Source organism: Mercurialis annua, linkage group LG1-X, assembly GCF_937616625.2.
Source record: "Mercurialis annua linkage group LG1-X, ddMerAnnu1.2, whole genome shotgun sequence".
Classification (NCBI taxonomy): Eukaryota; Viridiplantae; Streptophyta; class Magnoliopsida; order Malpighiales; family Euphorbiaceae; genus Mercurialis; species Mercurialis annua.
Genome location: NC_065570.1, coordinates 62,530,195 through 62,601,337, shown reverse-complemented (window position 1 = coordinate 62,601,337; position 71,143 = coordinate 62,530,195). Strand labels below are relative to the sequence as shown.

Genomic DNA, 71,143 nt, shown 5'->3' with positions numbered 1-71,143 from the left:
CCATTCTAATTTCTTTTGGTTAAATGACTATTTTAGTCATTGAATTCTTGTGTCTTAAATATATTGATTCCTAAACTTATCTTTTAACTGTTTTAATTGATTTTTTGATTTCAATTTATGAAATTGGTTTCGACTTATTAATTAGCGATTTAAATAATAATATTATTTATAATTTGAAATTACTTTGGGCATTAAAATTTTAAGTTTAAATTTAATATTAATTTTATTATAGTTTATATGTAGTTTTATATATTGACTATATTAATTAAGTATTGGGGATTTTATTTAATTTGAAAGTTTGTCAAATTAATTATATTATCTTTAAGACCTAAAAATAATATTTGAGTATTTAAAAATTAAATTAATAATTATTATTAATTATTATTTAGTCGATAATTGAGATTTTGGGCTTAGAATGCCAATGTGGTTAAAGTTATATTTTTACCTTTAATTCGTTATTTTTATATTTGAGATAATCGAGATATTTTGCCGTTAATTTTAATTACTTGGATTTCAAGCTATTGAGTTCATTTTGAGATATAATTAATATTTTTATTTAATATTGAATTATAAACTGTGGTTTATAACTCTGGTTTTATGGTTGGGTCGGGTTAGACTTGGGTCGCCCGACATGTGGAATTAGCTTGTTAGTTTTAAGAAATTCGGCTACCCCACTATTTGAGGAAAGGATTTTATTTATTTATTAAATATTATTTAATTAATATTTTCGGATAAATATTAAATATGAACTCAATAGGCTTGATTTATTTTCGGCATTGTTTTAATCTGAGAATTGTGTTTCTCTGTGTGGCTTTATTTGTCTGATTTATTGAGCTAGTCCTACGTGGTGTCTAGTATTCTTAGAGTTAGGAGTTGGAATGATTTTAACGTATGATTTATTTTTAGACTCTTCGACTACTCGCGCTCAGGAGTCGAACCAGGGTTAGCTGTTTGCCAAGATCATGTGGATAAGCAAGCAGTGAGTTTGTAGTGCTATTTACCGCTTTATTAGGTACCGCATTATATTTTAATATTATAAATGTTTTTGAACTGTTTTACGGATTATGGATCTGGATTGAAACGAGCTGCTCGATAGTCTTGTATCGAGACTGTGTGCACCGGTAAGTACTCTGGGATCGGCAGACTAATGTCTTGCTTATACTGATATATATATGACGAGGATTTGTTCCCGTCCACTCTGGGCTTATCAGTATGCTATGTCATACTTACGCTGGGATCATTTCAATACTGTTTTCCATAATCATATTATATTAGTATAAAATGTTTTGATTTAAGGGTTTTAAACTTAATAAATGTAAATAGTATTGCGAACTCATTTCAGTATATCTGACCCCGTTGTTTTCCCAAATTTTCCAGGTTTATGATTTGAAAGCTGGTCCACTCCGATTCTTTTGATTCTTCGGAGGTTTTTATGATATTTAAACTAGTTACTGTTTTCGAACTTTTAGACCGCAGTAGAACTAGTTATTATAAATTACATTTGATATTACACTTTGGGATTATCGATTTGATCAATTATTTATTATTGGCATGTTTACTCTGGATTACATTATTATTATATATAAGACATGTCGTTTAACATTTCAGATATTTAAGTTATTTATATTAGAACTGGAATATAAATTGCTAGACTTAGGTTGGAGACTCGGTTGCCCCCGAGTAGTTTTCTGCAGGTTTAAATGTTTAATTATTTTCCGCAAGGCTTGCTACGGGTTTTGGTACGACCATACCCATACCCTAGCGCCGGTCACGATTTATGAAATTGGGTCGTGACACTTACACCAGAAACGAAGTTTTTAATGTTGTTTTGTCAATATATGATTTTTTCAGACCTTATTTTTACCAGCCACATCATCATATTATAATCTCGTGTATTAAATTGAGAAAAAAATGAAAATCTATACATATAACTGAGACATTTTAAATTTCGTGATTAAATTGAGAAAACATATATAATTTATACATTTTTATAACATTATCCCATGATTTTATGAGCATGTTTGCATTATTTAAATTTATTTAAATGATGTCCAAATTCAGAATAACATAATTCAAATCCACATCTTGCATTGTCAGTTAAAATTAAGGCTAATAATCAGTAAATTTAATTCCAGGTTAATCAAAGGCATAGAAATCATATACTCCCTCCGTCCCGTTTAAGAAGGGACATATCTCAATTTTTTTTGTCCCACATAAGAAGGCCAAATCATGAATTTTGTGCCATTTTACAAGGAATTCTCTCTTATACCTCTATTTTCTCTTTCTATAATTAAAGCTAATACTCTTCACACAAACTACAAGACAATAATTAATAGGGGTAAAATAAGAAAAACCAAGAGTAATTAATATTTTCTTAATCTATGTGTAAAAGAGGTATGTCCCTTCTTAAGTGGGACGGAGGGAGTAATTGTTATGAAAATATAGTAGAGGTGTATTTAGGCATTTAAGATGGTAAACTATAAAATTATTGTCATTATACCTCCGATTTAGATTTTGTGCATATAAAATGAATAAAATTTAGATTATTTTGTTATTTACTAAATTCAATATTAGATACTTATTTAGGGATTTAAGTGGCAGTTCCCCCCCCCCCCCCCCTAAATTTGCAAGTGATTGTCTATTAACACATATTTTAACTTTATGATCAATTTAGTACATAAACTTATTTTATTTTATCAATTTACACCAGGTTTCTACCTGACCCAACACGTGATGTTCAATCCCAATAATGGGCGCATATATTCATTTAATTATCAGTTTCTCCCTCAAATTTGTACGTTCTGGTAAATTAACTATAAACTTTCATATATATTTTTCAAATCTATCATCAAATTAATTTTCATTGTATTTTTGCTGACATGACCATCAGAAGTCAGCGGATTTGAAAAAAAAAAGGTAAAAATACACTGGAAAATAATCAATGATAGATTTCAAAAAAAAATGAAAGTTCATAATTTTATATAGAGTCTTTTAAAAGCCGTGATTAAAATGAAATTTCGTGTAAACTTCATGATTTATTATAGAATTAACCTTTTATCAATTAGATCATATTATTATTTTAAGTGGTTTTATTTATTATACATAAAATTAATCATTTCAAGATATTAGTTATACATTAATTATTTTAATTATTTTACTATTATTCAAAATTAATTGATAAAAAAATTATTTTAATTATTTTAGAAGGTATTATGCGAATTTTAATAATTATTTATTGTTAGATTTAAAAAATAAAATTATTTTAATTACAAACTTTATATTTATAAATTAACTGCTATTGGGAGTGAACAATACAAATGAGTCAGATGTAAACATGAGATAAATCGATAAAAGGAAGCAGGTTTTTACGTACTAAATTACAATAAAATGAAAATTTGTGTTGACCAGCATTTGCAAGTTAAGGGGGGAAATTGCCACTTAAATGTCGGAGGGAACAACACGCACTGAGTCATGTGCAAAACGGGATAAATTGATAGAAAGAAGCAAGTCTAATTATTGAATCGACTATTAAGTTAAAATCTGTGCTAACTTACCATCGCCTGTTAGTTGAGAGGGAAAATTGCCACTTAAATCCTTGTTTATGACAAATGTTTTTTTTATTTTCCATGACTAATCATTAAGGCCCCTTTGGAATGAATGAATTCCATAAAATTATATGAAATTCATTTGCAATTTCAAATTTTTATGTTTGGAATATATTAAAACAATTCTTGAAATTGAAATTCCGGAATTGGATTTAGTTATAATTTGAGGAATTGAAAATCCAACTAAAATAGATGGAATTTACAAATGAATTTCAAAAACTTAAAAGAACAACTTTATTTGACTAAATTGTCCTTATTTAATAAAGCTTTTTATTTTTGTTCTTTTTTACTTTTAATTTTTATTACTAATTTTTTTTCAATCTATCTTTTTTTAAATTTCCATCTCCAAATCTTTTTCATATACATTTTTATTTCTAATTTTTAAAAATCACTATAATTTTTTTTATATATTTTAACCATAACATTAATGACTTTGGCATTATAAACTTTAAATATTTGTATGTACAATAAAAAAAATAGTGACCATTTCTATTCTTAAGGTATTTTCAATAAAATGTTTATAAATTTAATATGGAAACAAAGTTATAAAATATATCTAATTCTAAATTCATTCCAAACATATATATATGGATCCCATTTCAATTCTAAATTTTATTTTTTGTGTTTCAAATAGTGTAATTCATTTGCAAATGATTTTCTTATAGAATTCATTTATAAATAAATTTCAATTGACAATTAAAATTGTTCCAAAGGGGCCCTAAGAGTCATATGACAATTTTAAACTAGCATTTAAGGGATATATGCATGTTTCCAATTTTTTTGATAATTATATCTAAATAATAAATAAAACATATTAAGAATCTAATTGATTAACTAAAATAAAATTTAGTTTTTTAGTTTATTTTATGATAAATTAGTCTATAATTAAGTAAATATTTGTAAAATTTTGAAAAATTATTCATATAATTCTTTGAAAATTTGTATGTTATTATTAAAATAATCTTTTATCATAAATGTTTTCATAAAATATTTTCTCATATATAAACTAATTAGCACAAAAATAACATATGATATCGATTTGCATCTTATTTTGTTGATTAAAGGCAAAAGGTACAAAAAAAAAACCTCCAAATTTACCAAAAAGTACAAGTAAAATAAACTCTCACAATTCTAAAATTGAACAAAAAAACCCCTCCGTCCATGACTTCAACAAACAGACGTTAAATTGGTGACGTGGTACTAGGAAAAAAGTTCAAAAACACCCTTAATTTTTAAAATACTCACGAAATTTATTTTTCAATTTTTGTTTTATTATTTCACTCTCATAAAAGATTCAAAAATACCTTTAACTTAAAATACAGTCAACCAAAACCTCTTCTCCACTAATTTAAAAAATCATATCTTTCCGACCTCTTTTCCGGCACCCGCCGCTTTCCGCCATCGTTTTTCCATGGAAGACCAGCAGCAGCTGGTCTTCCTTTTTGGGGAAGACAGATGTCTTCCATGGAAGACGAGCGGCTCATTTGCGGAAGAGGGTTGTGGGGGAGTACGGCAGCGGTGCCGGAAAAGATTAATATTTTTTCAAAAAGATATATAAGTATAGTTTTGGTAGGTGTTTTAAAAATTAAAGGTATTTTTAAACCTTTTATGAAGGTGAAATAATAAGAAAAAAAATTAAAATATGAGTTTGGTAAGTATTTTAAAAATTAAGGGTGTTTTTGAACTTTTTTTTCTAGTGCCACGTCACCAATTTAACGTCTGTTAGTCAAAGTCATAGACTGAAGGGTTTTTTTGTTCGATTTTAGTACTGTTAGTATTTTTGTTCGATTTTAGAACTGTGAGGGTGCCAAAAATAAGTTAAGGGACTGTCTTATATTTTTGGATAAATTTGAAGGGTTTTTTTTATACATTTTACCATGATTAAAATTGTTATCTTTGATATTTGAATATAACTATTAGGAGGCGCAAATTTGACATACCAGCACTGACTACCAGACTATCAAATTTTAAAAAAGAAGAATATTTAAATTAATGTGATTATAATTATTAATATTTAAAAATATTTTGCCTAAATCCCGTTAATAATTTCATCACGTATGTTTAAGGGCAGTACAAAAGTCAAGGTACCATAAAACAAGTTGTTCTATAAAAATGTCGCCACCTACCAATATTATTGAAGAGCCGTACATAATTATTGATTAAAAATAATGATTATGATATAGCATTTAATCAATTATATTCTATTGAACTTTAAAAAATCCCGAATTAGATTCGAATGAATTTGATAGAGAAGTTTTATTGACTAAAAGCTTAGAGATAATTTTATGGCAGAAAGTATAAAAATACGTTTTAAGTTATTACTCCCTCCATCATTTTAGTTGTTCATGTAGCCAAAATTACACATGTATTTTTTTTTTAAAATTGTTGGAGTAAATACTAATATAATCCTACTAGTTAAGTAAATGCTTTATAAATTGAGTTATAGAATCATTATTAGAAATGGATAAACTTAAAAAATAATAGCTAAAATCATCTTAAAATTCTAAATAGACAACTAATTATGAATATATTTATTTGATTAAATGGACAATTAAAAACGGAAGGAGTAATAAAAAAATTAATTTTTTTTTTGCTATTTGAGTTTTTAATATTTTTAAATGTTGGAGTACAAATAAACTCCCATACTTGAAAAAGAAAACCACAAGAATAATTAAAAGAGAAAATTACTTACAGGCCCCTGAAGTATACCATAATTAACAATTTGGTACCCCTTGTTTCTAAAGTCTACTTAATGGTCCCTCAAATTTAATTTCGTTAACTGAGAGATCCTTCTGTAAATTTGAGGGACCAAATCGTTTTACGGATTGAAACTCAGATACTAAATCGTGTAAAAGTGAGGGACCAAATCGTTTAATAAAATTAAAAGTGGGGGACCAAATCGTTCACAAAATTAAAGGTGGGGTATCAAATCGTTTGAAAATAAGTGTCGAAATTAACAGAGGGACCTAATAGTTAACGGAATTAAAACTGAGGGACTATTAAGTAGACTTTTTAAACAAGAGGTACCAAACTGTTAATTATGATATACCTCAAGAACCTTAGCGTAATTTGCTCTAATTAAAAATGGGAGTGACAAGCTGTCCAAAAAGTTAGATTATGAGGACTTCAGTGCTCTTTTTAAAAGTTTATAGGGTTTGTTGCAACATTTTAAAACATTGAAGGTTTAAGTGGTCAAGAAAAAAAAACAGAAAGAGTTTATATGTTTTCTCTAAATAATTTGAAGAATATTTTTTATATTTTTAGCCTAATATTATATATCATGAGGTAGTATCCTGCTTGTTCCAACTTCCATGACTATATCAAACACAGAAGTTCCTACTTTGCATATACCAACTTTTGCAAATTTGCTTTTATTTATACGTTTGACTTCAAATATCTCTACATCCCACGATCATGTTATTTTTATAATCTTGCATATTATACAATCATGTAAAATTATTGCTTAGACCATCAAACATTTTGATTTGTGAGGAAAATTTAAGATGGACATAATTTGTCTTTAATTAATGGCAGATTAATATTATTGAGACGGAATTTGCAATGGATAAAACGATTCTTCACGTAAAATTTATGAAATTATGTAAAAATTATTACTAATGGAATTTATGACATACCACTTTCACATAAGTTTATTTTATAATTAAAGAATAGAAAAATTCTTATGAGTCGGGTCTATGAAGAACACGGTCTAGATAATACATTTTAAATAATTACAATCTGTCGGCTTCAAAACCTATTTCCTCTAATATTAAGATATTATTATTAATACCAAAGAATCAAAGGATTGACATTTTCATAACAGAAGCATAATAATATACAGAAAAAACTAAGATGCATAGTGGGATTCAACAAGTTATAACAAGTTGGAAATAGACAAAGAAAAATTAGAAAATCATGGAAGTGTATTCTAATTAATTGATCCAGGCTGTGATCATAATTAAACAAACATTTATATATTCACCGGTGATTAAAGAGATCACTCTATAAAGAGGTAGAGTTCTTATTCACAATTCATAACACAAATCAATTCTTCTCTAGTCTAAGTATGGGACATGTATATTCAATGATTTTTGCTATAGTTTTCTGCCTTGTAGCCACCAGTGTGGTGGCTGATTATAAGCCTTACCATCATGCTTCTCCACCACCACCCTACCATCCTAAACATTACAAACCTTCTCCATATTATAAAAGCTCTCCGCCCCCACCAATGCATGCGAAACACCCGTCATACTACTATAAATCGCCACCCCCGCCAAAATATATGAAACATCCGCAATACTACCACAAGTCGCCACCTCCTCCAAAATATGTGAAACATCCGCCATACTATTACAAGTCGCCACCTCCGCCAAAACATATGAAACATCTGTCATACTACTACAAATCGCCACCTCCACCAAAATATATGAAGCACCCTCCATATTATTATAAGTCGCCGCCTCCGCCAAAATATGTGAAGCCTCCAGTGTATAAATATAAATCTCCACCTCCACTAAAACCATACTACTATAAGTCACCTCCTCCTCCAAAAAGGTCTCCACCTCCTCCTTACTACTACTCATCGCCGCCGCCTCCGAAGAAGTCTCCGTCTCCTCCATACTACTACTCATCGCCGCCTCCTCCAAAGAAGTCTCCGCCTCCTCCATACTACTACTCGTCGCCGCCGCCTCCGAAAAAGTCTCCGCCTCCACCATACTACTACTCGTCGCCGCCTCCTCCGAAAAAGTCTCCGCCTCCACCATACTACTACTCGTCGCCGCCTCCTCCGAAAAAGTCTCCGCCTCCACCATACTACTACTCGTCGCCGCCTCCTCCGAAGAAGTCTCCGCCTCCACCATACTACTACTCGTCGCCGCCTCCTCCGAAGAAGTCTCCGCCTCCACCATACTACTACTCGTCGCCGCCTCCTCCAAAGAAATCTCCGCCTCCACCATACTACTACTCGTCGCCGCCTCCTCCAAAGAAGTCTCCGCCTCCACCATACTATTACTCGTCCCCGCCGCCTCCAAAGAAGTCTCCGCCTCCTCCATACTACTACTCATCGCCGCCGCCTCCAGTGAAGTCCCCTCCTCCTCCATACTACTACTCATCGTCGCCGCCTCCAGTGAAGTCCCCTCCTCCTCCATACTACTACTCATCGCCGCCGCCTCCAATGAAATCTCCACCTCCCCCTTATTATTATAATTCTCCACCTCCACCATCACCATCACCTCCTCCTCCTTATTATTATCAACCTCCCCCACTCCCAACTTACTCTCCTCCTCCTTCACACTACTAAATATATTTACCACCTTCAAATTACTACTGTTAAGCTTATTGTGGAATGAATTTAAGATGTCAAGATAAGAACATTGTGTTCTAATTGTTATATTGTTGTTTATTAAAGAGATTTCATATTATTTTTATGTGTAATAAAAAAGTCTTCATGTATAATAAGGATCTAGATCAAGATTCAAAGTGAATTATTTTCTATAATGTAATGTTTATTTAACCATTTTTTTGCAAAATGCTCAATGCTCAATGATTAATTATTTATTATTTTAATTCTTTAAACACAGACTAATTAAATTATTGAAAGCGGCATGCAGTCCAAATCGCACATCGCCAAGTTTATGATAACTAGTTCTTGAATGGAGTCGCCACCTAGTCATGCTAGAATCATTTTTCATAAAAGTCACAATGTAGATGATAAGCCTCTATTTTTCGTCAATTTCACGCCATTTGTATAATATATTTTAGTGTCTTATTGCGTCAAATAAAGAGTTTTATAATCACTTTAACCTTTTTGTAGTTTAAAATATAAAATGTAAATACTTAGCATTTTTGGAGTATAATTGAATAAACAGAATTTAAATAAATTGAAAGTCAAGCCGGATTGATTCTATCAAGTCCAAGAAGAAGAATAATGGAGAATCAAGTCTAAGTGCAAGTAAAGCAGCCGCTAAATCGGTCTTTGGAAGTTTAGATTGAAAAACAGAAAATTCAGACATAGTTTTGTATTCGGATCATATCTGGAGCTATAAATATCCAAATCATGTGATTTAACATCTCATGTAAATATAAGAGATGGATTTACAACTTCCATGAAGAAACCAAGTCTAAATTCGAACTATAACCAGCCCAAAATTGGCCTTCAAGACAGAATACTTTTGAACCAAGATTCGAATCGGTTAGAGTCTCTAGATTTGTGTGAAACAACTCCTACACCGCCCCGGAATCGGCCCACGACTTCAGGCCGGCCAGAGCTGTTGTAGACCTGTAAAACTTTGTTTTTGACCAATAGATAAAGCTAAACCGGTGCTAAGCTGGTGTAGGCACGAAAGACGGAGAATTTGGCCGTTTTGGAAGATTTTGGAAGTCTTGGTGAGCACTCATGGATCTTCCATATTAATATATCCTTAGATCACACTCAAAATGTTATTTTCTTGGCTTACACACAAAAAATGAGCTTTGATTTCAATTAAGCTCATTGTGGAAGTGAGATATGTCAAACTTGATTCTCTCAAATTCACTATGGAAAGAAAATAGAGACTTGTTCACCACTCAAACTCTTTATAGAAAGTAGAGATGTCAAACTTGATTATCACTCAAGATTGGCTATGGAAGGAAGATATTGTTGACTTGGCTATCACTCATTTGTATACCTATAAATAGAGCACTTTTGTATAGATATATTCATTCACTCACTCATACAATCGTGTAGACATTTTTTATAATACAAATCATTATTCTCTTTTCACTTTTTCTCTTACATGTTTTTGAGGTATAACAATTTTATTGTTATTCTCAATATAACAATGATTGCTAAACCCTTAAACTAGGATTATGAATGTATAGCCTAGTTAAAATAAAATTCTTGATTATTTATTATTACATCTCATTAATATTTTCAATAAGGTTTTTCTTTAATTCTCTTGTGATAATCATGAATATTAAAATTGATCACCTTAATGTTTTTATGCTACAATTCATGTGAATGACTTAGCGATGAAGTATGAATTTGAATCTAGAGAATTTAACACAACTTACTTAAGAATAGAGATATGTCTAAGGAATTGTGATGACACTAATTGTTTTGTTAAATGAATTTAATTAATTAACATGGTAATTGAGAAATATTCAAAATTAATTAAACACGAGTTTGTATCTCGAGAGGGAAAAAATATATTTTATAAACAATTGTCATGAGAAATCTTTTGAGATGTATTATTAATTATGGTGTAATTTTTCCTCAACTATTTGAAATCCTAGTTGTTTTAATCATGATATTTTATCCAAAATATTCTTTCACTTTCCACTATTTATTTATTTATTTTCAGAACCAAATCAACTTAACAGAACAGTTACTTAACAAAAGTTAAATTAAATATCATTTTAAAGAATTCGTCCTTTATGGGTTCGGCCTCGGAATACTCCGAGTATTACTTGCTACAATTGATTCTGTGCACTTGCAGAATTAACCGATCAGTAGACACATCTTTTTATGACACTAAAAAAAGACACTTAGATAAAAAGCGTCAAATGATTATTTTAAGAAAAATATGTCTGAGTGACGATCTATTGATTATTTAAGAAAATTCAAAGGACTATATCAACGTGTAGCGGAAAATTTAAGAGATTGAATCGTGATTGTCACGAATAACCCATAAAAACCAAGGGATTTGTGGACCTAAGTCCAAAACAATTGAACTAATCTCATAACCTTAGAGGTTTATGTTCAATTACTGTAGCACTCTTTTTAATTAAAACACCAAATAGTGGCATAGTAATAGTACCAAACAAAAGTTTTAGCTTATATCATATTCATATACTCCCTACGTCCCAATAGAATTGTCCACTTTGAGAAATTTTTTTGTCCCAAAACTCTTGTACACTTTCAAAAAGTAACTAATTTTTACACTCAATTTTCCTATATTACCCCTATTTAAAATCCACTAATGAATAGATTGAAAGTAAATTGTAAGTGGGCCCTATATTAAATAGGGGTATGACAAAAAAATTAAGAAATTTTTTTCAAAACCCATAAACAATAATTGCTTTTCTTAAACTGTGTGATAAAGGCAAAGTGGACAACTCTATTGGGACGGAGGGAGTACATTAAAATTATATCACACAAAACTCTAAGGTACTTATAATACAAATATTTATCAATTCTATACATACAACCACTTAAAAATATTTACGTGCAATGAACACTCCATTGGCCCACTTGAAACGTATATCATATGAAAATATTGACTTAATGAAACTTTTTGCATCCTGAAAAAAAAATACAAAAGGGTGAGCGTGCGACTCAGTAAGCAAATAGGTAAAGGTATACTAAACATATACATCCACAAGCATTTCCAAGTATTTAAAATATAACTCAAGTAATTCTCCATACAACATAACCAATAATGATTAACAATATCGTAATCCAACGATCAACACAAGCCAAACATATTCACATCAATTCTAATCAACATAACGCTTACATGTGGATATTATGTCATGTCATAATCCATATGTTGGTCCAAATTGTTATATAGGCTACCAACATAACGGTATTAGCCTAAATCTCCCTTTAGGCAACCTGTAATTCAATTCTCACATTGTTGACATGAATCACCATTTTTGACAACCAACGACTATTCTCAATTCTCACTAAATATTCAAACATAAGCATGATCTAATTCTCACAACTAAAATATAACTCACGTTGACATTTCAACCATGATTCACAAACACATTTACATCAAAAATCAACACACACTGACAATGCAAACAAACATATATACCAAGTATAACACTATCTATTTACTTAATTTATTGATCCTTAAACTCGTGAAGGTCTTGGCTTATCCGTTGTATTTTTTTCTGTTCTATAAGTACCTATTTATACGCATACAATCTCAATTCATTCAAAAGGCACAAGTATATATCATTTACAAAAAGAATTAAAGTAGCAACCACACTTTACATAGTAGGCAGAACTTATACATGTATTGAATTTGATATAGAACTCAATATACAACTAAATTTAATAAACCCTTTAGTAGATATATAAGTATATGAGTCTAGATTCATTACCAATTAGAATCACCTTAATTGGATTAGTATAAAGTAAATTATACAATTTATAATAGAACACAGTCAAATTGTACAGATTGACTGAGCAACAAAATGTTCTTAGTAACAAACACCTTTTATAGACTTAATAAAAAAAACTTAAACCTTAAAAGTTGTATCTAATAGTATAAAGTTTCTTTAAAAACAAGAAGCACTCAATTTTGAGTTGTATAGTTGAAACATGAGATGCCAAAGTTGTTTGTCGAAGAAGTTTAGGACAATTTTAAGTAATTTCGTTGACATGTTATTGATAAAATTAGACTTGATTCATACATATATAACCCTAAACCTCTGATTATCATCTATAAATTTCCCCCAAATTATTACCAAGAACCCTAATTAGAAAATGCCTAGAAATTGAAAATCACTTATTAATTAAGCTTCCTAATAACTTCTAATGATATAAACTCTTGAAGTTTATATCTAAGGCTTGAATTAGGTTAGAAAATCTTAGGTTTTCCCTTTATCCTCTACTGGTTTTTCTCTCTTCTTTCACTCTCCAAGTTTCACATGTTAAGCTTAAGAAATTAGATAACATTAAAAAGGCAAAATTTTAACCTTATATGTTCATGTCACGATCCAATTTCAAAGATCGTGACCGGCGTTAGGGTATGGGAGTGGTAGTTCCGAAACTCGTAGCAAGCCTCGCGGATGAACATACAAACATGTAAATATAACAATCAACCTGTATAAAACCAATTCTCGGGGGCAACCGAGACTCCAACCTTAATATAACATTTAAACAATAATATATGATAAAACTCGGCTCAGCTCCAAAACCTCATATGTTCTTTTAGTACTTTTATTTTCCAAAAAAAATGATAAATAATATATATTTTAGTATTTAAAATAAAATTTATAATATTTAAATAAATTGTAATATGAACTAAATTTCACTGCTTATGGAAAAAATTGAAAACTTTAGGAGATAACATTGCACAAAAAGGAGCTTTTGGAGGCAGATTTGTAAAGGCAGTTTGCACAAACACCTCTTGATCTACACTTTAAAATTAACCGATTTTACAAGGGCGGTTCTTAAATATAGGGGCAGTTTTGAAAATAAAATTTACGAAATCAATTTTTTTCGTTAAACTTCTTATGCCTCGATTCTCTCCAAATCACAATGTTTTGATATTAATTACACTTTGCAATTTTAAGAAATCGTCTTCTCTACTTCTCAATTTTAAGAAATTGTCCTTGTTCCATATTCCAAACAATTATATCAATGAGTGAAGTATTGTATCAAATGATTACACTAGAAATAATTCTCAGAAAAGATTGGAGGGTCACAAAAAGACCATTTAAATACCAACCTCCTGGACAGAATCCTTCTATGTGTAGTTCATGCCACAATATATCACTTCAACTAGCATCAACAATAGCAATTAAATAGGCAATAAATAACAGTAAAGATTTAACAAGGTTCGGCCAAAATGGTTACGTCCTCCGACACTATCAAAATACTCCACTAATATTTGTAAAAAAATATAAACTAAAAAAGAGAAAACAAACTATCTTTATGTTTTTTTTTATTTCAAACTATCTTATAGTTTGAGCTTTTATATTTATCATGAATGCAGAGTTGTCCAACTAAACCGATGAAGTTGGACTTTATCAGAATTTTGTTTTTGATGGTAGAAGCTTACGAGTTGACCATGTTGTTGGTGTGCCTGAATGAATGCCTAATGCATATGAGAATTTAAGTTTTGGATTGGCCTTTAGATGATGAATTTCAAGCAGATTGCTTTATACCAAGGTGGTGGAACCTTATATGTAAAACTCTAAATTATTATTCTCAATCAGTTTAAAACTTTTAAATTGTTTTGATTTTGCTGTTACAATTATTTTTTAAATAATTTTATAACTGCTTTCAAATTACTTTACAATTATTTTTCAAATTACTTTTCAACAATTACTCAAATTGCTTTATAAATTTTAATTTTTGAGCTATGATGAAGTTTTCACCACATCAATAACTGGCATATAAGGCATTGTGATTTGCATGATGAGGCTTTGATAGAAACTGTGCGGATTACATCGCCTTATAGTTCATTTTTGCAAGCATTCAGAGCACCAATTTGTATATTTATATACTAGAATTAAACTTTCAAAGTCTGTATATTTAGGGTTTTAATTTTGTGCCAAATTGTGAATGGTTCTTAATTTTATGCCATTTGTATATCAATTTAAATTAATCATCTCCTTGACTTTACTCAGTTTTTTAAAGAAATACTAAAGTTTTGGAAAAATCGATGGGCTTAATAAAAAGCTCAAACCAATTTATAAAACCGACATTAAACCGACCGACTGAAATTTTCAGTTAAAATTAACTTTGGTGTTTGGTCAAATATTAAACGGTTCAGTGATCCATAGAGTAGTTCGGCACCACCGGTTGTGGTCAATTCGGAACCGAACAAACCGATGCTCACCCCTACCCATAAACATTCTCCGTCTCCCAATATAAAAAGATTGTTTTTCTTTATAATCATGTAAAAAATCCTTATCACTATTAGAAAATTATTAAACTATTTCAAAATAAATATATTCAATAAGATTATTCAACATCCTTAACTTGCACACATTTCTTTCCACGCCAAAGGTGATTACTCGAAGTTAGAACCATGAAAAATTATTGCACACAACCGTTGCGCCATGTTATTCGTGCAACAAACCAATTGTGCGTTAACTATGTGGAAAATTGAATGACAAAAAAAAAGTAATAATTAAAAGATTCCCTATCACAAATGCTTATTGGCTTGATGTAAAAATGACGTGGCGCAACGGTTGCATGGGATAAACACTCATTTAGATGAAGAAAAACATGAGAACAACAAAAGAAAATGTCCGTTTCTAGGGATTATCTGGCGTCTTTTGCAGCCTCCCTACCAAGAGGTGTCATGTCAAATTCAACTGTAAAAACGCTTCGTTTCTTCTTCAAAGTCTATCTTCGATTAACTTATCGTAATGGAAATTGAAAATGATGATATTTCTCTGCTGTTTGGTTCTCGAGAATTCAAGAATTACCAGAATATTGTTTAACTATATTGAAGAGATGACCAAAAATACTGGGTTGGTTCAAGAAAAGGTGGTGGCTGAAATTCTTACATTAAACAAAGATGTTGAGTATCTGAATAGGTTCAATGTTGATGGAGCAAGTGATGTTCAGACGTTTAAATGGAAGATTCCCGTTGTTAATTATGATGATATTCGAACTGATGTTCAACGAATTGCTAATGGGGATCACTCTTCTATTTTGACAGCTTATCCCATTTCTTAATTCTTGATTAGGTAATTACATACTTCTTTTTTTTAGGGGGTAATTACGTAGTTCTTTCTATCTCTTCTTGCATTTTAAAATACTTTTCTATAATTTGTTTTATTTTTTTATGGTTAATGTCAAAAAAAATCACGAACTTTACACATTTTTTCATTTTAATCACGCAGTTTAAATTTTCTCATTTTCATTCACCAACTACCATTTTTTCTCAAAATACCGAACAAAATCCATTAGAAAAGAGCAAAAGTGCATAATAATCATAAAAATAGACACTCAAATCTCAGAATGCTCTTAAGAAAAACAAAAAGAAATGCACGAAGAGCAGCAAAACCTAAAAACCTAAAAACCTAATTTGATTTAATAATTTGATAAATCTCATAACGTGATAAAATGTTATGAAACAGTAAAAAAGTAATTACCAGATCCTAAACGGCGAGCAGAAAAACAGCGACGATCTTCGTCTGTTGCTGCAACAAATCAATTAATATCATCGTTATCATCATATTTAAAAGAAGGGTGAGAAATTAGGAAAACGAGCTTACTTTATTAATTTTTGACAAAAGGAAACTAATTGGTGAGCATTGCTCGGAAGCTCCTGCTTCAGTTAGAGTTTTTGTAACAAGAAAGACGATGTGGAATCGCTATCCTGTCTGTCTCGTTACATGTTTCTTTGGTGGGTAATTGATTCTGAAGGTCATTAAATTTTGGAGTTTTTTTATTTCAGTCACTAAACTATTTTTTTTTTTGACCACTGAACTTTAAATTTTCTTCATTTTGATATTTTCCGGCCAAAAATATTTAGGTGGCAGCCGAAATTATTTTTTTTACCCGAAAACTTGCCATATATGCATAATTTGACCTAAAAACTCATTTTCAAAGTGAAATTATGTATAAGTGATAAATTTTCAAAGTAAAACTAGCAAAATCTGGTTGCCACATGTCAATTTTCGGCTGCCACCTAAGCATTTTTGGCAGGAAATACTAAAATAAAAAAAATGAAAGTTCAATAATCGAAAAGAAAAAAAATAGTTTAATGAGTGAAATAAAAAAACTGAAAAGTTAGTAATGGTCATAATCAATTACCCTTCTTTAGTAATATAAATTTTGTTTACAGTTTTGGCGAACAAAGAACAAAAAGATCCTCTCAACTTTGACACGAAAGATCAGATACGTCTAAGATTATAAAACCGGACCAAAAAAGCCCACTACTATGGCAAACCAGTTCAAACACATTCCTCGCGCTTCCTCACCCACTATCTCATCGCGTTTAAAACACTCTCCATTAAAAAAGATGTTAAAAAGTCTAAAATAGTCATTAATGTTATTTAAAATTAGCAAATTAGTATTCGAATATTTTTAAAATAAAAAAATAATTCCTCCACCTAGCTGCCGCACACCCACTGGAACCAACAAATGTCTCTGAAGAACTTTCCACAATGAAATTTATTTTCTGAATATTTTTTTTCTTTTTGAACAGAGGAGGAGCAACTCCTCCTCGCCGTACTCTGAGGACCACTGCTCCTCGTCTGAGTCCGGCGAGAAGGAGCATACTCCTCCTCCGTTAAAAAAACCAGATTTTTTTTGAAATTTTGCCGACGGTAGTATTCAATGGGTGTGCGATGATTTTCGGTAAGTGTGTGATAGGCAATATTCGAAATGGAGCGGTTTTCCGGTGAATGGGTAGATGATTTGATCCGGTTTTACATAGTACATGGGGATAAATTTCCACTCTCTTTAAATATTTTTGATTTATTTTTGCAGCTATTAGACTTTTTTGATTTCATTTCATGACCTTGAACGTATTTGATCTTTCACGCCAAGTCGAAGGATTTTTTATCCTTTGTTCTTGATATTAGACTGTTTGGGCTTTTTTAGCCAACCATCTAATTTGAAAATGGACTTTTGAGTCCAAAGTTATACACCTAATGGGCTTTTCAATTATGTAAAAATTGGGAAAGTCTTTCAAGACATTATACCCTACACTTTCAAGAAACAAAAGTTTATTAGTAGACTATTGTTTTCGAATAATATTTGTTTGACCAAAAATATTTTAAAATATTTACTTAAATAAAATTAAGATTTTTTATTCAAATAACCAATTTTTTCAAAAAATTTATCTTTATATTACTCTCACTTTTATATCTTTTAAATACGGTATACAGAGCAAATTTATACTTTTATACGGTACTATATATATTCCCCTTTAAAAAAATCCTTATAATTTCAATTATTTTATCTCTCCTCATATTTCTCTCTCCTCTCTCTCAACTCACCTTTTGACCCAACTTCTTCTGTTTTTCCATCATCAATTCTTCACCTTTAATCCAATAGATCGGTATCTTGAGACCTATTTTTTGCGTTCCGTCTCCGTCGTTCCACCTTTGTCTCGCCGTCGAAGTTCTTTTCTCCGCTTGTTGTCATTGTCGCCATTTTTTTTATTTAATTTCATCATATCTAAATTTCATCATTTCTCTTCTTCTTTTTCTTCCTTTCAGATCTGCAATTTTTTTCTTACTTTTTTACAACATTAATTTTTCATTATTAAACATGTATAAAATTATATTTTCATGTTGTATTAAATAATTTTGTGATTGTATGGAATAAAAATGTATTATTTCTGCATTTTTACTGTGTTTGGTTGTATTTTCGCGTTTTATTTATTATGCAGCACAATTTTTTTTATAATGGTTGATTGGTGAATAATGTTATAGTATTATTGATCTTATGTTGATTTTAAGTTGACATTTGTGTTGATAATCAGTTGATATTTTTTTGATTTTAATATTGACAAATAAGATAATATTGTTTGTGAAATAAACTAAAAAACTAAAAATTAAACTGAAACTAGATAATGATATGTTAGCATTAGGGAAGAAGACAAATAATCATGTTGAATTATTGTAATGTTACGGTGTTGATATTGTGTTGATTTTCGGGTTATAGTTTGTTGATTTTAGTATTGGTGAAAAAGGCAATAATGATATAATGATATTTGAATTATTGTAATGTTATAATGTTGATCTTGTGTTGATCTCGTGTTGATAATCTGTTCATAGTTGATTTTAGCATTAACAAAAAAGACCATATTGTGCGTGAAATAAAATAAAAAAATAATAATGAAATTAAAATAATAATAAAATAATAAAAATTAATTAAAAATTTAAAGTAGTTAGTTTATTAAATGTTGTTGATATTTTGTTGATATTAAAACTGACGTCAACAGTTAAAAAAAGTCAAAATCCAAAAAAGAATCAAACAATAGTAAAAAAAAACATTAAAATTTTAAATATGTCATAAATATTAGGCTAATAATCAACTGTGTCCCCTCTACTTTACCCTTCCTATCAGAAAACCCTAAACCCCCTGTACTAATGTCGGCGTTCATTCACAGCTTTTATGGACGAAAATACCCCTAGCGTCGTCTTTTTTAGTCAACTGTAATTTTTTTTTTCAAAAAAAAGTAAAAGATATAAAAAAACTCTCCAAATTTCCCTAAAAGGGCAAGACAACCCCTAAACTTATTTTGGGTACGAATAAAATGTTCAAAAATACCCTTAATTTTTAAAACATTTATCAATTTTATAATTATAATTTTTTATTTTATATCACCTTCTTCTTTCTAATTATAATTTAAAATATAGAGACCTTATAATACTTTTTTTTACTTTTCTTTTTTCTTTTTTCTTTTCTAAAATTCATTTTCAGGCGAGCAACTCCTCCTCGCCGCCTCGTTTTTCTGAGGAGCTTCTGCTCCTCCGATGGGGAGCAGATCTGCTACCCATCTGAGGAGCAGAGCTACTCGTGAAAAACGAGGAGACTCTCCTCCTCGTCAAAACGAGCAAATCTGCTCCTTTGATGACGAGCAAAGCTCCTCTTTTACGAGGAGCCTCTACCCCTCGTCGGAAAAACAAGGAGCTGCTGCTCCTCTCCAAAAAAATTAGAAAGAAAATAATATTTTGGGTAAAAATTCAAAAGATCCCTCATTTAATTAGGAAGAAGATGGTTAAATAAAATAAAAAAATTATAATTATAAAATTGGTAAATATTTTAAAAATTAAGGGTATTTTGAACCTTTTATTTGTGCCAAAAATAAGTTTAGGGGTTGTTGTGTATTTTTGGAAAACTTTGGAGTCTTTTTGTATCTTTTACCATTATTTTTTGAAAAAATTGACAGTTGACTAAAAAGGACGGCGCCAGGGGTATTTTCGTTCATAAGAGCCAGGGGGTTTACTGATGCTTTTTGAAGTAGGGAGATTTTATGATAAAAAGGACAAAGTAGAGAGGCCACAATTGATTATTAGCCTAAATATTAAGTGCAGGAATATAATGGTAAAAAGATAATGTTGAAAAATGAGAGTTAGTATATAAAGTAAAGCTTTTCAAAAAGTAATATAAAAAATAAATGAAAATTGGTAGGAAATGTAAAGATTTAGAAAGGGTAGTAAAAAAATAAATATTTAAAAAAAAACAGTATTTCATATAAAAAGCCCACAAATAAATTTGCAAAATATTTATTTAAATAAAAATATATGTAAATATACTTATTTAGATCTAGGTTAGCTCTAAAGTTTTGAGTTTACTTTTTTTGGTTAAGGGTTTAGTTTAAACTTAGGCCATATTTCGTTCATAAAATGGAATAACATGAAATAGAATAGTTATTCCATAAAAAATGAAACAACAATTTTTTACTTTTTGGCAAGAGTGTTTATTCTATAAAATCATGAAAAAGCAATTTCATAAAATAACTATTTTACGAACCAAATTTAAGAATAGTCATTTTATACGGAATAATTATTACATTCCGCACATATTCCATGAACCAAACATGATAGGATTTTAGCTTTTAGGGTTTAGCTTTTAAAGTGGTACCAACGAGCCAGGGTTCGGAGATGGCGACCGTCGGTGGGTGCAGTGGTCAGAGATGGGGATCGACAATGCTTGACTGAAATGGGCTTTTCGGCGCGGTCGTCGGAAGGGCGGTGGTCGCCGTAGGCGATAGTTGGCTGGAAGCGGCTGGTAATCGGTGGTTGGATTAAATTCTGTTGGTCTAACATTGATTTGAGTTGGATTGATTTATGGCTAGATATTTTTGTAATTATGTTCACTTTTTAGGTATTTTTACAAAATTTTTAGTCAAGCAAATTATGTATTTTCCAATTATTTTCACTCTTTTTTTGGGTATTTCGAACGAAGTCGTTTGGGTATTTATGTCATTTCAAAAGTAAAAAAGAACTACATAGTGCATTTGGGCGGGAAAATACTAAATCCCTTACCTTTTCTCGCGCGGCAACCACACTTAATCAGATCAGAAGGGTTTCAATGTCTCATTAACTTAACTCGCCGCCGTTTAAGTAGTCACAAAAATGTACAACGGCGTAGATAACCGGAGACGAGACCGGAACAACAATTTTAACCGGAACTCAAAGAAGCAGAAATTTATTCGAAACGCAGAAGAAGAACTCGACTCAAAGTTCGGCTTCGATCTCTTCAACGAAGGCGATAAGCGTCTCGGTTGGCTTCTCACTTTGTCATCTGTAAGTCTAATTTTAATTTCCCCCCTAAATTTCGTTTGAATGTCAGTCTTCAGTGTTGAATTTTTTTAACAAATGAATTCATAGTCATCTTGGGAGGATCAAGAAACGCGAAGAGTACATAGTTGTGTTGATCTCTATTTTGTATCTCAGGTAAAAAATAATACAGAATTGTGAGATTAAATTAATCAAATTAATTGTCGATATGTGAGGTTAAATTAATTAAATTAATTGTCGGTATATGAGATTTAATTAATTTAATTAATTGTCTTGAAATTTCCATTATTAGGATGGTTCTGCTTTCAAGTCGCAGTTTAAGTTCCATCCTTATTTTTATGCCGCCACGAAGGTACTTTTCCCCTCTTTGTATATGTTTGTGTACTTGAGGCTTAGTTTACTTTACTTTACTTACATAGTGATAATACTGTTGTTGGTGATGTTATGATAGGATAAAATGGAAATGGATGTTGATGCATATCTGCGGCGACGATATGAAAGTCAAATTGCTGATATTGAAATTGTGGAAAAGGAAGACTTAGATCTTGTGAGTTACATTCTGTTTTCTACAATTTTTCATTGGCTTAATTATGCCTATCAATAGTTCTTTCACACTTTTGAGATTCGACGGTGCCTTTTTTTGTTTGTTGTTTCCTTTTTGCGTGAAATGATACTGTATCAGTACTGTTGCTAGCTAAAAGCTTGATTTTGTGGATAGGTTTTCTTAGCTTTAAGCTATTCTAAATTGTGAGTATTAGTGTAAAAATAAGAAGAATGCATAACTTATGCGGCTGAAGATTTGTCATTTGATACAAAGCTCCTGATATTCATATCTTTTTTAAATTTAATTTCAGTTTAGTACCATAAGAATTTTTTGGTGTTAGAGCTAGCATTTAGGAACTTCTGGTTTACTAAGAACCTTTTTAAACCATTTGTTGAGGCTATGAAGGGTGTTCTGCCAATTAAAAAGATGAATAAGCTATAATTTGGCCATCAGAAATTTCTAATTTTTTAAATCATCCTCAAAGCAATGAAGTGAATGAGCAAAAAAGATTAAAATGCTCTATTGACTTTCTTGCCAATATCATTGAAATCAAAACTCATGCTTATTGTCTATGGCATTGGCATTACATCTTGCTGCATACAACTTGAAACTGAAATTTTTCTCTTGACTTTCTTATGAATCTGTCTGTCTGAATGTCGACCATGCATTTAAAGAAGAACCATTTTTTAGGAGTGAATTACAAGAAATTGATACAAATTATAGTTTAAGATTTTAGGTGTGTTTTATTCTATTAATCATAAGACGTATATTATTTCTTAGCTTTATTGCTCTTGAGATTTTTTTTCTAGTGAAACAAATTTATTTAGTTATTTTCATGTTCATAACCTATTGGGATTTAGCATGGGTTTGAATCTTTTAACATTGTATCATGAAAATGATTCATTATGTTTGCTTTATATGCTCGTTGACAGAAAAACCATTTGTCCGGTTTGCATAAAAGATATCTGAAAATATCTTTTTCTACTGTTCAACAATTAATGGATGTGAAGAGAGATCTGTCATATGTTGTTGAAAGAAACAGGGCAAAGTTTGATACTGCAGAAGCATACGAGTCCATATTAACGGAGAAGAGGTATTTTCAGCTAGTCTTGATTTATATAATACATGCACTCCTGTCTTTTGGTTGAACAATACATAGTCGAGCTATAATTTTTTTATTCCACCTTATTTAGGGGCATCTTCCTTTCATTATTCAATATTGATTTAAGTGAACTTGACTATTTACATCTTAAGTTTAGTATCTATGCGACCCTCACATTTTTCTATGCTGTTTAGCAGAGAACAAAGACCTCAAGATTTTTTAGATTGTATAGTTGATCTCCGGGAGTATGATGTTCCATATCATGTTCGTTTTGCGATTGATAATGGTAATATATTATGCAATCTTTATGTTTGTTTACACACAATAGCTTGTGAAGTAAAATACATTGCTTAATGATTACCAAATAATATTGTTTCTCTGTTACTCAGATATTAGATGTGGGCAGTGGTATGATATTAGTGTATCCAGTACTGGCATTATGCTTGAAAAGAGGACTGATCTTCTGCAGCGTGCTGAAGTACGCGTATGTGCATTTGATATTGAAACCACCAAGCTTCCACTGAAATTTCCAGATGCTGATTATGACCAAATAATGATGATATCTTACATGGTTGATGGACAAGGATACTTGACCATTAACAGAGAGGTAGATATAACTAGTTTCATTTTTTTCAGCTACTTGGTCATTTGTTAAGTTTAATAATTTTCAAGCTTGTTTATAATTTCCATTAGTTTGTGTTGTGCCGTTCAAGGAAAATATGGTGGCTGTTATGTGCTGTCTTTACTGAACGTAATAAGTAATGGTCCACCCATTAGATGGACATAAGTAAACAGTGTGCATGTTGGTTTGATATTTGATTTATTCCATTTGTCTTATAGCATGATCTTCTACAAAGACAATGTTACTAGGAAAGTCTGATGTCTTTAGGCTTTAGCTTTAAGCTTAGGCATTAAGTATTTAAAAAAATTGCAGGAAGCAAAAGATTACCATTTGTTCTACTTATTCAATAATGGTATATCTGGTTAATTTTTAAGAATGCTATTCACCTGTAGAAGCATCAACTTGCAACGCCTCTGATTGGGAGGCTTGGTTTCAGATGCTTGTGTGGTGTATTTCTGTTTAGGATCTAATTTGATTCTCTTTCAAAAGAGTTGGTTGTGATTTCTGGGGGAGGATATGGGTTGATCTATCATATTATATAATTATTCTCAGTTCCTAGAAGTCAAATAGAAACGAGATATTGTTACAATGATAATTTGATTTTATGTTTGTTTAAGATTTTGCATAATATTAGGTAAGCATCAAACTTTGTTATTTTGTGAAAGAAAAGAAGTTAATAATGTGTTTTTACTTTCATATGTGCAAGTATGGAGGAGGCAAATGCTTATTTCTTTCTCTTAGAGGCTGTTTTCTGTCCATCTGTCTGTACATTTGTCTTTGTCTCTACCTGCCCTTTACTTTTGCTTTACATTCATTTTAACCCAATACATCTGTTTATTTATTAATAACTTTAAGTTCAGTGTGTAGGGGAAGATATAGATGATCTAGAATATACTCCTAAACCAGAATATGAAGGGTGTTTTAAGGTGACCAATGTGCAAAATGAGGTAAAGAAAACACATCAATCTAGTGCGTGCAGTAAGCTAGGAAGTTGATGCATCATGCATATGTTTATCTTGATGTTCAATTATGTGTTTCTTGCAGGTACAGCTACTTAGACAGTGGTTTGCCCACATGCAAGAGGTGAAACCTGGAATATATGTTACTTACAATGGTGATTTTTTTGACTGGCCATTTATGGAAAGCCGAGCAGCTTATCATGGGCTTAAGATGAGTGATGTATGCTGCCTTTCCTGTTCAATTCACTTATAAATCACCAATAAGTTTGTATCTGTAGCTTCCTAAATTGTTAAAATTTCATAATTTAAACAACTTCAGATAATACCAGTCGCATATTTTGTGCTGTTGAATTGTAAACATTTCAATTTTGCTCGTCGTTCTAGTTTTTTTCCCCTCTAGGTGTTACTGACGTCTCTTGGTAAATGAGAATGTGATGCATCGATAGAGATGCATATTTAGGAATTTCAGAAAATTGTATGTTTAGCTACTAAACTTATACCTATTCTACTACTAGTAGCTTCCCGTAAGCATCATTTTTCTAGAGGGTGGGGGAGAGGGGCAAAGAAATAGTTAGCTACAAAGGTTCATTTCACCCCTCTAACTTGGCGCAAAAGATTAAAAATATTTAAGCTCGTGTTTTATGACAAAAAAAAAACCATGGCTTGTGTATTTTGGGTAAGTTTATACCCCAATTACCCCAATTTGAGGTTGGTTCTGCTCGTCAAGACTGCAAACTGACCTAAAATTGATAAGTTGTGGATTGTTTTGCCATATAATTCAAATTTGGACATTTCTTATCTTTTGTGTCAAGTTGGAGGGTGAAATGATCCTTTGTTGGTTTAGGAAGAGTATGTGTTTAGTGACTGGTTTTGCTGTGCCTATAAATATTTATGTTTATAAATTCATTATTTGTTACGAATGTTGCAATCTCTGGCTAATGATGAGATCATCCCTTAGTGCCGTTACAAGCTTGAATTTCTCATGGGCACTTTTGTCACCAGCTTGAATGTCTCATATTTCTGGAAAACAATGTTGATTAAAGGTCTTTTTTTATGAACTTGTAAAAGGTTGACTTAAGTTGGAATTGGCCCTTTAATATTTATCATACAAGTAATGCTCTATTTGTTCCTTATTTACTAATCAATTTATTGAACTACAAGCATATTTCAAACATTTAACTCCTTGTTACTTTGTTATTTCATTTGTTTTTCAGGAGGTTGGTTTTTCTTGTGACAAGAATCAGGGAGAGTGCCGTGCTAGATTTGCTTGCCATTTGGATTGTTTTGCTTGGGTCAAACGTGATAGTTATCTGCCTCAAGGGAGTCAGGGCCTTAAGGTGCTATCCGTTTCCCTAGATTCAACCTTTGTTATGAATTTATATATATTTTCTGCAAAATATTAAATGTTGTTCGTTTTATGCTAGTTTAGTACTTACCATGAAGCTGTAACTTTTTGATAATTTTTTGTTGCTACTGCACAGTCTGCACTTTAGTCTTGAAAATCAAAAACAGTCATTCAAAGATTCAGATAAAAACTAGTACTTCTCATTGATGGATATCTTAATTCTCTCTTTAACAACATCTGTCAATCTCGATTCTTGTAGCCTTATGTTGAAATCATTGAATTCTGAGAAATATTATAGGAGAAAACAATTGTATTGTTATATTTATTTCTGAATATACAACCTGTATATATATACAGCTAAAAGGAAGCCTAACTAGGAAATATTAACTGTACAAGTAATTCCCCTAATTAAGGTTATATATAAGGCTAATTCCCTAATCTATGTAATAGAGAAGACTTCCTATATTTACTCCATAAATTACTCTATTGAGATTTGTTCCTTTTCCAACACTCCCCCTCAAGCTGGCTTGTAAATATCTTTCATACCCAGCTTGCTTACAAGATAGTCAAATTGTTTTTTAGATAGTCCCTTGGTATGGATGTCAGCCACCTGTTGATATGTAGGTATGTAAGGAACACATATTAAGCCATCATCAAGTTTTTCTTTGATAAAATGTCTGTCCACTTCGATATGTTTAGTCCTATCGTGAAGGACAGGATTATGAGCAATCGAGATCGCAGCTTTATTATCACAAAACGCTTTCATGGGAAATAAAAATTGAATCTGCAAATCTTCAAGTAATCTTTTAATCCAGATTATCTCACAAATGCCATGTGCAAGAGATCTAAGTTCAGCTTCTGCACTACTACGTGCTACAACACTTTGCTTTTTGCTCCGCCAAGTCACCAAATTTCCACCAACAAAGGCACAATAACCCGATGTTGACCGTCGGTCTGTAATGCATCCAGCCCAATCAGCATCAGTGTAGACTTCGATCTGAATATTATCTCCTTTTCTAAACATAAGCCCTTTGCCGGGTGTCCCTTTAAGATATCTCATTATTCTGTAAACAACATCAAAGTGCTCTTTGCCAGGAGCATGCATAAATTGACTTACCACACTCACAGCAAACGCAATGTCGGGACGAGTGTGTGATAAGTAAATAAGCTTACCTACTAGCCGCTGAAATTTCTCTCTTTCAATCACATTTTCAGCAGTAGCTAAATTTAGCTTCAAATTAGCCTCAATAGGAGTCTCGGCTGCTTTACATCCGAGAAGGCCAGTTTCATCGAGTAAATCAAGAATATATTTTCTTTGATTCACAAATATTCCTTCTCTTGATCTAGCAAATTCCATGCCTAGAAAGTACTTCAACTCTCCGAGGTCTTTAATCTCAAACTCTTCTGCCAATCTTTTCTTTAGAGTTGACAACTCATCAAGATCATCACCTGTCAAAATCATATCGTCAACATATACAATTAAAATTGCAATATTGCCTTTATCAGAATGCTTATAAAACATAGTATGATCAGCTTGACTTTGGTGATACCCATAGCCTTTTACCGCCTTCCCAAAACGTTCAAACCAAGCTCTAGGAGACTGTTTAAGGCCATATAAAGACTTTTTCAGTTTGCAAGCTTTGTTTTGGCCAATAGCACTTTCAAAACCTGGAGGAGGGCACATGAACACTTCATCTTCTAAATCACCATTCAAGAACGCATTCTTCACATCCAGTTGTTGTAAAGGCCAACTAAAGTTTGCTGCAAGAGATAGCAACACACGAATGGAGTTAATTTTTGCCACTGGAGCAAAAGTTTCTTGGTAATCAATACCATGAGTTTGAGTAAACCCCTTAGCAACCAGCCGTGCTTTATATCTTTCTACACTTCCATCCGCCTTGCATTTTACAGTAAAAACCCATTTACAGCCTACTATTTTTTGATCTTTTGGCAATTCAACAATCTCCCAAGTCTCATTCTTTTTTAGTGCACCAATCTCCTCCATAACTGCCAATCTCCACTTTGGATTATCAAGAGCTTCCTGGATGTTTCTAGGGATAAACAAGTTCGAAATTCTTGACGTAAATGCTTTATGTTTGTGAGAAAGATTATCGTATGTTAAATAGTTTGCAATAGGATGATTGGTACAAGAACGAATTCCTTTTCTTATGGCTATAGGTATATCTAGATCACCATGTTCAGATTCAACAGTATGATTAGGAACAAAAGAAGTACAAGGTTGAGAAGAACCTAAATTTGGAGAAGAACCTGAATTTGGAGCATTGGGTATGATTGGCAGTGCTTCAAGTGTAGATGGTTCTGCATTCTTCTTATGATTTTTCTTCCTTGTATAAACAAGTACTTCAGGCCTAAATCCCTTAGGATCATCTTGTAGTGTTTCTCCCCCTGTTAAAGATTCCCCCATACTTGGTACAATAGGATGCAAAACAACTTTAGGTAAACTTTGTTGAATACCCCAACTATTTTCTTCATCTAGTTTCTCCCCCTGAAGAAAATTATTTTGAAAATATGGCTGATTTTCAAGAAATACAACATCCATAGTAATCACAGTCTTCCGAGTTAAAGGATTAAAACATTTATATCCTTTTCTATTAGATGCATAACCAATAAAAACATGTTTTCCAGCTTTAGGATCAAGTTTTGACCGATCTTTTTGAGGAATAAAAGCATAAGCTGTACAGCCAAAGACCTTAAGAGGTAACTTTGAAAAAATCCGAGCTTCGGGAAAATGTTGAGTAAAACAGTTTAGGGGTGTAGTGTAATTCAAAACACGTGTAGGCATCCTGTTAATTAAATATGTTGCAGTTAAAACGGCTTCACCCCAGAGATATTTAGGAATATGCATAGAAAACATTAAAGCTCGTGCAACTTCTAGTAAGTGTCTATTCTTTCTTTCAGCTATACCATTTTGCTGGGGCGTATCAACACAAGTAGATTGATGTTGCATACCCTTATCTCTTAAGAAGCTGCCAAGAGATTCATTAAAATATTCAGTACCATTATCAGTATGCAAAATTCCTATTTTGGTATGAAATTGTGATTCAACCATTGCATAAAAGTTTTTGAATAAAGCATGAACTTCAGATTTATCTTTCATCAAATATACCCAACTTAATCGAGTATGATCATCAATAAAAGTCACAAACCATTTTTTTCCAGAAAAAGTTTGAACTCGTGAAGGCCCCCAAACATCACTATGGATTAAGTAAAAAGGGCGAGATGGCTGATATGGTTTTGAATAGTAGGTACTTTTATGACTTTTTGCTAAAATGCAATGTTCACAATGAAAATCAAGAATATCAATTCCATTAAATAAAGCAGGAAACAATTTTTTAAGATAAGGAAAACTAGGATGTCCCATCCTATAGTGCCAAAGCTTAATATTATCCTTAATAGAGGGAGAACTAACACTACTTAAACCCTGAGGTAATTTATACTTGGAATCTTCTTCTTCAAAGTAATAGAGACCATCTATCATTTTAGCACTGCCAATCGTCCTCCCCGATTTCAGGTCCTGAAAAATACAATGAGAATCAAAGAAAGTAACGCAACAATTAGAATCCTTGCATATTTTGCTAACAGATAAGAGATTACAAGCAAGTTTAGGTACATGAAGAACTGATTTAGGAGACACATTGTTTGACAATTTTATCAAACCTTTGCCTGCTATAGAAGAATAGGATCCATTTGCAACACGGATTTTTTCTTGTCCAGAACAAGGATAATATGTATGAAACAAATTGGAAAGACTAGTCATATGATGAGATGCTCCTGAATCTACTATCCAGGGAGCAGATTGTGAAATAGAAGAACAAACTAGGGCATTTAAATCACTACCTGTTTGTGCAATAGAAACATTAGGAGTACCCGATAATCCAGCATTAGATTTCAGCAGTCTGAGAATATGATTCACTTGTTCAGGGCTGAATGGGACAGCTTCAACTTCATGTGCAGAAGGAATAGATTTCAGCAATTTTAGAATATGATTCACCTGTTGAGGGCTGAATGGGGCAGCTTCGACTTCATGTGCAGAAGGAAAATTTTTCTGATTAAACTTCCTCTCATGCTTGCCCTTCCAATTTGCAGGTTTACCGTGAAGTTTCCAGCATGTTTCACGGGTGTGTTTAGGCTTGTTGCAATGATCACACCATACACCAGTTCTTTGACCAGTGCTAAATGGAGTATTGCGGCTAAAATAGGCTTCACCTGCAGCCAAAGCAGAATTCTCAAGGATGCTACTGGAAGTCTTTTTTCCAAGCATAACAAGTCTACGACTTTCTTCACGACGAACTTCGGAAAAAACTTCTCCAATAGAAGGAAGAGGTTGTCTGCCAATTATCCTTCCTCTAACTTCATCAAATTCAATATTTAGCCCAATAAGAAACTTATAAATCCGCTCATCTTCGACCTTCTTTTTATAGTGGTTGGCATCCTCCAAGCATTTCCACTCATAACTATTGAATAAGTCTAAATCTTGCCACAAGCGTTTCAACGAATTGAAGTACTTAGTGACATTGTCTTCTCCTTGACGAATATCACCAAGTTTCAACATCAATTCATAGACTTGGGACTGATTTCCCAAATCTGAGTACATAAGATTAATATTATCCCAAAGCTCCTTAGCAGTGTGATAACACATGTAGTTGGAGCTAATGTCTTCCTCCATAGAGTTAACCAGCCACGTCATTACCATTGAGTTTTCAGCATCCCATGTAGAATATTTAGGATCATCAATGTTTGGTTCCCTTTTATCTCCAGTTAGATAGCCAATTTTACCCCTTCCTCGAATATACATACGCACAGATTGAGACCAGCGCAAAAAATTATCTCCATTCAATCGAATTGTAGTTATTTGGACTGAATGAGATTCGGAGGGAACCAAGGTTTTAGTGGCAGAAGTAGGAGTTTCAGAAGAAGAAAGATTGATGTTTGTAGAGTCAGACATGGTGGCTGCTAAGTTGTGGCTAGGTTAGATGAGGAGGCTAGGTTTATTTTTTGCTCACTGGATCAAGGTGAGCTCTGATACCATGAGAAATATTATAGGAGAAAACAATTGTATTGTTATATTTATTTCTGAATATACAACCTGTATATATATACAGCTAAAAGGAAGCCTAACTAGGAAATATTAACTGTACAAGTAATTCCCCTAATTAAGGTTATATATAAGGCTAATTCCCTAATCTATGTAATAGAGAAGACTTCCTATATTTACTCCATAAATTACTCTATTGAGATTTGTTCCTTTTCCAACAAATTCAAATTGGTCTTGTGTATAATTCCAGTTTTCAAACCATGTTGCTTTAAAATTTTAGGCAGGCATTTGTACTTCCATGTTTTTTCATTCCATCAACTAAAAAATATCAAAATTTTCTGAAAATGGTCAGTTAAGTTCTCCATTTGTTAAACTTTGAAGAAAGTTATTATACATTCTGTAGGTGAGCGCAATTCCTTTTATTAAATGATAAATGGTAGTGCTAGAGACAGCCTTCAGATTGTAAGTTTCATTCTAGATATGCAGATGAGCTTATTGTAGTCATTATTTAAATCTTAACTATAGGGTTCACAATTTTCTTTCCTTGATATGTCAGGCTGTCACTAAGGCAAAATTGGGATATGATCCCATGGAGGTCAATCCAGAAGATATGGTTCGCTTTGCAAAAGAAAAGCCTCAGGTATCCATGTATATAAGAAGGTTTTTGCTATTATATGTAATAATTTCACCTCATGATTTTTTTCATCGTTTTGATAAAAATGGGGAAGCCTAATCCATATACCTATCCAACTAATTAGTAAATGAGGCTTAATATTTAGTACTACTATTCATTGTTGCCACCAAGTGCATGTTTAGATTTATATTGTTTTGCTAACCAAGAATTTTCTTTTTGTGCGTATTCAAAAATTTCTAATATTGTTTCTGTTTCTGCAAATATGCTGACAGACGATGGCGTCCTACTCAGTGTCTGATGCTGTTGCAACTTATTATTTGTACATGACCTATGTTCATCCATTCATTTTCTCTCTTGCCACCATAATTCCCATGCCACCAGATGAGGTTTTGCGCAAAGGTAGTGGGACACTTTGTGAAATGCTTCTTATGGTGCAGGTGGGCTCTTGGGCACCTATATGTGAATTGTTGGCTTCATATGGTTTTTGCTTCAGTCTTTTACTTCATTATCTCACTTTGTTACAGGCGTACAAGGCAAATGTTATCTGCCCTAACAAGCACCAATCCGACCCTGAGAAGTTCTATAAGAACCACCTTCTTGAGAGTGAGACATACATTGGTGGCCATGTGGAGTGCCTTGAAAGTGGGGTATTCAGATCTGATCTGCCAACTAATTTTAAGCTTGATCCCTCTGCGTATAATGTAAGTTAATTTTTTTTAATTAAAATATGATTTACTGTATGTTAGTATTATATTTGTTGTTGGATCTTCTAATTGACTGAGATTCGAACACTTTGATTTTTAGCAACTGATTGAAAACCTTGATCGAGACCTTCAATATGCTGTAAGAGTAGAGGGTAAGATGGACTTGGATTTAGTCTCCAATTATGATGAAGTGAAAAATGCCATCATGGAAAAGGTACTAATTTGCCCTTCATTGATGCTGAATGGCTTGTTTCTTTGTTTGACTAGCTGATTTTAATCCTCTTCGTTTATAGTATACTTTTTAAAATCACAAAAATTCAATTTGTTTTGCCAACACAATTATGAATTAATTATCCAAGTATTTGTGAAAAACAAGCATGCTGTGTTTGCTTCATGTTATCATCCATTTGTCTCTCTTTTTTGCTTCCCTTAAATTCTGATATATATTTTTGTGAGCTGGGGATAGGCCGAATCTAAAATAAGTACTTCTTAAGAAAATATCAAATAGGGACAGAATCAATTTTTATTTTACTCGTGTCTTTTGCAGCTGGTGAATTTGAGGGATGAACCAGTGCGTGAAGAGTGCCCTCTTATTTATCATTTAGATGTTGCTGCAATGTATCCTAACATTATTTTGACAAACAGACTTCAGGTATGATGATCGAAAAACTTCTCTTTAGGTGGTCTTTTTTATAATCTGTTTGTGTTTTATGTGCTATCTGATTTATATTGCATAATCAGAATTTGTTTTTAGATAACTGAAGGACTGTTTTTCTCCTTTCAATCTCTGTGAAGAGTTTTAGCTGCAATTTTAAAATGAGAATTGGCTATTTGGTAATCTTGTAAAAAGTTGGATATTCATGAGATTTTAACTGTTATTAAATTTCAACAGGTTTTGGCTACTGAAATAAGCAAATAGGTCTTGCGATCATCTTATGCTTACATGGTCTGTTTGGAAATAGTTGAGCATTTTGTAACTGTCATTATGTATTATGCTGTCTGCTAGGAGCTTCGTGTTTTTCATGTTGTCTTCCAATGTTCTTTGAGAAGAATATTTGAAGAAATGTGTTAGTGACTGTTTTACTTGTCTTTTTCTTTTCAGCCCCCCTCTACAGTTACTGAAGAGATATGTACTGCATGTGACTTTAACCGTCCAGACAAAACTTGTCTTCGAAAGCTTGAATGGGTTTGGCGTGGAGAGATATTTATGGCGAAGAAAAGGTTCTATTTCTTGTCTTCCCATTATCTTCTTCTGATTGTCTCTATTTTATCAGTTGCAGACTGATTTAGTTTTAGATTGACATGAAATGTATCAATTTCAGTGACTATTATCATTTGAAGAGGCAAATTGAGTCTGAGTTTGTTGATGGCACTGATGGTCAGTTGTCAAAATCATTTCTTGACCTCCCTAAGGTGGATCAACAATCAAAACTTAAAGAGCGTCTAAAGAAATACTGTCAGAAGGTGTGTTTCTTTCTCTAGTGAAGACTTTTGCCTGAACAAAGCTAGTCTTACTTATAAATCATTTTTCTTTTTTCAGGCATATAAACGGGTGATTGACAAGCCTGTCACTGAACTTCGAGAAGCAGGGATCTGCATGCGTGAAAATCCATTCTATGTTGACACTGTTCGCAGGTATGCAATTCTTATTTACACGTGTTTTCTTCTATGATTCCTGATGTCAATATTTATATTTGGAACTTGACTTTTCATTAGTAGGATTTTCATGTAACATATGAGATAATAAGTTATAGATGGTACAACTATTATTGCTGTTAAGTTACTATTATATAACTCCTATTTCTTCAATTTGTTCAAGCTTTCGGGATAGGAGGTATGAATATAAAGGACTTAATAAAGTTTGGAAGGGGAAGTTATCAGAAGCCAAAGCTAGTGGGAATTCCATCAAGATCCAGGAAGCACAGGTGTGAGTCTCTATGTTGATTGTCATGGAAATATAGACTTTCATAATTATGATACTTGTTCTTTTATACAAACTACTCTGGCAATTCATGCATGCAGGACATGGTTGTGGTTTATGATTCACTGCAACTTGCACACAAGTGTATTCTTAATTCCTTCTATGGATATGTTATGCGCAAGTGAGTTGGTGATTTTGCTCTTTTCTATACCCAATGGTATGGATTTGGCTGTTTACATATTTTGTGGTCTTTGTCAAGGTCATGGTTTTATTTCTTTGTGTTCCAGAGGTGCAAGATGGTATTCAATGGAAATGGCAGGTGTAGTGACATATACAGGAGCAAAAATAATTCAGAATGCTCGGTTGCTTGTTGACAAAATTGGAAAACCACTTGAGTTGGATACTGATGGTATTTGGTGTGTGCTCCCTGGATCTTTTCCAGAAAACTTCACATTTAAAACAAAGTAAGTTACAGTTTCTCAGGATTTTCCTGTTGCTATGTATTTAAGGCTCGTATCTAAATCTTCAATTTTTCGCATGCTTAGTTATTCCATATGTAAGACTATTAGTCAATTAAGTCCTCAGGGAAAGTATTTAACCTACAGTACTTTGGCTGGCGAAATTTAAATTTTCAGTGACTTGAAGAAAAAACTTACAATATCATATCCATGTGTGATGCTAAATGTTGATGTTGCAAGAAACAACACAAATGAGCAATATCAGGTCAGAAGATTTTCTTTATATTTTCTTCTTCGACAAAAAAATCTCACTGTAAAATGTACACTGAGTCGTAAATTATTTCACCCATTTCCCTTTTTGGTTGAATCTGCAAAGATGGTTTAAAGTTCTAACTCTGTTTTCATTCAGACGCTTATAGATCCTGTGAATAAGACATATTCAACACATAGTGAATGCTCAATCGAATTTGAAGTTGATGGCCCATATAAGGTATAGCATGGAAGAATACATTGTTATTGAATTACAACTATCTTTTTTATGTTTTTATTATTTATTTTTAGTGATCTTGTAGGCAATGATTATTCCTGCTTCCAAGGAAGAGGGAATTTTAATTAAGAAGCGTTATGCTGTTTTTAATGATGACGGTACCCTTGCTGAGCTTAAAGGTTTTGAAATCAAGCGTAGAGGTGAGCTAAAGCTCATCAAAGTTTTCCAGGTACCCTTCAGTATGTTGTTACTTGTATTATTTCTCCACAGTAATTTGGTTCTGCATATTGTTACTTAAAAACTTTCCAGTTTCTTTTCCCTTAATGCTCCCCTATCTTTAATTGATTCATATGTTCCCATCATCCAAGCATGATATGGAGATAATTTGTTGGCAGGCTGAGCTTTTTGACAAGTTCCTTCATGGATCAACTTTAGAGGAATGCTATTCAGCTGTAGCTGCTGTAGCCAACCGGTGGCTTGATCTTCTTGATGTATGTTGAAAGTAATTTAGTTCTTCTTGCTATCAAGCTCTTATTTTTCTGAAGAAACACTGAAGTTGTTTGGGACTTTCTCTTCCAATCCATCTCTGACTCATGTTATATATGATGCATGAATAAATTAAGGGTGAAATTTGCAGTTTTTTCTTTCTCATTCTTGTTTTGCTTTCAGAATCAAGGGAAGGATGTTGCTGACAGTGAGTTGCTTGATTATATATCTGAATCAAGCACGATGAGCAAGTCGTTGGTAGATTATGGTCAACAGAAGTCATGTGCTGTGACCACTGCAAGACGTCTTGCAGATTTTCTAGGTGATACCATGGTTAAAGATAAAGGATTACGTTGTCAATATATAGTTGCATGTGAACCAAAGGTATGTTCTTTGTTTTAGCTTATTGGTTATGTATGTATGCATAGGGTATTAACTTGTTACTGGGAAGCTCTGTTATAGAATTATCAGTACTTTGAAAACAGGGTTTCAATATAGATTTGTATAGAAAATGCAAGCATTTACCTTAAGAATCTTTAATTATTTTCTGGATGATGATTATTGCAATTTGCATATGAACAGGGGACTCCTGTGAGTGAGCGTGCTATTCCTGTGGCAATATTTGAAACTGATTCTGGTACAAGTTTATACTGCTGTTACTTTCGGATCATTTTATGTTTATGTACTCTAATGCATTTTAATTTTGCAGAAATAATAAAATTCTATTTACGAAAATGGTGTAAGACTTCAACGGATGTGGCCATTAGATCTATCATTGACTGGTCCTATTACAAGCAACGGCTAAGTTCGGCAATTCAGAAAACTATTACAATTCCTGCTGCAATGCAGAAGGTTCTTTTTTTGCTCGTCCTTTTTTTTTTTATAGGTATACTGGTCAATCATCTTTTAGCCTTCTGGAAATGACATGAATCATTTTCAGGTTGCAAACCCTGTTCCTAGGGTAGTTCACCCAGACTGGCTTCATAAAAAGGTTCGTGAAAAAGAGGACAAATTTCGTCAAAGAAAATTGGTTGATATCTTCAGCTTTACCAACAAGGATGATTTATTAAGGAAGAATAACAGTGCCCTCACTGACAATTATATGATGGATAAGGAGAGTGAGGATTTGGAAGACTTTGGAAACAAAAGCAATTCTATTAATGGGCCTAGACCAATTGTTCGCTGCTACGCAATCAATAATGAAAAACATGCACTCAAGGCAACTGGTACAGTAAACTCCTCACAACAGCAAAATAATGATGGAGAAAGTGTACAAGATTTGTTTTCAGTCATGCAAAAAAAATCATCCTCTGCAGAATCTATTGATAGAAATGTAGATTATCAGGGGTGGCTTGAATCCAAGAAAAGAAAGTGGAAAGAACATCTGGAAATGAGGAAGAGGCAAAGGTACTCTTTTTTTAATTCCCCTCATGAAGCCGCATTTTTAAGGGCTGTATTCTTCCCTGTCAATTGAGACGTGGGTAAGGGCATTAATGATGTGCTCTTGTGAATTTTGGTAGGTTGGGAAATTTGAGGAATTCAAGTTGTGCTAATGGTGCTTTTGAGCCCTTGGGCAGTCAGAAAAATCATAAGAATACCCAGCACCGAGCTGGTGTTGGTTCCTATTTTACAACATACGAAAGATCCCTGACAAGCTGCCCCTGGCAGGTGCTCATTTTTCCTTATTTGATAAGAATTTGGATGCATTGTTAAATTCATTTTGTTACTTAATCCCATCTTCTAATGTTTCAGATCATCCAGCTTCTTCCAAGTTCACAATGTGGCCAATTTTCTGCGTGGGTGGTTGTTGAAGGGATCATGTGTAAGATTCCAATAATAGTTCCAAGAGTCTTTTACCTCAACTCAAAAGCACCTACAACAGAAAAGTTTCCAGGAAGGCGTGTGAACAAGACTCTTCCTCATGGAAGGCCTAACTATAACCTAGTTGAGGTATCCCATATGCTGCCCTTCCTTTGGTTAATTTTTTCCTGTCAGGCTACTTTTAAATTTGTCAAGTGAACTATCTTTACTTATTCTTTTTGGCTGTGAATTCTTAATAGGTTATCATAGATGAAGATAAGTTTAAAAAAGAAAGCAAAAAGCTAGCTGCTCTTCTTGCAGATCCAGAAATTGAGGTCAGTGATATGTAAAATTCGCAAGTATAAGAAACGGTGCTCAAGTAATTAAGAAAAGAGCAAAGTATCATCCCACAGCGACTGATTATTAATCATCAATCTAAATTAACCTACTTATATCTAAGCAACCAAAAATAATTTTTTTAAAGGTGAACTAATTGAATATAGTACTATAAATAAATCTTGAATTTGGCAAAAAACAACAACCTACTTTATTGATTTTATATATTAATTAATGAGTTCATCAATCAATTTTAGCTTTATGCAATGAAAAATAATTCTAATTTAACTAATATTAATAAACCATAACTCTATTTTTAATAGTACAATTATAATTAGTGCTTTAAATTATAATTATTCAAATATACACAGATTATTTATTTTCTTTTCTTTTTCTAAACTTTTTATTTTTGTAATTCTATTACCGAATTTTGAATTGACCAACTTTTTTCTATACTAATTAATCAATCTACATTCAAGTCAATTGCATGAATAAAAGAAAATAGATCATGCTAACTTAATTGATCACTTGAGCATATAACATCAATATGGAAGTGTTACTTCTGTGCGATATATTTTGTTTCACTTGTATATAAGTTGCCAGTCTCGTTTTTATTATCTGGCATTTCAGTTTTGGTTTAATTAGAACCCAAATTTTCATCAGGGAATATACGAAACAAAGGTGCCACCAGAATTTAACGCCATACTCCAAATTGGTTGTGTCTGTAAAGTGGATAAAACAGCCAAGAAACGAAATGCTCAGGATGGATGGAATCTGAGCGAACTGCAAATGAAGACAACAGCAGAATGTTCTTATTTAGAGCAATCAATAGCCTTCTTCTACCTATATCAAAGGTAGTTACTACTGTCTTATAAGGATATTGCCACATGTTATTTAAGTAGCCAACATTTATGCAATAAGCTTTATATCCTGAGCATTTTTTTTCCTGTTCAAGTCAAGTACTAAATCTGATATTTAATAATTCTTTGATTCCAGCATATCCGAAGGACGTGCTGTTTTTGTCCTCTATTGGCCTTTATTGAGAACAGTCTCTGTTGTGGTTGTCAATCCTTATCAAAATAAAGACCTATCGCCATCTTTTCTTGAAAGGCAGTTCCGTGAAGCTTGCATTGCATTGTCTGTTGAACCACCAACACCTGGGAATGATGTTGTTTTCAAGGTACATTTTCCAGCATAGCTAATCTTTTTCCTATCTTCTGCTGCAATGGCTCTTACCTTGTTTAAATACTGTATATTTTCAGGTGGGTTATGTCGGGCATGTCAAGGATGCCGAGAGAATTTTGCAGGGAACAATAAGTGAACTTAGGTTTACTCTTAACTCCATGCTGATTTGCTGTTTAGCAGTGTGATACTGTTTGATATATGATTTTCATTTCCAACAATTGCATACATTGCTAAAGGATCAGTTTTCAGGGATGTCTATCTTTTATATTTGTGGCACCATGCTGGAAGATAGTCCAGAGAGTTCTGTAGCATCTTAACATGGACTTGGGAGAGGGTTCACGAGAGGTTTCATAAACTTCTGAAGATTCAAATATAGTGAAGTTCTGTGGAACTGTGTTTTTGTGATCATGAAGTAGTTAAATGGAGACAAATACATTAAGTTTCAGAAGCTAGACGTGTCCTTTAATATGTGCTAAAGCAGTGGTTTGAACAGTTTCTCACCAGCTCGTGCTTATAGGAACTTCCAAATAAGTGTCTTCAAGATTCATCTATTTTGAGTGAATGCTATTTGTCTTTTCTTGTTTATATGTGTTGCTTGTGGTTTTATGTCGATCAAAATAACTGTGAACCTTATCTGCTGTAGAATATATTATCTCTAGTTGCATATTGTTACAGACACAAAACAAAATGATGCAACTTTTGTCATATCTATGCTCACGTGGTATAACAGGCGGTGACTTGTCCTTTTACCAACTTTCACTTCCAATTTATTGTGTCTATGATTTTATAATGAGATAATAAGTCTTTCATTTCCATCTACTTTTGGTTATATTGCTGTCGCATTCACTTTCACTGCCCAGTTTCCTTGGCCTCAAATATTTTTCTTTTTTGACAGAGATAAGCATCATGGCCCTACAATTGCTGTTATTGAATGCCCAAATGCTCATATGATGAAATCAGGCATACCCGCTCTTGATAATTTTCCGTGTGTGTCTATACCTTCCAATTCTCGTGACAGTCAGTATCAGGTAAAGGAACAATGGCTACTTCACATATTGAACGTTGCCTGTGCATGTGGAGTATGGACTAGTTCTATTATTTACTTTTGTCCCACAGAATTATGGAAGAAATAATATTCCAAGGTTGAGAAATAAATGATTTCCTGAACTTAGTTTATTTATGAAAAATGATTAATTCCTGTGTTGTAATTCTAGGTCCTTGGATGGCAACAAGCTGCTGCAAAAATTGCAATGCAACGTGCTGCTGCATCATCTCAGTGGTTGAATGAAAGGATTTCTCTCTCAAGATATGCCCATGTATTTTGCTAGCTTATTTATTTCTCTATTAACAACGGATTATAGAATGCTTATAAATGTGGATATGAACATCTACATATCTTCTGGAACAGGTCCCTTTGGGAAATTTTGAACTTGACTGGCTTATATTTACAGCAGATGTTTTCATTTCTAGAGCATTGCGAGATCAGCAACAGGTAAGTTTACTTAATTAACTTAAAGAGTTTCCTTTGGTCTGCTTTTCTCTTGTCTATTTGTTTAATGTGATAGTTGAAGTTTGTAGCGGTTGTTTGAAAGAGCTTAGCTCTTTTGAGTGGGAATTAGTTTTTTTTTTAAAAAGATTTTGGCTCTTATGTGTGAAATTATGCTTGTTTCGAGCTTAAAATGTAAAAATTCTTGCAGTTACTTTGGATTTCGGATGATGGCGTGCCTGATCTAGGGGGAATAAGTGAAGAACCTTCATGTTTTGCAGACGAGGTTAGTTAACATATGAAAACGAGGAAACACCTATAAACTCTTAATTTCTTCATGTCTTTTGTTTCCATTTTTCCCTAGCTCCAGTCGATGAAATTATTTGTTTGCTCTGATTTGTGGCTATGCTTTATTTTTCTTTTATCTTGTACTTGTGTTCTGCTGAAGTTAACTGTTGTTTTAAAATAGGTCCATCAACCTGTCCTTACATATCCTGGAGCGTATAGGAAAATTTCTGTAGAGTTGAAGGTTTGAAATTATTTCTTTTAAAATGTACCTTCCTCTTCATATAATGGCACCTGATGAATTTTATTTAACACCAAAAAGTTTTCTCGTCCAGATTCATCACCTGGCTGTAAATGCTCTGCTCAAGAGCAATCAAGTGAATGAAATGGAAGGAGGTGCCCTTTTGGGGTTTGAACAAGACATGGGTGCTGGTTCACATATTTGTGAACAATATGGCTTTGATGAGGCTATTTCATCTGCACCTGCATTACGTGTCCTCAAACAACTGATCCAAAGGTGCCTTGCAGATGCAGTTACATCAGGAAGTGTATTTGCTGATGCAATATTGCAACATCTTTATCGATGGCTCTGCAGGTTGTAGTGTTATTTTTTGTTCAATGGAAATTATTTTGATTCCTATAGTTATTTCTTACCCTTTTTACTGCAGCCCTCAGTCAAAGCTTCATGACCCAGCGCTCCACCGAATACTTCACAAGGTAAATGTTGTTGCAGACAAGGACCTTTAACTTGATTGAATTTTGAGGATGACAATTGGGCTGCAACCTTCTCTGCTTTACAATCTTTTTTTCTTTCACTTCCTCTACCAAAGAGCCATGCTGCCCTATTAAATTTAGTAATTTTATTGGTGTAACATTGGACCTTTAACTTTCTGTATCAATTGGTTGAGGATTTCTTAATTTTTACATGGATAGGTTATGCAAAAGGTGTTTGCTTTGCTCTTGGCTGAATTTCGCAAGTTAGGTGCCACAATCATATTTGCAAATTTTTCGAAGGTTATTATAGACACTGGAAAGCTCAGTCTATCTGCAGCAAAAGCTTACTGTGATAGCTTGCTCAAAACTTTGCAAACAAGGTTTGTTTTGGTCTAGGATCTGTTCAAATATTCATCTTCACTTTTCTAATTTTCGTTTTGCTGATTGTAGAGAACTGTTTGAGTGGATTGAGCTTGAGCCATTACAGTTCTGGCATTCCTTGCTTTTCATGGATCAGGTATGGTACTGCCACTCTAGAATTGCCCTACTTTCGTAAGAGGAAAAGGGTAAAACAAAAAAAAACATCTTATGGATTCCTATTCAAGCCTCTTGCCGATACACTAGTCAGACTTCAAAAGTTCGCAAACTATATTTTTTTTTTTGCAATTAGCTTATGGTCATTCTGCTCGCTCTTTTGTAGTACAATTATGGCGGTATTCCAGCCAGAGCTGATGATTGTTCGCACAGTGAATCTCAAGGGGTTAATCCTCAAAGACAGGGGTCGCAAGTGGATATTGTATCAAGCTGGAATATTGCTGAATACTTACCCAAGAAAATTCAGGTAAATCTTCTCTGCTTTCATGGACATACTCGAGGAACAATATCATAAGCTAACTACTTGAATAAATGATTTATCAGTTTTTGACAATACTACGATTTCTGTTGGTATTTAGATTCTTTCTCATATGATTCATTCAATTTTATTTATTTTGTTGGTAACTGGACAGTAAACTTTTGAGCCTTTTGCAGGATCATTTTGTCTTGATAGTCTCAGAATTTATGTTTATTCCCTGGGAACATGCACAAAAGCAAGCTGCAAACAGAGCATCTTTGCAGGAAATCAGCTCTTGTACTCCATCAATCACCGTTTCAGCTGCTGAGACATTTGAATCACACATGGTGGACTATCTTAAAGGGCAGGTATTAATGGAAGCATATTTTCTAGAATTTTTGTGATTTGCTGGCTCTTTGCATGCAAGTTCTAACATTACATTTGGTTCAATTTGTACATGTTCAGATCGGCACTTACTTCACAGACAAACTCCTAGGAATTGTTCGTGAAACTGTCCTTCATTTAAAGGGGATAAATAATTCTGAAAAAGATCGCCAAACATCTAATTTCCCACAATTTGCGGGTAACATATGTAAAAAGGATCCCGCTCTGGAATTCATTAAAAATGTCTGCGCTGTTCTGGCCCTTGACCTTAACGTACAACATGAAGTTCTGGTAATTTTTTGTCTCCTAATCTATCATCAAATATCTGAATTAAATTTTCGAACCACTAGGTTCTTGTGGATGTAGCTTCTATAGCAAGAAGCTTAGTGTTTATACGTATTTTCTCGTCAATTACATTTTGGACAGGACAGCTCAGCTTTTTCATGCACTTAAGAACCCTTCTTCCTTCAAATTGTTTTGAAAAATAATTTTTTAGGCTGTGGACCTTGGTCCATTTCACTCCTGAATTTTTTAAATTTTCTCAAAGTATTCCCCATAATATCATAACGCTTTTCTAAAATTGTTGCTATTTGTTCTTACCATTTGATCTCTCTCAATTTTATAAATGTTTTGATGTTTCCCTAGCTTCTGGGCTGATTTCTGTTAGCATCTCATCAATGTGCAAATTTAAGTGAACTTCCCAAGTTGGCGAGAAGAAATTTTTTTCTAGGAGACTGAAACAGATGAAAAACCGTGTTAATAGGGCTTTTCTAGTCAGGTGATGTGTATAATGGTTTTTTTATTGGGCAGGTGATGAGGAAGAATCTTTTGAAATATGTCAGAGTGCGAGAGTTTGCTCCTGAAGCAGAGTTTCATGATCCCTGTCCTTCTTTTGTCTTGCCGAATGTAATTTGCAGGTATGCAAATAACTATTACTATATGAACTTGGTCTAGAAGAATTTTTTACTTTGGATGTTCTCGTTTTTTATGCAAAAGCTGAATATACAAAATTAAAACATGAAAAGGTTGAAAAGATTTTCCTTATTTGGGTGACGGTGAAAGCCAAGTTCTATGAAACTCATGAGCATCGAAATTCAACCTCTTATAGTGCTTATAACTGAATTAATATGAAAAGCGTGCAAAGATACTGATGGAATGCGTTGAATTTAACTTTCCTGAATAGCTTCTCCCTGTTCGATGTTGTGAAGAAGTAATAGGAATTAGTTGAGTTTGTCAAATAACCAATTCACCCAAAAGTTCAAACTGTTAGGTGAGGTTTCAACATTAGTTTTATTATCTCTAAGACACTAACACATCCCACATATGAACACCTAGTGTGCCTGAAGCATGAATAAGCACAGACCCACTTTACCAGCTTTTAGATGAGGACCTGACTGTAATTTTATTATTATTTTTAGCATGCTTTTGCTCGTGAATGTCCATTGTGCTTGATGAGGCTCACTCTACCTTGTACATATAATTAACTAAAAGGATTAAAGTCCAGACTTTTCGATAATAGAGACTCTGATACCATATCGGATAATAAACTTGCAAGCTGTTAGTTGGGGTTCCAATATTAGTTTTATTATCTCCCATAATTTCTCTTTTTGACACCTTTTTTTAAAATATATCTGGACAGCTACTGCAATGACTGCAAAGACCTAGATTTGTGTCGTGACTCGGCTTTACTGGCTCAAGAGTGGCGCTGTGCTGTCCCACAGTGTGGCCAGCCTTATGACCGAGAGGTAATGGAGAATGCTCTTCTTCAAATTGTACGGCAAAGGGAACGCCTATATCATTTGCAGGATCTAGTGTGCATTAGGTGCAACCAGGTCAAAGCTGCACATATGGCGGAACAGTGTTCATGTGCAGGATCATATAGATGCAAGGAAGATGTGTCTGAATTCCGCTCCAAAATGCAGATTTTCTTAAATGTCGCCATCCGTCAGAAGTTTCAACTCCTCAAAGAGTGTGCTTCTTGGATATTGGAAGTTCAATAGTTGGTCATAAAAGATTTTATGCTGATAGCATTTCAAGTAGCGCGTCTGCAGCACATAGACTCCTGGCCTTATCTCGTCAGCAAGACGAGTGAGCGGAACTAGCCACCATCAAAATGGGAGTGGCACTTCAAAGGATGATCGTATTTGATAAGATGGTTAGACTTCCACTTGAAAGAGGCCATGTTGGCAAAAGTTGAAGGCCAAGCAGTTAACCCAAATGGACTAAAAGTTATGTTTCATTTGATAAGACCAACTTGAGTGTAGGGGGTGTGCATCCAGTTGGAGCTGAACTTAACTGAAACTTAGTTTCAGTTCGGTTCGGTTTGCATTGAACTTTAATGAAATCTGAAAGTAAATTAAATTAAAAATTTATAGTGTCAAAGTGAACCGAATCAACAAAATTTGATTTGGTTTGTTTTGATTTAGATTTTGCACAACCCTAATACTGAGTAGTTTTTGAGAGTCCCTGTCAATTCGTTTACAGTTCAATTGCTGCTGCCAAGGGAAGACCGGAGCAAGTGATTGTGAGAGTATCTTCGAAATGTTTTTTTATCTTTGTTGATGTAAATTGTTAAAGGTGTAAAGTAAATAAATATTTGTCATTGATAAAGCAGCATAATTACTAAATGTGTTTCTTGTTTAGAAGAGCTTTAGTCTTCTTTTTTGCGTTAATTACTACTAACTCTTAAATTAAGGGTAACCCATGGCCATGGACTCATCATTATTTTTGAAAAGTCAATTAATTTCCTGTAAAATCATAATTCAATTAAAAACTAATGAGAATATAAATATGATCAAGTTTTATAAACATTCTTCATTAAAAAACAATTATGAAATAATTGAAAAAACAAAACTAAAAAGTAATGTTATTTTATAAAAAAATAAAATGTTTGTACTAAGAATATTAGTTTAATTATTTAGCATCAAAAAAATCTCTACAAGACGTAGAATACTTTTGAAAACTGAAACATCTGTTCTTTTATGTAAATTTCAGGGATGCTGTTGCGATTTTCCAACTTAAATTTGTAGGAAAGGGCCTCATTGGTTCGTCTTGTGCAATTAATAACAATATCTCAGCTTCCATTTGACAGGTAATTTCATCAAAAGGTTAGTTTTATAACTGTCTTGCATGTGTTCGATGAAATTCCTCAAAGGGGTTTTTTTATTTATTTATTTGGCGCTCCTTGTTTGTATTGTACTCCTACTACTGCTTCACTTTCTGCCTTCAAATGTTCAAGTTGTTGTTCTTCATTAAAATTTGATTCTTTTTTTTTTGTTGTTGTTTACAGGATCTGACACTTCATTGAACTTACTGCTTCTAGTTTTGAGGAGCTACATCAAAAGCGATCATGGATGGTATGTGAATGCAACTACCTAATATTGGCTTTGTTTTTCTTTTATAAAACTTGTAACTTGGAGTTAAATTTAAAAGCTTTTTATCGTTAATTAATGTGGTTTCAGTGGATTCACAACCAACTATGGAGGAAACTATTTTGGTTGGAGATGATTTGATGATGGGGCCACCATCTCCCATCATTCCACCAGAAATTGCTTCTCATGTGCTTCAAGGTCTTAACTTGTGCGATGGGATTCTAAGGAACCTATTTTTGTGTAAGTTTTAATTTAAATTTACTTCAACTTATCAGGCTTGTTAATCCTATCTGTTAAAGTCAATTTGCTTTATAGTCCGTAAGCCATACCCGCTTGGATGACTAGCTCGAAATGCTGAAATAGAAAATGTAAAGACTTATTTTTACAAAAATAAGTTATAAACATAAAGTTTTGAAATTTCGATTTTTTTCCGGAAATGAAAACAAAATGCAAAAACGTAGTATTGGAGAAGGTTTCGTGCAAAATAGCTAATTAAATTTGTATAGTGATGATGACTAGCATGAGGACATATTGCCAGTGGCGAAACCAGGACTCCATCTTAGAAGGGTCGAAATTTTTACGTTCGGCTATTTAAAAAATCAAACGGCTGTAAATGTAGTGTAAATCCATTAATTTGTAGTTATAGGGGCGGTTTTAACCGCCCCTACAAAGAAAAAACCGCCCCTAACATATGTAGGGGCGGTTTCTAGGGGCGGTTAAACCGCCCCTACTGAAAAAAACCCTAAAAATTCTATTTTTGTTTTATTTTTTTTCCGGCGAGGAGGGTCGGCCGACCCTCTTCGACCCTCCCTAGTTCCGCCCCTGCATATTGCATATACTACTCATATGACTTTTTCAGTTGGGCGTATATCTGACATTTATCCATATTCTTCAAAACATTTGCAATTGGAGGGCGACGACTTCAGTTGTGTTTACATTATTCGGGGGCTTTGATCTTTGACTTCCATTAGAGGTGATATGAGTAAACATCTTAGTGACTGATTTCCTATCTACGTAATAGGTTTGCAGATCAAAGACATTGAACCTTTCTGTCAAGAAGAACTTGCTCTATATCGAGAATGTGCCGAAAAGAGGGTGAGATGAACATTTTGTTTATGCTAGTTGTAAATGAAGATTTTGGAGGTTGTGATATTTGATGAACGGTTTTATTTTCTTTGTTTTTCTTTTGTTTTTATATTTGAGATTATAATATGAGTTGCAGGATAGGGAGATTAGGGAGCGGCTTCAAGATAGTGAGCACAAATTGGGTATGTCAATGCCTTTAGATGAAGCAAATAAAAGAGCTTCTCAGCTTGAATCAGAAGTTACATCACTGGAGAGGTATATTTTGTGACAACACAAATGCTAAATATGCTCATTTAGCATCTAGTTACCTGTTAAAAGTATCTCCTCGTAAGATTGAGACTAATGTAATGATCTAAACATGTTTCAGTATCATTAATGTGGTTTACTTATTCTTACAGGCGCATGATTCTTGCTAGTGGAACTGAAGGTGTTGAAGGATTTCGACAGAGGTGGAGCTTGCACGGTCGTCTTACAGATACCAAGTAATGTTCTGCACATCCTTGTACTTCATGGACATTAATGTTTATACACCAAAAATAAATTCAGCGTTTGTCTATGATGCATGGAAACGAAAACTCCAAAATGGGTAAACAACTAAACATGGCGAAATAGTATATTTTACAATATTATGTAATAAATATAAAAGTTAGAAAGTTTTGGAAGCGTTTACCGAAGACATACATGAAATGCCGAAACGTACAATTCCGTAAGTTTCCGTGCAACGTAGATGTTCATAAAATCAATAATTAGACCTATCATATCAAGAAATATATATAAGTTATACTCTCTCCGGTTTTTTAGTTGTCAATTTAGCAAAACGTATTTGTCTTTATTTACTTGTCCATTTAGGATTTCAATGTAATTTTAGCTAATTATATTCCAAATTTAACCCTTCTTAATAAATGACTCTATGAGTTAATTTACAATGCATTTATTAATTAATAGGGTTATATTAGTATTTATTTTTACAATTTAAGACAAAACACCTACTATTTTAATATGTGCAATTTTGGCTAAATGGACGGTTAAAAAAACGGAAGAGTATTGATTAATTAATATCGGTGGTCCATTATTTTGTACAGGAAAAGATTGGAGTACTTAAAACAGGGCATGGAGAAAAGAAATAAGGATGTGGTAAAGGATGAGCCAGCTACAAGTTCAACTACTAAAAGATGGTTCTTCTGGTGAGTTGCATTTGTACAACTTGTGGATAGTTCTTGGTCATGAAAAGACTTAATGCCAATATGACCCTTGAATTTGCATGCAATGAGTAATTAGCATCAAATTTATTATTATTTTTCAAATCGGATTATGGGGTGGTCAATTTTTATCAGTTAAACCAAATGTATCAATTTTCAAAACAATTTAGGGGCTAATTAACAAAAAATAATGGGGTTAATTGATTATAATTTGGACTAATTGTTAAAAGCGTTCAATTTACATGCCCATCAAATAAATTTGGACTAATTGATTATATTAATTTAATTTTTGTTATTTATCATTTAATTTATAGTTAATAATAAAAATAATTATACAATATTGTATTAGATAAAAATCAATAAAATTTATTTATGTTGCAATTTATTAATTTAAATATTAATGGTATTTTTGTAATTAAGTTAGAGCATCAATGCAATGCTATTTTATATGCTAAATTTGGCATGAAAAATAACAAAATGCTTTATTTAGCATAACATTTAATGTTATCTCCAATTTAATAAAATATTAAAAAAATATTATAATTATTTATTAGGATAGCTATCCATTAATTTATTTTATTATTTTATAAAAAAATCAACCATAATATTTTATAATCTTTATTAATATATATTTTTATTTATAATTGATATATTAACGAGCTCTTTTAAAAAAGAATTCTTAAGAGAATCAATAAATTGTTATATAAATTGTTTTAATAAATTGGTGTGTGGTCCATTATTAAAACAATTAATCAATCGAGATGATAAAAACAAAAAAATAGCATAAAATTTAAGATGAAAAAAAATAAAACAAAATTAAAATGAATAAAGTAAAAAAGTAATAGTAAAAGAAGGCCTCTTTAGATAAATGTCTATAAAAAGGTAAAATATTTTTAAAAATACAACATAAAAGTTTTTTAAAAAAAAGACGCAATTGTACTATTATTTTTGCAATTTTTTTTATTATTTTCAATTTTTGTTGTTTTAATTTTGAAAATACGGTTTTGGTTAAAAAGCGGTATATTAACAGGTCATTAACAATATACTAAAATCTAATTTATATTTTAAATGCACAATTTAAAAAAAATACTAACGATATACGCAAAATTAATTAACTATAAGTTTTATCAGCGGTTTACTCACGGTTCACTAACGATATTCTAAAAACAAAATTATTAATTATTTTTAAAAGTAAAATTTGTTTAAAATACACAATTCAAGTTTACCAATGATTTATTAACCATATATTCAAAATAAGAATCATTACAAGTTTATCAACGGTTAACCCAACGCTTATTAACAGTGTATTAAAAACAAGATTATTGGTGTACCATAAGTAAACCATTGGTTAACCAGCAATAAAACCACTACAAATTCAAACCTCTATTTCTATTAAACTAGTTTAAAAATCTATTATAAACCCTTCCACCTTCACCACCGCAACGGTCACAGTAAAAAAAACCTAAATCGTCTTTTTTCAAATCTAAAATTATGGGTTAACCATTAGTAAAACATTGGTTAACCAACAACGAAACCAGTCATAAAATTACAAATCAAAAACTACTATTGCTTCTTGATCTCTTTCTTGTGTGACATCAAAGACCAACAAACCACTCAAACAACAAAATTTGAGGACGGCAGTTGTGCGTTCTTCTATTCCGTTTCGTGAAGAAGAAGAAGAAGACGGCCGTTGTGGCATTCTCTAATCCCGATTTGTTCACCTTCACCTTTCTTGTTCTCCAATTGCGTTCTCGTTCTCCGATTGCAATTCGTGAAGATGAAGAGGACGGTAGTTGATTTGCGGATCTGATCTCCAATTCCGATTTATTCATCATGGCGGCAGTAGGTCCTTCATCTCCGATCGTTGCTCCTTCAAAACTCACGATGGTTTGGAAATCCACGGCAACAGTTGTTTTCTCTTCAAGAATAACGACATCTACAATTTTCTCGAAAAGGCGGCCATCTCTCCACGAACGGCGGCAACTTCAAGTCCACTGGCGACCAACGCAGCTTCATGAATGGCAGTGGTGGGCTTAAGACAATAGAGGTTGGCAGCAGCTATCTAAAAATTCTAAGATTTTCTTTTGGTTTTGGTCTCTGCATTTAATGAGATAAAATAAGAAAATGAAGTGAAATGGACGGAAATAAATGAATTGGGTATAAATATATAGATATAATTATACATATTTTTACTTAAAATATTATTATTATTGTTATTATTATTATTATTATTAGTAGTAGTAGTAGTAGTAGTAGTTACTATTTAGAAAGTGGCCGAATTAATATTTTTCTACTATTGAAAAGGAATCTTTTTAGAATTTCTTAGAGAAATAGAACACATGACCTAAACTTATAACATTTAAGTTATAGTTTGTTGGTGGCCGGATTAATAATTTGAACATATTATTGAAAATGAGAAAAGTTAAAATCGAGAAAAAAAAAAGTAAGAATTGTATATATCAATATATTTGTAGAGTAAAATGAGAAAAGAAATTAAATAGTGTAATTAAGTCTAAAAAAACTGTAATTAATAATGAGTTTTGATTGGTTGTCAAAATTTAGCATATGCTATAATCGATATTAAATTTAACATAGGATATAGCATATCCTAAATTTAGCATTGAATATAGCATTGCATTGGAGTTTAATTTTAGAATTCAATGCTAAACTATAGCAATAGCATGTGAATAAAGTATTACATTGTGGAGGCTCTGAAATGGATAAATAAATTTAGCCTATGATAAACTTTGTGCCAAATTTAGCACAAAACTTAGCACATGATAAATTTAGCATATAAAATAGGCTAATAATTACCCATGGACCCTGACTCCGATCATTAAACTCCCTGATCTTTAAAAACGATCGCTAAACCTCCTAAATTTTATAGCGGCGCCGCTAAACCCCCTAAAGACGAAAATACCCTTGTCGCCGTCTTTTTTGGTCAACTAACATTTTTAATAGAAAAATTGGCGTCGCCACGTCATCAAAATGCCTAAAAAGCTCAAAACCCTAAAATAACACTAAATTTAATTTAATAAATAAAAAATTCACCCAACCCAACCCAACCTAATCTAACCCAAACCAATAAAACCTAATCAAACCACTTCAACCATAACTGCTACCCACCACCACACTGTTCTCCAGCCACCATCACCCGCTCGCCACCGCCTCCACAGCCGAAATTTTTTTCCGACCGTCTTTTCGATATGTTCTTCGTTGAAGAACAAAGTCGTTTGTTCTTCGTTAAAGAACAGGTCCTGGCATGTTCTTCAACGAAAAACATGACTTGGATATGTTCTTTAACGAAGAGCAGCTCAGATATGTTCTTTGTTGAAGAACAGATCGAAAAAGACAGCTGGAAAAAAATTACGGCCGTGGCGGCAACGGCGGGTGGTGGTGGCCGGAACGGTGGGGTGGTGGGTGGGGGTTAGGGTGAAGCGGGTTGGTATTGGGTTAGGTTTGATTGAGTTGAGTTAAATTTAGGGGTATTTTGGGTGTTTTAATTTTTAGGGTATTTTGATGATATGGCAATTGACGTGGCGCCGCCATTTTTTAAAAAAAAATGTCAGTTGACAAAAAAACTGGCAAGGGCATTTTCATCCTTTGTGGGTTTAGCGATTGCCGCCATAAAATTTAGGGGGTTCATGATCGATTTTAAAAATCAGGGGGTTTAGTGATCGAAGATCCAAAAATCAGGAGCCATGGGTGATTATTAGTCTATGATATAGCATTGCAATGGAGTTGTGCATTTCATTCTAAATACTAAATTTAACATTATGAGGTTGATTTAACATAGAGATGCTATAAGGATTCCTTCTTAAAATTGACATCAACAAGCCGCTCAATTTTTGTATTTGCGGCAGTTTACGGTCCAAATTATTATCCAATTTTTTTCAATTTTCAAAAACTGTTAAAAAGACATCGATTGGTGAAAGTGTCTTCATACTATAAATGTAAAAAAATAAAAAGTTGAACTTTTTTTAATCAAATTTTAAAAATTATAATTATATTGCTATTAATACAGAAAGATTTAAATTTTTATATACAAATATTTAAAATAATTATATTGGTCATATGACCTCATATAATACCTTACTAAGGACAATTTTTTTTCATTTTTTTAAGACTAACTGATTTGTATTTGAGTGCTTGGCTTGACCAAGTTATTTATTATATATGGAGAGATTAGGTGTTCGACCCTGTCTTTTCTCAGGTAATTATTTCGCCTGTTTAAACATAGTTTAGAAAATAGCTATTAATTCTTGTTAACTCTCGCTAACAATTAACTTAGAGTAGTTTTATTTTTGAAAAAAAAAAGATTTGAACAGCAAAATAAACACATGCAATCCTCTTTTGATATCCATTTGACGTTTGTTATTCTTTGCATGACTAGATCCAATGTTTAAAGTTATCTTTGACACTCAATAACTTATCACCCTCCATTTTTCTCAACTTTTTTCTGAAAAGAGAACGCATGAACAAAAGAAATCTTCCACCTACAATTTATTACAGCATTACAATCGCTGGTATTGATAGCTTGGTGTTATCCCTTTCCACTTGGTCACATTTTAAAAGCCTTACTTTTCATTTTAACATATTCAATTTAAAAAAATATATTTTTAAGTAAACTTATATTAAATATTAATGGATACCATACCGAAAATAATACCAAAATTCGATTAGAAAACACAAGTCTCGCTGACACAAAGACTAACTAGCATGTCCATGACCCAGTACTCAGTGATAACCGTATGAGTATCCAGGAGATCAGCTCGTTATCCCATCTCAACAAGAAGATGGACTCCACGACAAAAAGACTTCCAACACATCACAATGACTACCGATATATACGAACAGACCTAAGTCAGGCAAAACTTAACTTTACTCACATTTATTGAATACTTGATCAATTAAACCTATCTGACTTAGGCATCGGAGGGTGTTCGAGCCAACACTGGCTCGCATCCTTCTAACCTATCTTTCTTTTTAGGTTGGATCACAGACCTAGACCGGCATCTCAAGATCATCATTAAGTGTTTTTTTCTATCTTTCTTCTAATCACTTTTTTTACGTAAAATCCCACTAACATTAATAAGTATAATATGCCATATTGTATAATAATAATAAAAGAAAACTTTCGTCTCTCTAAACAAACTTTGTCCTTTTCCATTAATGGTTTAGTTTTTTTCGTTGATAGTAATTATCTTTTTTTATGTTATTTTAATTTGATATAAATAATGAGTAGTTTCTTTTTTTTTTGTGAACTGGAACTTATCGACAATGTATATATCGAAGGTGAATCAAGAATCGAAAATAGATTGAAGATTTTTCAACTATAAAGATAGAATGATTTATGACAATAGTAGTTTTTTTATTAACTTTAATATTATATTTTTTTTGTTTGGTTTTTTCTGAATGTTTACTTTTATCATGTTTTTTCTAAAAGATTTGTTGTGCTTTATTTGGGAAAGTTTTGTTGTCCATTTTTTAATGAAAGGGTTGAATCAGATGTCGTAATTGTAGTTACTTATATCAAAAATCAGTTTGCGAATAGTGGAGGAGTTTGATCGAAAAATGAATTTCATTAACGAAACAATTGATAATTTAATATTTATTTTTGAAAGTAGATCGGCGAATCAGACAACATGACGTCTGTTCCATGTTAGATCATCAGATTTAAAATTTAAATTTTTCTGAATTTCTTAAAAATATAACTGTTTCATATTTAATTTAATAAAAGTTGATGAATTCAAAAGGAAATGTGAAATACATAATAATAAATGTCTTTATAATCTTTAGTAGAATAAAATAAGATTTTTAAAATAGAACGATTCAAGTATTTATTTTTATTATTTTTTGTTCACTTTTTTCCGGCAAAAGTTATAAAAAAAGACCTTTGTAGTTTCTCTAATAATATAAATGAGTCTTTAAACTAATTTTGGACATAATTAAATCCTCATTAATTTCAAAATTGAACAGTTAAACTCTTTCCTCGATCAATTTTATAGATAGCCATTAATTCCCAAAGAGTTTCATATCCTTATGGGAAAAAAGTTTAAAAATAGCTTTAATGTTTAATTTTTTTTATATATATTTAGTATTTTTTCCACCTCATTCTTTCTAATTATCTCTAATTAATTAAAATCAATTAAACCAATCAAAATCCAATAAAAACTCGATTAAACTAATTAAAATTTAATTAAATTTATCAAAATCCAATTAAATCAAATTAAAGTAATCAAAACTCAATTAAACCTAATTATACTAATCAATATCCAGTTAAACCAATCAAAACCCAATTAGATCTAGTTAAACTTATCAATACCAAATTAAACTAATTAAAATCTAAATAAACCAAATTGATTTGATTGAAACATAATTAAATTTTAATTAAACCAATCAAACCACCATCGCTATCCCTCCTCCTGCAACAAACCAATGCCGACCCTTGTTCTAAAACCGCCGCCGGTTCAAATCTGTTCTCTTGTCTGAGAACAAACAACTTGTTCTTAGAGGTGAAACAAACATCTATCAATGGTAAGAACAAACAATTATGTTATCAAACCTGAGTTTGTTTGAGAACTTGTCGAACCAACCTCCGCTCGCCGGAAGTTGTTTATTTTTTTTAAATAATTTTTTTTATAAATGTAAAACTAATTAAAAATGACAAGTATCAATTAGGTCCATAATATAAAAAAATTGCCCATAATTTTTTTAGTGATTGATTTGAAAAGGTTTTAAATATTAAGCCATTTTTAAACCTTTTTCCTTATAAATCTTATGCCATTAACTATCATATTTAATGTAACAATTTATTTGTATGATTCAAAATTTAGAAGGTTTAACTGTTCATTTTTAAAACAAAAAAGGTTTCATTATGTCCAAAATTAATTTAAAGCTTATACTCTCTCCGTGCTATAAAGATAGGCCGTTTAGCCTTTAAATTTTTTTACATAAATAAATAATATATTGATGACTAATTTTTGTATTAATGTATTTTGCATTGGTATTATAAAATTGATATTTATATATTGGAATATGAAGCAATTAATTAAATTGAAGATTACAATATATATTTATTAGGGTAATTAAGATTTTTAATTTTAAAATTATTAATCAAAAATAAAAGATGACTTATAATTTAAGACATTCAAAATAAAAAAAGTGGTCTATTTTTATGAGACTGAGGGAGTAAATATTTTTGAAAAAATCAGAGAGTTTTTTTTAGGCTTATCTTATGAAAAAAATCCTATTTTTTAGCCCCAATTCGTTTGCACCCTCACGTTGTAAGACCACCAAAAATATCCAAATTATGACTTTCACTTCTAATTGCACCTTCAAGCATCAAATTGACCTCTTTTCACTTAAAAAGGCTTAAATCAATACTTTAAATTTTAAAAAATTATAAAACTTAACAACAATTTTTTATTTGATAAAAATATATTTATTTTATAAAAATTCATATCTGCAACCACATTGTCTCGACAAAATTAATTGCCAATATTTGAATGATTTTGTTATTTCTATCCAACCCGCTAACAAAATTTATATTCGATAATTTTTCTAAATATAAAATAATTTTTAGTTTAATTTAAATTAAAAACCGTTCGTCTTCCTCAAGACGAACCTTGCGGGTTTGTCTCGAGAAAGGCGACATAGTCGTCTTCCTCTGAAAAAAAGGACTTCATCTTCCTCAAAAAAGAGGAAGATGAAGCTCATCTCCCTCTGTTTTGAGGAAGACGAGCTTTGTCTTCCTCAGATTTGAGTCTTCCTCACTGTTTTGAGGAAGACGAAACTCGTCTTCCTCAGATTTGACTGTTCTGAGGAAGACGTTCCTCACTGTTAGGAGGAAGAACGTCTTCCTCAGAACAGATGAAGACGACATCGTCTTCCATGGATGAAGACGATCTCGTCTTCCTCCATGGAAGACTACCTGTTCGTCTTCCATGGAGGAATACGATTGGTTCGTGTTTCTCGAGACGACTCGGAACCTGGTCGTCTCGAGGAAGAAGAACATATTTTTAATTTTGATAAAAATAAAAATTATTTTATATTTAAAAAAATCATTTAATTTTTTGAAAATTAAAAATTATTTATTAATATATTTAATTAATTTATATTTAATTAATTTTTTGTTAATTTTTTAAGATTTGAGAAAGATGGTTTTTTGTTTTAATTATAACTATGAGGATCAATTAGAATATTTATAAAAATTTGAAGTATTAAAAAAAGGTTGATTTAATGTTTTACGGTATTGAAATTAAAAGGTGTGAATTTTAATTTTTGAGAGTGCAATTAAAAGTAAAAAGTTTTAATTTAGGTATATTTAGTAGTTTTATAATGTGAGGGTGCAACTTACCCCCCTTCCCCTCCAACCACACACACATAAAATAAGCCCTTCTCTGACCTTTTGTTTTTTTTAAGGAAAGTTCATTTCTGTTTATTTAAATCCTTTTTTAAAATAAGAGTGTTTATCTCACATAACGGATGTGACACGTCATTTTTATAACAAGCTAATAATTATTTACGATAATTTTTTTTTATTTATTACTTATTTTTTTTATCATTAAATATTTACACATGACTAACGCTTCATTATTTTGTTGTACAAAAAATATGGCGCAACCATTGCGTTGTATAATTATTCTCAAAATGAAGCCAATTTTCATAAAGTAGATTTTTCTAGTTTTCATCGAAATAAAGGGTATAAATAGTCACTTAACTAAAATATTTTATTTACAAAAACCTCAAAAATCTTAATTCTTGAGCGCCAAACACCACCTTACAATAAAATAAATAAAACTTTCTTTTTAAGCTATGTCATCCCTTCACTATTCTTTCCCTGGTTTCTTCTCCACCTTAAAACCCAGCAAAACTCGTTTCGACACAGCCCGACTCGGTGCTTCTAACTCAGTTCAATGCTGCACCGCCACTACCGCCGAGCCACGCCGAGTCACTGTAAAGAACGGCAACGATTCACTCGACATATGCAGAGTCCTCAATGGTATGTGGCAAACAGGCGGTGGGTGGGGCCGTATTGACCGGGATGACGCCGTTGATGCCATGCTTCAGTACGCCGATGCCGGGCTTTCCACTTTCGATATGGCTGATCACTGTAAGTTTTATTTTTTCAATGAGGTCCCTGAAGTTTTGAGTATTTGCACAAGAGGCCCAACCTTTTTTTGTATTTGTGCTAGTTTACAAGTTTATTGAATGATGGAAGTAATGGTTGTTAGGTAGATAAGACAAATTTAAATTTTGTTTTTTATGTTTCTGTTTCTAAAGGGACAATGGTAAATAATAATGTCCCTGAAGTTTTAGGTAATTACCTAAAGTTCTCAATTTACTTTTTATTTATACAAAAGTACCCTTTTTTATATCATGCAACCAATGGTGGAGAAAGTTATAAGTAGATAAGATGAAACTTCCTGAATTTAGATAAAAGATTGTTTCTTTTCTGTGTTTAAAAGGTAAACTTTTGTGCTTCTTTTTTTCTACTTGTTTGATCAATAGATTTTTATTTTTTTATGGTATTGACATGGGAGAGTTGATAGGCTATTCTTATTGTGTTAAGTTCACTTTTAAGTCATTTGGTCTTGGAACCAGAAGAGTCAGTGAACTGAAGAAAGTGGGTTCTTTAAAGCAGTTGCAATGTGTATTAACTGAAGATAGTAATAGGAGAATTGTAGTGAAGAGAGGGACGGATTCGTTAGATATATGTCGAGTTGTTAACGGAATGTGGCAGACTAGCGGCGGATGGGGAAAGATTGATAGAGATAAAGCTGTTGATGCTATGCTTCAATATGCTGATTCTGGACTAACAACCTTTGATATGGCTGATATATGTAATGGAATTACAAAATAGCAGTAGCTTTTTATAAGGCCTGATTTTATGTTGCATTGTTTAATAGGCAGTCTATTCTTTTCCGACTTTTCTCGAATTTTTCCTAGGATTTGCTTTCTTATTCTTTAGTTTCCTTAAATTTTGCAGATGGACCCGCTGAAGATCTTTATGGCATTTTCATCAATCGAGTTCGTCGTGAACGCCCACCAGAGCTCTTGGAACAGATTAGAGGGTGAGTTCCAGCTCTATTTATTAGCTCTAGTTCTTTAATTTGAAGTAGGGGTGGGCAAAATCTTATTGGGTAGAAGTTTTCCGTTAATTCAGTAGTTCGGCCATAAAAAATTAGGGTTCTCTTGCAGTTAGGGGTTTTATAAAAAAAGGTTAACCGAATTTTCCGATTTTTTAATTTTTTTAATTTTTTTTAATAATTGTTCTTTATATTTTGATGGGTTTAACCAAGTTTACCGATTACTTCGGTTGGTTCGGTTTTTAATTTTTAAGATTTCAGTAATTCGGTTAAATCGGTTTCGGTTAAAGAGATAAAGTAATTTGGTTATGGGTAATACAGTTCAGTTTTAATCGAATTCACCGAATGCTCACCTCTAGTTTGAAGGATGGATGATATTATCTACCTTAATTTACATGAGACGAGGATGGGAAACGGCTACTTACATGTTCCATCTTGTTATGCAGTCTTACCAAGTGGGTGCCACCACCAGTTAAGATGACAAGTAGTTATGTCAGGGAGAACATCGATATTTCAAGGAAGAGAATGGACGTGTCGTCCTTAGACATGCTTCAGTTTCATTGGTATTATTACATTATCCCGTCTGGTTCTGCTATGTTGTATTGTTTCTTTGTGAAATTATAAAACATGTGACAGAATTTTACTTTTTTATTTTAATGTTGAAGATAGTATTGGGTATAAAACTGAAAATGTTTAGTATTCATAAATTTTATATAACGATTTTCTTCATTCCTAAAAGGTGGGACTATTCCAATTCCGGTTACCTTGATGCCCTGAAACACCTGGCTGACCTCAAAGAAGAAGGTTAATATTATTAATTTTTTCTGTTCCTATTTAAATGTTTGTTCATTTATCTCGGTCTGATTGCATTAGCTCACCGAGTGGTTGCAGGCAAAATTAAAACCGTTGCTTTGACAAATTTTGACACCGAGAGGTTACAAATTATTCTCGAAAATGAAATCCCTATTGTCAGCAATCAGGTAAATCTTTGAACATTAAATTTTTGAGAACGTTTGCAAAACCTCATTTTTATTTGTAGTGAAGCTAATAGCGACTAGTGTGGTGCAACTTCATCAGGTGCAGCATTCAATTGTAGATATGCGCCCTCAACAGAAAATGGCCGAGCTTTGTCAGCTAACAGGGGTTAAACTTATAACGTAGGTCTATTTATTCAAATACACACACACCTATTCATTGATGGGATGATGAAAATACTGCAAAAATAATGAAAAATAACATTATTTAGAGATATTCATCACTTTAGAAATTTTTCTTTGTCGAATAATGTAGTCTATGCAACTGCTGAGTGATTATGTGTTCTTATGATGATGAAAAAATGCAGGTATGGGACTGTAATGGGTGGGCTTCTATCGGAGAAGTTCCTTGACACGAACTTGTCCATTCCTTTTGCTGGACCCCCATTGAACACTCCATCTCTGCAAAAGTACAAAAGGGTATGAAATGAAAACACTTAACACATTAATATTGCCCACTTTTTAGATGGGAGCATAATCAGAAAGAAATTCAAGCACTTTAATTTGTAAAAAATTTCTTATGACCCAAAATGATGAGCTGGTATGGAAAAGTGGAATTCTCCTATATTTCTGTATCTTTATGCTAGAAATATTAAAGTTCAAGTTTTTACTTAAATCTTGATCAAACATGTTGTAGATTCTTTAGAAAATCAATACATTAGAAGAATTATTATTTTTAGGCTATTTGCAACCTTATCACTTCTACAACCAGTCCGTGATATTTAGTTGTGCGAGTTTTTCTTCTTTTTTCCGGTTGATTTGTATCCAAACAAAAATACCAAGCTATTTTTATTTATGGAGCTATTCGGCATTTTTCTGTTTAGTTTAAGGCTGTAAATTGATGTGCTTCATTTGCTATCATTGTTGGCATTAGGGGTGTGTTATTGGTATCAGTTCAAACAGAATCAAATTGAATTTTCGATTTTTCGAACTGAATTGAACAGATTTTATAAGTTTAAACCAAAACAAACCATACCAAATTCTTCGGTTCAATTTTTGCACACCCCTAGTTAGTATACAAGGTCTCTAGTTGATACAATATGTAGCCTAGGTTGCACTAGATAGGGAAAATGGAGAAGTTTAAGGTTTGGAATTTCAAAAACTTGACCACAAATTCCATAAGTCTATGTTATTCATAAGAATGTGATTTAAATATGACAGATGATAGATGCTTGGGGAGGATGGCGTCAGTTTCAGGTTTTGCTGCAGACACTTAAAAGGATATCCTCTAAACACGGAGTCTCGATTCCGACTGTTGCTGTAAAATACATACTAGACCAGGTCTCTTACATTCTCCAATACCAGTTATATTAAATCCTCTCTAGAAAATTTCTCATGTTTGTATGTTTATCTTTTTGTGCAACTGCAGCCGGCAGTAGCGGGATCAATGATAGGCGTCCGGCTTGGTTTATCGCAACACGTCAAAGACGCCAATGCTATATTTTCACTGGTTCTGGATGAGGAAGATATAAATAGCATACGAGAAGTTTCGGAGAAGGGAAAAGATCTAATTGAAGTGATCGGAGATTGTGGAGACGAATATAGGCGCATATAAACTTTCATGATTTTGTTTTCTTCTTCTTGTTGTAATTTTGTACTGTTCTTGAGTGACTAAATGCATTAGCCTATTTACATAGTTTACATCAAATATGAAATTTCTCTTCTGGCATTTCTTGGATTCAACTAGGAGTTTTTTTTTTTTCAAACAGAAGGTTAGATTTTCATCTCAAGATATTGGATACTGGGTAATTAAATCATTCTTCACTTGTGAAAAATGAAATCTTTTTCAATTCCACCATACATCTTTAAATGACGATAATCAAGTGCTGAGTTTCACACATCCTATTTCTAAGAAATTAACTATCATTTATGTAAAATTTGAGCCTAAGACAGAAATATTCCATATGGAATAACTATTATATTTCATCTCGGTAATTCTATGAACCAAACATACAATAACGGTTTAACAACAGATGTATATGTCTCCCTATAGCATTAATTCACCAATTAATATACAAAAGCAGGATTTCATAGAGATGCATTTACTAATATGGAAGCGACTGCAAAAATGCAACCAACAGCATAAAGCAGCAGATACTTCGCGAGTTAAAGCTCGATATCAAAACATCATCTCTTCGTCTAGAAACTATACGGGGTTTTGGAATATGAGCTTGCACACACCTCAGGGAGGGAAAGTATAAGGATTTTCATTTTTGTTGCTTCTTCTCGAGTCTCAAAACCTTCCGTTCCGTCTGCAAATCAACAATCCACCAAAAAAGAAAAATTAAGTATATAACCATATTTCGACAACAAAGTATGCAAGATACTTCAGTAAATATCATAAATAAACAAAGAAGCACTTTTATACATTCATAGCTTGAAAGATTTTGGTAAATGTCAAACCAATCTGAAACTTTTGGATGATATCATAAGCAATTATGTTTTTATAGGCACTAAATCACGAGAAGCTACCGCAAGGTTTTTTCTAGAGAGATAATAGAAGCCACTCCAGTTGAAAGTCAAATTATGGCATTGTAGGTCAAAATCTAGACATGTTTCATCTTATATTTTCATGGATAGGCTCATTTTAATGATTCAAAATGGTTTTATGAAAATATTTAGTGCATTGTATCTTTTCTTTACTAGGAAATTGTACAAGCACTTTTTTAAATAAAAATCTATAATCATTTGCAGCTTCAAAATGTGTTTCGAAATCCTAATTATATTTTTTTTTAAGACAGCTACAACAACGATAGCTTTGTATTACTCCTTCACGGTGTGCACATACATACGCGCACAAAAACACGCTCAAAAAGACTAAAAAGGAAGCATCCTAAATCTAGACATACTTCTTTAGGCCTGTTAGACATTTCCTTCAATCACAAAGCCAAATTTGCGATCTTATAAGCATGCTACTAATATCTCTTAAGCACTTCACCCCAAAGAATAGCATGCAGGTACACTCTCAAATTAAATGCAACTCAAAATGCATGAGTTAAAACTGAATATATACCTGAACAAATACATGCAATTTGCTTCGAGTACGTGAAAATTCACTCTTCATCCAACTGAGTTCACGAAAAGTACTGAAATTGAGTTTAGCCAAAATGGAGAAAAAGATAGTCATTAATCATACTATGTGTGCATAAAAATATGAAAAGATGTACATAAAAGAAAGAAGATGCATTATAAAGAGTCGGCATTTATCAAGTAAGCTTTAGCCGTGACGATGACATGCAGATACACCATTAGAGCAAGACTTTTCATTAATCATAATCAGCAATAAATAGAAACTATTTGATTCCATAACCATGACAATTATTAAAACATTGCAAGTCAAATTCTGATCATGGAATCATATCAGTAGTAAGAAAAGAAAGAATGTTACTATATTCAAACGTACCAAATTGATGTCAAAATACTTACTTCCTCTTTTGCATATCATGACAAGCCTGAATAAGACCAGCACATGCGAGCCTCATATGCTCAGCACCGATTCTGTAAAACCAAAAAATGAAAGATTCAGTTCCTGATCATTATTTATGAGTGATATTAATTCTGAACTCCATTCATGAGGCAAGAATAAACCATGTCACAAAGTAGCTAGAACATTACTCATAGCACTTTTTGGACAAAAAAAAAAAAACCACATTTATGTTCCATCCTCTTATCACGCTAAACAGCAAGATAACTGCTAATAAAAAGTAAATAGAGTTTATTATTCCAATATGATTGATCAGTACTCAATGATGTTAGATATTATCAACATGAGTGCATAATTCTGTCCACATTATGATATTATTCCGGAGTTTCATAGAAGTTTAGATGCATATACACATCGCGCATGCACACATAAAGAGAGGGAGAGAGGAGATCATTCAGGATCCGAGAAAATTAACAATGCTATAAATTTCTAGCATATCAATTGCAATACCTTTAAAACATAACTCAAGAAGATTAACCCTTTTGCCGAACATCTACGTGGCATGGAAGAAAGAGTACAAGGTTTTTCCATTTCCATTTATTTTCGTCTCCTGGTGGTGAGTGGAGAATAAAGATGACATATTTGTTAAAATAAACTTACACTATTAGTAGTGTAGTTATTAAAAGAGTGTCTTATCGAAGAACGTTGGAGATTAATCTAGGGCAATAATATCGAGTACTGCCAACTATATATATATATATATATATGGTAACTCCATCATCAAATATATACAGTATATTTATATACTCATACATATTATAAATCATTGAAGAATTCGCAATCGTAGGCATCTAACTACTAAACACTATAATGATCATTGATGATGAAAATCCTTCTACTTTCTTCATATCTCTCTCCCTCTCTTTACTAATGAACTAAGTATCGCATCATTCGCATGCAACTAATCTACGATTATATCATTTACTCAATTGAAGTACCCATGCATGCTATAAATAGAAAATAGGGAGGTCAACATCATGAAACTATTTTAAAAAGTAGATGCATGACACGAACTTCCCATGCTTGTACTGGTTCCATGACTTCTTTACCTAAAGTGCCACTCATGCAATTTCACAAAGTACCCCAGAAAAGGGTGTAGAAGGTTAAAATTTATTTATCTAATATAACTAGCCAAGCAAAATAAATTAGAGTTTGTCTGATAATGATTTCCAAGTGGCAGTTGCGACAGTATAAATGCATTGGCGTTTATTACAACATCAACTCGTAGCCTTGAGATAAAGTTTGTATTTAATGATGGTTGTGACTATAGCACATTCATGCTCGTGTTTATGAGCAATCTACATTTGCTAAGTCACTGTGTTTCAGGTGCAATCAGTATATGTCAAAGATGCAATCTTCCCAATATTGTTTTCTGATGTTCTTCACTTATCACCAGAATCTTGCTCAAATTACAAAACAACTAACACGATAAAGATAAAGGTAAAAGAAGAATCATCTTACGATAAGCTCTTCTCCTCTATTTGATGTGCTAGTGCTTCTAAGTTTAAAAAATTAACTTCAGGAAGCTCCCTGCAGGTATGATATAATTAGTCAAAATTAAAATTACTAACAGTGCAATAAATTATCTACCAAAATGGAACTCCAAGTGAACTTTAAGTAGAATGGTACATGTATCTTGTTAGCTCCAACAAGATTGCTTCCACATCAGTGCAGTATGTATTGATCAACTGTACAACACGATCGGGCTCTTCCACAGTTTTCAAGGTTTGGATGAAACAAAACTGATCGTTCACAATTCCCTGCAAGGAATGGTGTCAAAATACAGTTCCCAAAAGTGAACATCCTCAGAAAGAAGCAAAACAAACAGGTCCTTTAGTTCATTTTAGTACAAAACCAGCCTAATTATAAATGCAAAACAAATTTAAAGTTTGATGAATTAATTAGTGAACCATCAATGTCAAAACCTATAAGCTATAATGATCAATGACTTAAAAAGCAAACAAATATTTCAACCAAACTCCACCCTGTGATAGATCCTTATATTTAAAGTGGAGAAAGAGGAAAAATTTTGAAAGCAAAATTCTGTTGAAGAATATCAAAAGCTGCTTTGTTATCTGTCACCTCATCAAACAGTGACTGCACATACTGTTCAAGCAATCCTTTAACAATAGGCAAAGCCATTTCTGATATGAAACAGTAAGAACACAAGGCAAGTAGAAGTTGATGAAAATTAAGAAATAGAGAGAAGCGAGATTGCATGAGACATGCACACTTCAGTAGGAAACTTGCAGACAAAATCGATTTCATATCACATGTTTAGCATGATACCTGCAGACTTAGCACCTAGATTTCACAAATTAACACTTATGCTACTGCCAATGACACGTCGCATGCTAGCAGCTCAAATCATTCCCTCTTTTCGACCATGAGTGATAAAATCAATATAATTATTTGGCTGGATCTAGTCACCAAGAAAAGACAAGGAAAACATGCACATTATTCATATCCAATAGTGACAACGAGAAAACTGATCAGCAATATGCTATCATAACTGCTTAAGGTAGCTGTTGATGGAACAGGGACAGTTCTTCTCCAAAATACAGAGAAAATAAATTAGAGCGCATGACAGTAAACTATTCCAGTGCATAAGAAATGGTAAGACAAATGTTTCCCATCAGAAATACATTTTCTGATAGAAAGCTTTAGAACATCTTACTGACCAACTGGCTACTGCCATTACTGAAGAAAGAACAGAAAAAAATGCAGCAGAAAAACTTAAAAGGCATTGTCCGTCAAATTGCATACAAAATCACTATCAAATAATGCAAATAGCAACAATTAGAACATAGAAGATTTGTGAAAAATCACATTCTCTCAAGCAACGAAACATGAAATGGGAATAACTTTAGGTTTATCCCTATTTAAAATCTGAATGACATAAGGAGTTTGGCAGAAAATGGTACTTCCACTAGCCTCACACCCTTTCAAGCAGACCCCATTGTAGTCCTGCACGATATGATGACAAAATACAGCGGGTCCCGTAAGTTACCTTGTGTGGACCTTATATAGTAAAAAAGGCAACTGTAGTAACTCGATATTCAGAACTATATCATCTGTAAGGCGGTCCCATGTTCTAATTTGCTTACCCATATTCCACATAGATCTGAATGTAAGTCCCAGAAATGGAAACATTATAAGCATTTTCTATAAATGAGTCAATTTTGGGAATCATTAAACTATCTTTAAATAGAATGATATGCAAGGCAATTCATAAGTATGGTAAATTGAGAAGAGAAGACTTGAAAGCAACTATCGATTAAGATTTCATGTTATAAATTTGAACTATTAACTTATGTATTCTTATGTTACAAAAAAAAAGAACTGTTGTAATGAGGTGAGATGAGACTCTGCCAAAGGAAGCAATCGAGTTTAGCATACAGAATAACAAATAAACACATTTTTGCAACCCTGGTTGGCGACAAACATTTTATAGGGTACTCCAATCTTTTGTAATTAATTAAGGTAGATTATTTTCTTAAGTAGAAGCTTTACTCACTACATCGTGTATGAAACCAACCTCCAAATAGCACGAGAAGTATCAAATTATCCTATACACAAGTCTAAGCTGACCAAATTGAACTCCTGGAAGAAACAAGAAAATAAAGATTAACTAAAAAGCACCAATATTACTGATCTAATGGTGTTGTACAGGGAAAAGGTTAAAGTGTGCAAGGAAAAAGGGAGTCTCATATGAAATTCTTGAGTACTGTAAAGTCTGTAATGGTAACATATATGTAGCAAAATCTTATGATGAACTCTATTAATTAAACTAGAGGCAAACTTTCTTACATTTTAATAGTTAACAATCACAAAGCTAAAATTCTAAGATGGTAAAGTTATTTCAGAAAGAAAAAAATCTAGAGAGGAAGACCAAGAATTAGCTTCACAATAAGATGTAACCAGAGAGTCTAACCGGAAAAAAAAACAAACTATAATTGATCACATTGACGTCAAGCCTATGCATTTGAGTTTTGATTCATGAAAGAAGACTTAAAATAATCATAAAAGTCCCAACAATTACCTTATACACACAAAAATTTGAATGTGGCATATCATCTATCAACAAATCCAAGTAACAAAAAAGGACTTGTCGGAATTTACCATTTAGCTTTATTAACATGAGATAAATTACCGGAAGCTTTGCCAGATTATAAAAATAGAGATGCCACCAAGTTGAAGCTTATTGATGTGCATTTTATATAGTTCAACTCGTTAAGGCACGTAGATAGACCGTTTAAGAATTTCAAAAATATTTAAACTTCAGCTTTGTAATACATTCAACTACGAAAATAGATTGTTTTACTATAAGTGCTAGATTAACTTCATTAAGAATCCAATATCTCATATCTCACCAAGGTTTCACCTTTAATGATGTAAGCATACGAAGCCATGCAAATGAACCTGAATCTCCTCTACGGGATCAGCACGAGCACTGTAAAACACAGAATTTAGAATTAAATGGTTTCATACCCCATAAAAAAACATAGCGAAATTGCAATATCCTCAATAATGACATTCTAAATCAGCTCCTGTTAATCCATAATGCTGATTTAAATTGATAACGCAAAGCAATCGCCTTTCTCATCACAACTAAATTTAAAATTGATTTTTCCACCATCACTAAATCTTACATGCATACTGATATACCTTAAATTGCAACTAAACATAACAAAACACAATTAGCAATTCTAAAAATAAAAAGCTTAATATTCAATCTCTAACATAATTGATTTATTAGTTTGTTTATAATCCAGATATAGTACAAATTCAAATGAATGTAAATGAAACTCACTACAAATTACAAAAGTTGCTTACTGGAAAACGTCATCTTCATTGAACTGCCATTCAAGAAACCATGCCATGGTTTTGTTCACAATTTTTTTCCAACGGCATGTCGGTTATTAGAAGGTGAAACGAATGATCGTTCTCAGTACTGCACTAAGGTTATTGATATTACTGCTTTGAAATGGATACTATTTATCCTATTTTAATTGCGGTAATTTCCTGAAATACAATATTCACCACCTTATTTATTTTTAAATTTTGACTTTTCTTTTCTAACTTTTTTTATTATAAAAAATATTTTTTTTTATTTCACAAATTCTTTTTCGGTTTTCCAATTTTGGTTTGTGGTTTTTTCGGTTCAGTAGACTGAACCGATCGATATTTTTTAATAATTTTTTTTTATAGATTTTTTTCTTGAATTTTTTTCTATAGTGTAATAATAGTGTATATATAGTTTTTTTTATAGTGTAAGATTAATGTATATAAAGTGTATACATAGTGTTAATTTTTATTTTTTATAGATTTTTTTCCTGGAATTTTCTTATTTTTTATAGTGTAATAATAGTGTTTTTATGGTGTTTTTATAGTGTATATATAGTGTATTTTTAGTGTATTTATGGCGTTTTGTAGTGTTTTTTATGGTCTACACCATGAAACACTGCAAATACACCATAAACACTGCAAATACACCATAAACACTGTAAATGCACCATAGATATACTAAAAAGGGGCAGAAATACACTATAAATACACCAAAATACACGAAAACGTAAATATATTATAAAATTACTACAAATGCACCATAAATCAATTTGTTCTTTACAAAATCAGTAGCAATAAAATAATCTATGAATAAGAGAAGAGAAAATAAATAATTATATGAATAATAGAACAATTTATAAACAAAAAATTATAGATCTACAATAATTTATTTACAAAATATTTAAATCATTACAAAAAACCTAAAAAATTACACAAATCTAAAAACAAGTCGAGAAATCCATAGCGCGAACGAAAGAGACGAACGGACTAGCGCGAACGGAAAAGACGAACGGAAAAACGACCGGAAACGACGAGAAATCCATCGAAAGTAGACGAACGGAAGCGCGACTGGAAAGACGAACGGAAAAAACGAACAGAAAAGTAATCAGAGGAGATAAACTGAAAATCAATGAAAATGAAGAAGAAAAGAAGAGAGAACTTTGAGAGTGAAGAGAGAGAGAGAAAAGAGTGGCTATGTAAAAGTTTAAGGGGTAATGTCATAAAAATTCACGAACTTTATACGTTTTCTCATTTTAATCATGAACTTTAAATTTTCTCATTTTCATACATGAACTACCACTTTTTCTCAAATTCATACACGGTGCCAAGGTGTCACGGCTCCATTGGTGTAATTCGTTGAGGTGGAGGTCATTTTACACCAATGAATGAGTGCTACCTCAGCACTATGAATTTGGGAAAAAGTGGTAGTTCGTGTATGAAAATGAGAAAATTTAAACTTCGTGATTAAAATGAGAAAACATGTAAAGTTCGTGATTTTTTTTGACATTAACCCAAAGTTTAACCTAAAATGAGATAAGACTTCTTTATATAGTAGATACTTTTGGTAAATAAGTTAGAGAAATAGGTAGCGTATGAAATAAGGGAAAGATGGGTCAAAATGGTGTAAATATTTTGCCAAAAACATATATTTAGAAAATAATCCCATTTTAATTTCTCAACAAATAAATCTAATTTGAATTTTAACGTATTTTGTATAAATTTAAAAGAACAAAGGATCATTTCACCCCCTCAACTTGACACGAAATATCAAATGAGTCATTTTGAACAAAACCGGATCAAACAGACCCGCAACTTGGTAAAACCGGATCAATTCAACCCGCAACTTACGAAATCGAATCAAATTCACCCTTCTGACACAAAAAAGGAGAGTGGATAACCCAATTAAAAAAAAGTAATCCTAATTTAATACTAATTGAACCTAATTAAAATTCTAATTAATTGTCTCAAACTAATCAAGGAAAACATTTTCCGCCGCCGGAAATAGTCGCCGGAGACCGGCCATGTCGTTCTCAGTGCTCTGAGAACGGATGATCGTTCTCGGTCACTGAGAACAGATCCGTTCTCAGTGACTGAGAACCGGACTGTTCTCGTCATTGGGACGATGATAGGACGCCGGCGGGGATGGAGATCGGTGGAAGGGAAGAAAAAAAGAGAGAAAATGAAAGAAAATGGAAGAAATATATAGTGGAAGGTAAGTGGAAGATGGGAAGAAGAAGGGAAAAAATGAAATTTTGGTCCCTAAATTTTTGATTAAAAGATAAATTGATTTTTGAAGTTATAAAATATAAAGGGTAAAATTGAAGTTTAAAAATTATTAAGTATTAACATCGTTGGTCCCTCATGCAGTAAAAAAATTTATGCTAAAGATATAGACCCAAACGTCATAAGAACACAGTTGCTTCCTAAAAAATGCTATGTTTTGAACGTTAATTTGCTGCTGAGCAAGGTATATCTTAGTTCTCAAAACCGTTGTAATATTCGAAACCCTAGCCACTATTGATCTATTAACCCATTCTACCTCTGATGATGGTAATCCATGCGGAATAGCAATACGTAAAGCATGTGTGTTATCCTTGTGCATCGCGCCTTCAGTAGCAGCAGTATTCCCTGAAGTGACATCCTTGAAAGATCGATTATCTCTGAAAGCTGGGGAAGAGACTGATCTTGCTTGTTCAGGCTGAGGTCGTTTTGCAATGCTAACCACAATTTTTTTTCCCCGGAAATTTAGAGATATAAGCTCTAAGTCTGAATTTTCCAATACAAATCATATTCAGTCAATCAATTATTCAAGATGATGTAGAGGTTGATTCCGGCCGTAAAAACCCAAAACTGACATGCGTTTTGTGACCTTTGTTGCTAGCGGTACCCTACCAATCACACCATATCGAGCAAAAACTTTTTTGAGATCAAAGTGTCTCCAATTTTTCGGAAAGTTCTCAAAATAAATCACTGTTGGATTGCTAGATTGTTCCACCACACCAAATCTGTTATTCTCTGCGTTGAATGAAGCCCCTGAGAGCTAGGGTTAGGGTTCAGAGATGGATTCTCTGTCATCGCCCGTCCGTAAATCTTGCTATGATTAACCATAAATGAAGTTTGTTTAGTTAATTACTTCGTAATAAAACTCTCT

The 71,143-nt window shown here is 32.5% G+C and overlaps 5 protein-coding genes and 1 long non-coding RNA gene across 13 annotated transcripts in view; 5 read left to right on the top strand and 1 right to left on the bottom strand.

The window, feature by feature from the left end:
- Positions 1-1,605, top strand: part of LOC126664972 (uncharacterized) — a 2,397-nt gene extending 792 nt beyond the window's left edge. Inside the window, exons 3-4 of the long non-coding RNA XR_007637495.2 lie at positions 907-979; positions 1,378-1,605. This is a non-coding gene — a long non-coding RNA (uncharacterized LOC126664972). The remainder of the gene's footprint in view (positions 1-906; positions 980-1,377) is intronic.
- A 6,008-nt stretch (positions 1,606-7,613) lies between these two features.
- Positions 7,614-9,133, top strand: LOC130014758 (extensin-2-like). The gene has a single exon (XM_050357558.2). The coding sequence runs from the start codon at positions 7,672-7,674 to the stop codon at positions 8,902-8,904; it is 1,233 nt and encodes a 410-aa protein (XP_050213515.2). The 5' UTR covers positions 7,614-7,671; the 3' UTR covers positions 8,905-9,133.
- A 12,141-nt stretch (positions 9,134-21,274) lies between these two features.
- LOC126670749 (DNA polymerase epsilon catalytic subunit A-like) lies at positions 21,275-45,524 on the top strand. Of its 2 annotated transcripts, none has more exons than XM_050364580.2 (49): positions 21,275-21,545; positions 21,630-21,695; positions 21,832-21,891; positions 21,991-22,086; positions 23,016-23,176; positions 23,383-23,471; positions 23,575-23,792; positions 24,668-24,754; positions 24,852-24,986; positions 25,981-26,103; positions 31,724-31,807; positions 32,074-32,238; positions 32,326-32,502; positions 32,606-32,719; positions 33,053-33,157; positions 33,608-33,726; positions 33,828-33,969; positions 34,046-34,140; positions 34,325-34,430; positions 34,528-34,607; positions 34,714-34,890; positions 35,062-35,149; positions 35,294-35,374; positions 35,457-35,600; positions 35,767-35,862; positions 36,041-36,241; positions 36,440-36,494; positions 36,567-36,709; positions 36,798-37,264; positions 37,378-37,525; positions 37,610-37,807; positions 37,918-37,992; positions 38,657-38,847; positions 38,990-39,173; positions 39,256-39,320; positions 40,074-40,206; positions 40,393-40,494; positions 40,587-40,670; positions 40,876-40,950; positions 41,134-41,193; positions 41,285-41,544; positions 41,618-41,666; positions 41,883-42,043; positions 42,114-42,180; positions 42,364-42,504; positions 42,693-42,863; positions 42,961-43,170; positions 43,690-43,796; positions 44,519-45,524. In XM_050364580.2, exons 1-49 carry the CDS (start codon positions 21,375-21,377, stop codon positions 44,877-44,879), a joined length of 6,687 nt encoding a protein of 2,228 aa, XP_050220537.1. In that variant the 5' UTR covers positions 21,275-21,374; the 3' UTR covers positions 44,880-45,524. The 2 variants fall into 2 exon arrangements, with proteins under 2 accessions (XP_050220537.1, XP_050220530.1); XM_050364573.2 differs by having other exon boundaries at positions 23,380-23,471.
- Positions 45,525-45,781: 257 nt separating this feature from the next.
- Positions 45,782-48,640, top strand: LOC126670766 (uncharacterized). Of its 3 annotated transcripts, none has more exons than XM_050364590.2 (7): positions 45,782-45,970; positions 46,169-46,235; positions 46,341-46,490; positions 47,272-47,345; positions 47,473-47,591; positions 47,735-47,818; positions 48,419-48,640. In XM_050364590.2, exons 2-7 carry the CDS (start codon positions 46,229-46,231, stop codon positions 48,522-48,524), a joined length of 540 nt encoding a protein of 179 aa, XP_050220547.1. In that variant the 5' UTR covers positions 45,782-45,970; positions 46,169-46,228; the 3' UTR covers positions 48,525-48,640. The 3 variants fall into 3 exon arrangements, with proteins under 3 accessions (XP_050220547.1, XP_050220555.1, XP_055960274.1); XM_050364598.2 differs by having other exon boundaries at positions 45,782-45,986; XM_056104299.1 differs by lacking the exon at positions 45,782-45,970 and adding an exon at positions 46,055-46,074.
- Positions 48,641-57,267: 8,627 nt separating this feature from the next.
- Positions 57,268-61,329, top strand: LOC126657587 (flagellar radial spoke protein 5). The gene is made up of 9 exons (XM_050352299.2): positions 57,268-57,650; positions 58,527-58,611; positions 59,073-59,189; positions 59,366-59,430; positions 59,518-59,606; positions 59,704-59,783; positions 59,969-60,080; positions 60,822-60,941; positions 61,030-61,329. The coding sequence occupies exons 1-9, from the start codon at positions 57,353-57,355 to the stop codon at positions 61,213-61,215; spliced, it is 1,152 nt and encodes a 383-aa protein (XP_050208256.1). The 5' UTR covers positions 57,268-57,352; the 3' UTR covers positions 61,216-61,329.
- Positions 61,330-61,545: 216 nt separating this feature from the next.
- On the bottom strand, positions 61,546-68,155 carry LOC126657597 (uncharacterized). 5 transcript variants are annotated; one of them, XM_050352322.2, is made up of 7 exons: positions 67,958-68,155; positions 67,518-67,597; positions 64,774-64,904; positions 64,606-64,674; positions 63,087-63,158; positions 62,674-62,728; positions 61,546-61,912 (listed from the first exon to the last, which is right to left on the bottom strand). In XM_050352322.2, exons 2-7 carry the CDS (start codon positions 67,554-67,556, stop codon positions 61,868-61,870), a joined length of 411 nt encoding a protein of 136 aa, XP_050208279.1. In that variant the 5' UTR covers positions 67,557-67,597; positions 67,958-68,155; the 3' UTR covers positions 61,546-61,867. The 5 variants fall into 5 exon arrangements, with proteins under 5 accessions (XP_050208279.1, XP_050208286.1, XP_050208266.1 ...); XM_050352329.2 differs by having other exon boundaries at positions 62,674-62,746; positions 67,529-67,597; positions 67,958-68,152; XM_050352309.2 differs by having other exon boundaries at positions 62,674-62,746; positions 67,958-68,150.
- Positions 68,156-71,143: the final 2,988 nt, after the last annotated feature.

Bases quoted from the DNA above. Each gene is read 5' to 3' on its own strand.
- LOC126657597 (XM_050352309.2), bottom strand. From the start codon at position 67,556: ATGGCTTCGTATGCTTACATCATTAAAGGTGAAACCTTG. The intron at 63,159-64,605 runs GTAAGATGATTC...TTGGTTTTACAG, and splicing joins ATAGAGGAGAAGAGCTTATC to AATCGGTGCTGAGCATATGA. The intron at 62,747-63,086 runs GTAAGTATTTTG...ACTCAATTTCAG, and splicing joins CATGATATGCAAAAGAGGAA to TACTTTTCGTGAACTCAGTT.
- LOC130014758 (XM_050357558.2), top strand. From the start codon at position 7,672: ATGGGACATGTATATTCAATGATTTTTGCTATAGTTTTCTGCCTTGTA.
- LOC126657587 (XM_050352299.2), top strand. From the start codon at position 57,353: ATGTCATCCCTTCACTATTCTTTCCCTGGTTTCTTCTCCACCTTAAAA. The intron at 59,431-59,517 runs GTTAATATTATT...GAGTGGTTGCAG, and splicing joins GGCTGACCTCAAAGAAGAAG to GCAAAATTAAAACCGTTGCT. The intron at 60,081-60,821 runs GTATGAAATGAA...TAAATATGACAG, and splicing joins CTCTGCAAAAGTACAAAAGG to ATGATAGATGCTTGGGGAGG.
- LOC126670749 (XM_050364573.2), top strand. From the start codon at position 21,375: ATGTACAACGGCGTAGATAACCGGAGACGAGACCGGAACAACAATTTT. The intron at 36,242-36,439 runs GTATGTTCTTTG...GCATATGAACAG, and splicing joins TAGTTGCATGTGAACCAAAG to GGGACTCCTGTGAGTGAGCG. The intron at 40,671-40,875 runs GTAAGTTTACTT...AAATTCTTGCAG, and splicing joins CATTGCGAGATCAGCAACAG to TTACTTTGGATTTCGGATGA.
- LOC126670766 (XM_050364590.2), top strand. The intron at 46,491-47,271 runs GTAAGTTTTAAT...TCTACGTAATAG, and splicing joins TCTAAGGAACCTATTTTTGT to GTTTGCAGATCAAAGACATT. The intron at 47,819-48,418 runs GTAATGTTCTGC...TATTTTGTACAG, and splicing joins GGTCGTCTTACAGATACCAA to GAAAAGATTGGAGTACTTAA.